General features: G+C 40.9%; 1 protein-coding gene across 3 annotated transcripts; it reads right to left on the reverse strand.

The window, feature by feature from the left end:
* Positions 1-18,092: 18,092 nt before the first annotated feature.
* RBM46 (RNA binding motif protein 46) lies at positions 18,093-54,126 on the reverse strand. Of its 3 annotated transcripts, XM_060179191.1 has the most exons (6): positions 54,066-54,126; positions 50,204-50,365; positions 47,421-47,888; positions 45,471-46,253; positions 27,139-27,198; positions 19,195-19,395 (listed from the first exon to the last, which is right to left on the reverse strand). In XM_060179191.1, exons 2-5 carry the CDS (start codon positions 50,352-50,354, stop codon positions 27,143-27,145), a joined length of 1,458 nt encoding a protein of 485 aa, XP_060035174.1. In that variant the 5' UTR covers positions 50,355-50,365; positions 54,066-54,126; the 3' UTR covers positions 19,195-19,395; positions 27,139-27,142. The 3 variants fall into 3 exon arrangements, with proteins under 3 accessions (XP_060035173.1, XP_060035174.1, XP_060035175.1); XM_060179190.1 differs by lacking the exons at positions 19,195-19,395; positions 27,139-27,198 and adding an exon at positions 18,093-18,368; XM_060179192.1 differs by lacking the exon at positions 27,139-27,198.
* Between the last annotated feature and the right edge of the window lie 17,963 nt (positions 54,127-72,089).

Raw genomic sequence — 72,089 nt, forward strand, 5'->3', positions numbered from 1 at the left:
TTAGAGTGTTTCATGAAGTAACAACAGTCTATTGCATGTTCTTGTGTTCTGTGCAGTGTAGATATATCTGTATCCTTGCACAGTAAGTGAGGCTTTTTTAAAAATTTTGTTATACACACACACACACTTAAATACTTCACAACCAAAGGAAGTTAAGTTTTGAAGACAACTTAAAAAAAGAGGTATGGGGGCCTGGCGGTAACACAGTAGGTTAAGCGCACATGGCACAAAGCACAAGGATCCTGGTTCCAGCCCCCAGCTCCCGAACTCCAGGGGAGTAGCTTCACAAGTGGTGAAGCAGGTCTGCAGGTGTCTTTCTCTCCCCTCTCTGTCTTCTTCTCCTCTCTCAATTTCTCTCTGTTCTATCCAGCAACAACAGCAGTAACAAAGATAACAATAACAATAAAAACAAGGGCAACAGAATGGAAAAAAAAAGGCCTCCAGGAGCAGTGGATTCATAGTGCAGGCACCAAGCCCCAGTGATAACCCTGAAGGCAAAAAAGAAAAAAAAAAAAAAGAGGCATAAACCAGAACTTGATTAAGAGAATTTTGTAAGCTATAAGAACCATAGATTTAGAGAAAGGATGATATTAATATAATCAAAAGTGGGATATAGGGAAATATTTAATAATTAAAATTTAAAACTAATATGCAAGCATCTAGAATTCATTCAACTAATTTTTTTTCTTTAGAAATTTCAATGTATTGCCCTAGGAGGTGCATAAACTTGAATCCTCTCCCTTACACTATGATATGACCTCTGTTGTTCTCAGCTAAGTCGATGCTACTTCATCATGCCAGTCATATTACAATTGCCTTTTTGCTGTGGATTGTCTCCTGAGATGCCACCCTTTCAACTTCTTTTGCCTGGTGAGATATTTCTTAGCACAAGGGACTACCCAATGCCACTACCCAATGCCCTTTTGGCTTGCATATTTTTCAGTAACGTTACAGATCCTAGATATAAACTTGGGCCTATAGTACGTGTGTTCACGCCTCCATAAGTTAGGGGCAATTCTACATTTTAAAGTAAAAATGCTAAATAGTCCTCTATGAATAGACTTACACATAAGCTTGGCAACCAAGTAGAGTGGCCTAAAGAAGGCACCATAAATTCTTCAATCAAGTATTTATTGCTTATCCCTAGACATCTCCTACTCCTACTTTATTTCATTCACTCAGTCTATTCAACTTACTATATAAGAAACAGTAAACAAATAAATAAATAAATACCACCTTTGAATCTCTTCTGACAAGTCATCAACATTATAGTTACCACTTGCCAGTCTTTTGAAGAAACACTATATACAATTGGCCAAGAGATGTTCTAGTTATATATCAAATAAATCACAACTGTTGTCCCTAAGACAACATTTATTATAATTAGTAAATAAGTGCCAAAATTTTGAAGTTAACTTAGACCTCACTAAAAATCTAACTCTATTTCCTCCCTAACTCAAGGCCTGAATCCTGTAAATCTAATGTCATCTTGGATATGACAAATGAAATTCAAGGCTTTAAGACTTGGGAGAACATCTAAGCTTGTAAGACAAAGAATAAACTACAAAAACTGGAAAGGGGAAAGACAATGTCTCACTTACTGACGCCTGCCCGTTTTAGCTAGTACCAGGCTACCTCATCACCTGGGGTCCTAGTCAGGGAATCCTTGGATTCCCCCAAGATACTATGGGCCTAGACCGCTAATGGATCCCTCTATTAACCATCACCAGTCACTTCCATCAGGAATGTTCTCATTGACCCTCTTGTGGGCCACTCCAGGTCCTTACCTTCACTACAAACTAGCAATGGTAAGGACTGCCCCACTCTCCAAAAGGAGGCTGGGTCATCCTACTCTGCCACTAGGTCCTGTAATATGTACAGTTTAGAATGTTACCAGCTCTGACAATAGACTGTGAGTTCAGACTGACAGGGACTCGGAGGTTATACTGGCTCCTCTGATAAATATAAATGTACATGGGGCCCAGGTCAGATCAATGTGTTAAAACAGTTAATGTGTTTATACAGTTTTTCAAGTTTGGGAGATACTCTCTGCCCAACTTTCAAATCTATTATTCTCTACCCTGACATCATCCTCCTAGACAATAATTTCAGTCTGCCTTCATGTAAGCTATCAAGCTCAAGCAAAGATTACTAAAGTCATGGGCCTGTAGAACATACCTAAAATAGACATCCTAACTTCTTTCTACCCTATGGTCCCTATTCTCAATGGTTCTATGCCTACACTTTGGTCCCTCTCTTTATTAAACCTTTTGTTCTGTTTTATGTATTACTACGTTTCAGCCACCAAGTTTCAGATGCTACAACGATTCCATCCTGACCTCCCTAAGCAGATGATTTTGCCAACATGTCCTGGAACCTCACCTCTCCAGAGCCCTACCCTACTAGGGAAAAATAGAAACAGGCTGGGGCTATGAGTCTACCAGCCAACATCCATGTCCAGCAGAGAAGCAATTATAGAAGCCAGAACTCCTTCCTCCAGCACCCCAAATGTAATTTAGGTCCATAACTCCCAGAGGGGGGAATGTTATGGGGAAGATGGCCAAAGAGCTCAGAACCCTATTTCCACTGCGACCCAGAACTTTTGTGACCAGGAGCCTTTGTTTTTGCTCCATTGCTGAGAGGAAAGAGAATCTGGAGAACACTGGAGGGAGTTAGGTGCTATTTCCCATATCCAAGAGGAAAGAAGGAAGTTGTAATGGATGTACGTGTAGCTTAGGAAAGATGTAAAGGCAGGGCCTTAAAAGTGAATAAAAATAGGCATAATCCTCCACATGGGGTCAGCCATCTTTGCCCAAATGGCCCACATGCTTTTCTGGTGTGTAGCTTTTCATTTTCCTGATTAAAAGTTTAAAATGCCAAGACAGGAAAACCCTATAAGGAATACTTAAATAGAGTTGGGGGGAGGTGTACAACTTTAATAATGGAATAAAAATCACTAACTGGAGTCTTATAAATACAAAAAAAAAACAGTCATGGGCATATACTCAAAGGAGTACTACTCTGTAGCTTTTTAAAAAAAAAAGACTAAAATGTGTTATTAGGACTAAATAGATGGGACTAGCAGTGATTATGATTAGTGAAGTAAGTACAGGACAACTAGGAGATGATTTCACTCATAAGTGGAGCATAGAGAATTGAAACATATGAACTTGAAAAAATGAGAGCAATATATACGCATATACATATATATTCAACCCATATCTGTGACCTTGGAAGAACTACTGTGGTTCATGTTGGAAGGGGTTGGTGTGGAATTAGACCTTTTCATCTTATAAATCACAATTAAATCACTAATAAAGTATCTACTTAAAAGAAAAGAAAAATTTAAGTTGGATCCTTGCCCTCAAGAAAACTGGTAATACAACACATATATATGCACACTAATAATTATAAAATTTATCAAAAGGAGAACGTCTTCCATAGAGAACTCAATGTAAAGGCCACTGCAATGGCCCAGAGAAGGAGAAACCTTTGTTCAGGCCCTAACAATTGTCAGTGGCAGGACGGAAATTAAGCAAAGAAAGTCAGAAGTACCAGGGGAAATTCTGTGAGTCATGGCAGTGATGTGAGCAGTTTTCACTACGTTGCAGTGACCTAGGGAATAAAACCAGTTCTGTCAGGCAGGAGAGATAGCATAATGGTTATGCAAGGAACACTTTCATGCCTGAGGCTCCAAAGTCCCAAATTCAACCCTTTCCAACTTCTCAAGCCAGAACTGAGCAATGTTTTGATTTAAAGAAGAAGAAGAAGGAGAAGGAGGAGGAGGAGGAGGAGGAGGAGGAGGAGGAGGAGGAGGAGGAGGAGGAGAAGGAGAATAAAAAAAACCCCAGCACATCTGGCTGTAGAACAGTGACTGAAGCTGTTCTTCATTCTTCACCCAGGGGCAGGGGGAGATACAATCTCTCACTGTGGCTTGGGGGTTGGCACAGTGGATAAGCCACTGGGCTCTGGAGCATGTGGTAAATTCAATCCCTGGCACCACATGTGCCAAAGTGATGCTCTGGTTCTCATTTTTCAGTCTCTCCTCCCCTGCCTTCCTCTTCCTCTCCCTCCTCCTCCTCTCTCTCATACATAAGTAAGAATAAATACTAAAAATAATAATGGTCCAGGAGGTAAATTCTCAAGCATGAGATCCTGAGTTCTATCCCTGGCATTACATGTACCTAAATAATGCGCTGACCCCCCCCATATTAATAAATAAAATCTTTTAAAAAATTATCCATAAAAAGACAAAAAAAGAATCAATAGTGTTATGCTAACAAGGAAATATGGAAACATAATAACATAATTAGTTAGGTTGGTGCTATTTTACATTTTAGATATACACAGCATAACTAGAGTGATGTTACCCAGAAAATAGAATGATAATTATAATGACAACTTGTTCAATAATACATTCAGACTTGGAGAAAAAGAAAAACCCTTATAAATTCACTTAATTTAACTGCAGCTCAGCTTCACTGCACTGCTAACATTATCAGGCTTGAAAATCATACATGCAGAAATACTTTAAAAAATCACATATAAGGTGGGCAGGTGGGTTAAGCGCACAAGGATCAGCTTAAGGATCCCGCTTAGAGCCCCTAGCTCTCCAACTGTAGGGGACCACTTCACAAGCGGTGAAGCAGGTCTACAGGTGTCTCTCTTTCTCTCGCCCTCTGTCTTCCCCACCTCTCTCCATTTCTCTCTGTCCTATCCAACAACAATGACAACAATAATAATAATCATAAACAACAAGGGCAACAAAAGGGAAAAAAATAGCTTCCAGGAGCACTGGATTTGTAGTGCAGGCACTGAGCCCCAGCAATAACCCTGGAGGCAAAAATAAATAGAAGTAAACCTTGCAAAGACAAGGCATCAAATGATGCAAGAAATCCAAAGAAAATAATAATCTGGGAAAGGCCTCTGGCTACTGCCATTAGAGGGCCAAGGACCAGGTGATGACCTACAATGAAGAGTGAATGTTGGGGAGTCAGGAGGTAGCGCAGTGAATTAAGCGCACATGGCACCAAGCGCAAGGACCAGCGTAAGGATCTCAGTCCGAGTCCCCCACTCCCCACCAGCAGCGGTGAAGCAGGTCAGAAGGTGTCTATCTTTCTCTTCCTCTGTCTTCCCCTCCTCTCTCCATTTCTCTCTGTTTTATCTAACAACGATGACATACATAACAACAATAATAACTACAACAACAACAAAATAGTGAATGTTGGACAAGGCCAGTTGCTGGCACACCTGGTTGAGCACATGTATTACAGTGCTCAAGAATCCGGGTTCAAGTCCAGTCCCCATCTACAGGGGGAGCTGCACCAGCAGTGAAGCAGTGCTGCAGGTGTCTTTCTCTCCCTCTCTCTCCCTCTCTCTTCCTGTCCCCTTCTCTCTCAATTTCTGTGTCTATCCAAAAATAAAAATGAATTTAAAAAACACTAAATAAAAAAGGAAATACAATAAAAATTAAAATCAATGTATAACCAGGAAAACACAATAGTCAAGTAATATTTACTAAAAATAGCACATATTCTCTTAAATTCTCTTTATTAAGAATATGAGCTAGAATTATCCTTCACTGGAGAAAACTAGAATAGGAATCAAGCAGACACAGTTGTAATTTTTTTATCATTATTTTTGAAATACAGGCTTTACTAAGTTGATAGTGTAGACTTCAATACTTAGCCCTCATAAATTGGAAAGTGCTGCCCCCTACAGGAGCCTTCTGACACAAACTGTTAGAGAAAGAATTCTGAAGGATAGTTTTTATGGGAAAAAAAATTTGTTCCTTGCCTAAATAGGACTTCTGACAAAACAGCGTGGAGAGTGGGGCCACTGATCGGCCCCCTGTTACATAAAATTTGATAAGTGAAGGTAAGAAGACAGACTAAAAATTTTCTCCTTTCCATCATGTCAGTCAAAAGAAAACGCCAATTTCCTTCTTGGGGCCCACTCTTAGACTCGCTCATTTTCCCCTCAAGATTTATTGATGATTTAATATTGATTTACAACATTATGAAATAACAGGGGTATAATTCCACACCGTTCCTACCACCAGAGTTCTGAGTCCTCACTCCCTCCATTGGCAACTGCAATAGTTATTCCAAGGTCATAGATATGGGTCCACAATTATTCCTATAACTATATATATATATGCTCATTTTTTCTATGGACCTGCCCTCTCTTACTTTCTAAGTCACACCCACACCTACGACTGCTTCCGAGCCCATTCTTAAGAGATTCACCCACTCCTAGGGCACTCCCTGATCATTACAGAGCAGGGGAGCTAATAAAAGGACTGAAAATGTGAGGTAGCTCGTGACAGATTCTTCCAACACTATGATGACTTGAGGCTTTTTTTCCCCTAAAACTATACATCCACCTCAGAGTGAGCAGTATGTTCAGGTATTCAATTTTAAATATTTTTGACTCACGTTTTTAAAAAATATGTATTACTTTCTTTGCCTTGCTTTTTATAAGAGAGATAGTCCTGGCATATTTGGAGCCAGGAATCGAACTTGGGACTGCAGGTATGCAAAGCCTGTGCTCTGCTACTGGGCTACCTCCCTGGCTATATATATATATATATATATATATATATTAAGGACCTTATAGGATTTCTTTACCTCATTTTTAATCATTTTCCCTAGATACATTTGACCTTTCCCCTACACTGACTTACAAAGATTTCAATGTCACTGCGGACCGCTCCTCAAAGATTAAAATCCTAGATGCACAGTGAGTGAAAAGAGTAAGTAGTACTTAGCAGGGCCAGCTAGCCCATCCCAAAGGCAGCAGGAGATAGACTTCCTCATCCTGCTGGGGTAGAAAACAGAAACCTGAAAGGAAAGTGGATCTTTGCAAAAACTGGATGGGGGGAAGGGGGTCAGACGGTGGCGCAGTGGGTTGGGGGCACATGGCGTAAAACGCAAGGACCAGCGTGAGGATCTGGGCTAGAGCCCCGGCTCCCCACCTGCAGGGGCGTCGTTTCACAGGCGGTGAAGCAGGTAATAATAATAACCACAACAAGGCTACAACAACAAGGGCAACACGGGGGGGGGGGGGGGGGGGAAAGATGGCCTCCAGGAGCGGTGGATTTATGGTGCAGGCACGGAGCCCAGCAGTAAACCTGGAGGGAAAAAAAAAAAAAAAAAACTGGATAGAGGGAGCTGGAGGAAAAAAAAAAAAACTGGATAGAGGGGGCTGGGTGGTAGCACAGCAGGTTAAGCGCACATGGCACAAAGCACAAGGACCGGTGTAAGGAGCCGGGTTGGAGCCCCCGGTTCCCCACCTGCAGGGTTGTTGCTTCACAAGCGGTGAAGCAGGTCTGCAGGTGTCTACCTTTCTTCCTGTCTTCCCCTCCTCTCTCGATTCCTCTCTGTCCTATGCAATAACAATAACAACAACAAGGGCAACAAAAATGGGAAAAAATGGCCTCCACAAGTAGTGGATTCCTCATGCAGGCACTGAGCCCCAGGGATAACCCTGGAGGCAAAAAAAAAAAAATGGGTCTAGTTTCTCATCTGCTCCTCTCTACAAGTAGGCAGAATCACAGTCATATCACTGTAGAACAAATCTAAAATTTATTAATTTCAGTTATTGTTTTTAAATACACACTCAGTTATGTAGTCAAAGCCCCACATTCAAAAGTTCTTTGGCTAGAGGGTAGATAGCACAATGGTTATACAAACAGACTCTCATGCCTGAGGCTCCAAAGTCCCAGGTTCAATCCCTTGCACTACCATAAGCCAGAGCTGAGCAGTGCTCTGGTTAAAATAATAATAATAATAATAGTTCTTTGGTTTATTTCACTTAACATGATGTCCTCCATGTTCCATCCAAGATGAGGCTAAGAAGATGACTGCATTTTAACCGAGGAGTATTCCACTATGTCTCACTTATATGTATAACTGATTTGTAATATCACAATCTGTATAATGGTATCCATTTAAAAATTAGCATTGGGAGTCGGGCAGTAGCACAGTGGGTTAAGCACACGTGATGCAAAGCGCAACGACCCCGGTTCAAGCCCCCGGCTCCCCACCTGCAGGGGAGTCACTTCACAACTTCACAGGCAGTGAAGCAGGTCTGCAAGTGTCTCTCTTTCTCTCCCCCTCTGTCGTCCCCTCCTCTCTCCATTTCTCTCTGTCCTATCCATCAACGAATGAGATCAATAACAGCAACAGTAATAGCTACAACAATAAAAAAACAACAAGGGCAACAAAATGGAATAAATTTAAAAAATAGCATTTATTGTTGCCATGAAAAGGGGAAAAGAAAAGCTCCTAGATTTATTGAATTTTGAGTCCTGCCTGTGGTTGCCATGGTAAGACCAGATCAAAAGAAGGGGGCCCACGAAGGGCCCCCAGGATGTTACCCACCCTGTATCACAATTTGATGTCTTTGAAACATAGGAAGCAATTTTAACTTGTGTTGTCCAATCAGAGGAGGGATATTTGATATCCACTGAATAGACTGCATGAGAGGTATAAAATAAAATGCTTCTGAATTTCAAAAAAAAAATGTTTGTTTGGATGCAGTGTGGGGAGAGATAAGAAGTAGTGCAATAGTACAAAGCACAGGGACACCAGCAAGGATTCCAGTTCAAGCCCCTAGCTCCCCTCCTGCAGGGAGGATCACTTCATGGTCAGTGAAGCACATGTGCAGGTGTCTTTCTTTCCCTTTCTCTATCTTCCCCACCCCTCTCAATTCTCTCTGTCCTACCTAATTTAAAAAATGGAAAAAAACTGCCACCAGGAGCAGTGAATTCCTAGTGCTGGCACCACTGAGGCCAAGCAATAGCCCTGAAGGAATAAATAAATAAGTAAATAAATAAATAAATAAAATAAATACAAAATAGTTCAGATAAGGTGAAGCAGAAGAGTGACTTTGAGCTACACATGCTGAGGCAAATTTAAACAATTGCAGAAATGCATCAAGATTAAAATGTGACTTTACAAAATTCATAAGGAAAGAAAAATTAAGATATACAAGAAATGCAAAAATACTGTGATTTGAACTTTATTATGAGACTAAATGTGATAATATTCTGTGCAAAGTACCTAGCAAAGAAATGGTAATATTTGTGGGGGTCGGGTGGTAGCGCAGCTGGTTAAGTGCACATGGTGTGAAGCACAAGGACAGGCTTAAGGATCTGGGTTCCAGCCCGGGGCTCCTCACCTGCAGGGGGGTCAGTTCACAAGCGGTGAAGCAGGTCTGCAGGTGTCTATCTTCCTCTCCCGCTCTGTCTTCTGCTCCTCTCTCCATCTCTGTGTCCTATCTAACAACAACATCAACAATAATAATAATAACCACAACAACAATAAAACAACAAGGGCAATAAAAGGGGGGAAAATGGCCTCCAGAAGCAGTGGATTTGTGGTGCAGATGCCAAGCCCCAGGAATAACCCTGGAGACAGGAAAAAAAGAGAGTAAGAAAGATAGAAAGGAAGGAAGAAAGAAAGAAAAAGTAATATTTGTAAAGATATGATATAAAATCATCCCAAATGCAAACGTATTTCTAATGCTAGAAGACCTGTTCAGTACAACAGTATATAGAGTGCTAATCCTAAATATAATGGTTTCCTTCAATTCAACCCTGTTATCACATTCCAGCCAACTTTCTGGCTCCCATACACATCAGCATGTGTTCTATCTAAGTCATTCTATTTCTTCATCTACAAAAAGTTAACTATTCCCTCATGATCTGATTGGTCACAAGATATATCCCAGAAATCACTCCAAACGTATTCATGGATTTTCCTCATTTTCCACAGTTCCTGGGTGTGGATACACAAATTTATTAAAACTATGTCTCTTGTAAACCGTTTGTCACGGTTTGCAATAAAAATATGTTGCAGTGAGTAGAACTGTGCTTATGCCCTGTATTTCCATTAGTCTGGTCATATATTTGTTATCCTTTGGTATTTTCCCTTTGGAAATCCCTTCATATAAAGTAGTGCTGAAAATTGGTTTGCAGGGCCTGGTGGTAGCACACTTGGTTAAGTGCACACATTACCATGCTCAAGGATCCAAGTTCAAGCTCCAATCTCACCCGCAGGGGTGGTGCTTCACAAGTAATGAAGCAGTGCTACAGGATTCACTTCTCTACTGCACCTTCCCTCTCAATTCCTGTCTCTATTCAAAATGAATAAATTCTTCCTTTCTTCTTTCCTTTTTTTTTTTGCCTCTAGGGTTACTGCTGGGGCTCAGTGCCTGCACCATGAATCCACTGCTCCTGGAGGCCATTTTTTCCCCTTTTGTTGTCCTTGTTGTAGCCTCATTGTTGTTATTATTGTTGTTGTTGATGTCGTTCATTGTTGGGCAGGACAGAGAGAAATAGTGTCGTTCATTGTTGGGCAGGACAGAGAGAAATAGACACCTGCACACCTGCACACCTGCTTCACCGCCTGTGAAGCAACTCCCCTGCAGCTGGGGTGCTGGTGGCTCGAACCAGGATCCTTAAGCTGGTCTTTGCGCTTTGCGCCATGTGCGCTTAACCCGCTGCGCTACCATCTGAGCCCTGAATGAACACTTTCTAAAAAGGAACATTGCTCTGTATATCAGTCAGAGGTCTTGATAGGCAATATTCATAGTATCTTCATATTTTATAGAACTGATATTATAAATGTCTTCATATTTTAGTATATAATTACTTTGGGCACTATTATATTTGCTATGTTTTCCTCAACGGGGGGGGGGGTGTTCTTGTGTTCACAAAGTTTGTTTGCTCTGGTCGTTACCCTCTGACTTCCATCTTTTATAAAAAGTTTTTAATTTCTACTTTCTAACTTTATGTATTTTACAGTGTGAATCCTTGGTGCTACCATTCACAACCCCTATTTCACTTTTCTTTCCCTTTTCCCATTTTTAGTTGCATTACTTCTACTTTGTTATAACATACACCACTTGTGTATTGTGTTTCCACTTTCAATACCTTTTATTTATTTTGTCTCCAGCGTTACCGTTGGGGCTCAGTGCCTGCAGTAGGAATCCACTGCCCCATGGCCATTGTTTTTTTTTTTTCCTTTATTGAGGGATTGATATTTTACATTCAACAGTATTGATTTTTTTTAAAGATAGGACAACGAGAAATTGAGAGAGGAGGCGAAGATAGGGAGAAAGATAAGACACCTGATGACCTGCTTCTCCACTTGTGAAGTGACCTCTCTGCTGCTGGGGAGCCTGAGACTCGAACTCAGATCCTTGTGTGTGTTCATACACTTCATATTATGATTAACCCCATGCGCTACCAACTGCCTCCCTTGATGCCTCCTTTTAGATCTGCAAATAAACTTGAGCAGTATTTGGGTGTCATTTTTTCCCCCTCATATTGTCAAATGTTCATCTGAAGATGCAGCTATCTGCAAACTGCAAAACTGTCTCCTGCTGTTTGTAGTGTTTGGTATTTAGAGGAAACTTTAGTCAGCCTAAATGTATTCTCAGTATAGTGGTTCTGTAAAGGAGTAGATTGCCTTTGTCTTATTTCCACTAATGAATGAGTTGTGGATGAACAGTTCTAAAGACTTCTCAGTGTGGCAAAGTACAACTCTTTTTTTTTTTTGCCTCTAGGTTTATCGCTGGGGCTTGGTGCCTGCACTACGAATCCACTGCTCCTGGAGGCCATTTTTCCTATTTTGCTGTCCTTGTTACTGTTGTTGTTCTTAATAGTTGACATTGCTGTTGTTGGATAGGACAGAGAGAAATGAGAGGAGGGGACAGACAGACACCTGCAGACCTACTTCACAGCTTGTGAAGCGATGTCCCTGAAGGTGGGGAGCCGGGGCTCAAACTTGGGTCCTTGTGCTTCACACCATGTGTGCTTAACCTGCTGTGCTACCCACCACCCCCTGCCCACCCCTCAAAGTACTACTTCTTTAATCCCACGAGGCCTTGTGATTACAAGGCCCTCATTTTCTTTTGTAGTCCTCATTTTCATTTTGCAGGAGTCTAGATTTTCAAAACCCTTTTGCTTCCGTTTTGCTTTTTGCCATTTTACCACCGAGAATCCAGAGTGTTTGTCCCACTTCCTTCTTTCTTTTTTTTTTAAGTCTATGTATGAATGCGCACATATTTTCCACACTAACATCTTATTAGTGTCAGAGGGGAAAACAGGAAGATAAAATCACACAACCACCTGAGATTTCAGAACAATTTTCCCATTTGAGACCACTTGTGTGTATCAGGACTTTTATCTTGTCAGTACTATCACAGAAATCACTGGGCTAGACTTGGTTAGCTCACCCTGCCTTTGCACTCCCTTTCTCTTCCCCATAGCTTTCCATACCTCTCAGTACACTCCTTAGCTTCCCACAAACATTTGTATCAAGAGCTCAAAATAACTCCTAGAATCTGATGGTAGCTAGAGAATTATAGTGTTCTCTACTTATGCTAAACATGTGGCTCTTACTGGGTTTTATTTGCTTATGTTACTGTTTTGCCAGTGTATAGTTCTTAAGAGAATGTATAGTTCTTAAGATCCTTGGTTTCGTTGTTTTCCATTTTCCTTAGAAAACTAGGTTCCAAATGTTACCTACCCATTAGCCAACTGATGTGAGGAATCTTCCATCTGCAGATGTCTGGGAATGTGGTGGCAAGAGCAGCAGGAGGCCTCTAGAATATCACAGGACTTCCTCTGGCAGTGACACTGTCAGGTACATTCAGTTTTATGATCTGATAACCCATAGCACCTAAGGCACAATGGTCAGTCTCTGTTCATGCCAAGCCACTACCTAAAAGTGATTTCCCAGAAGGTGAGCTATTTGACTAAGATGATAATGGCTGTTCCAAATCCCAGAGGGTCTTGGCTATTTTTCCAGTTAGAGATTATTCAGGCTTCATAGATGGAGACACATTTCAAGTGCATATTGGAGCCATCATTCTGAAGTGGCAATGTGCATAGCTGCTTCCACTGCTGCAGCTGTCCTAGATTCCTATTCAAGACCCACTAACTTCTGAATTAACTGAATTAACATGTCTATTTAAACAGTCTGAAGCAACTCCAATTCCCCTATGTCTACTAAAGACATACAAGGGGTTTAACCAGTCAACAGAGGATTCAACAAGAAAAAACTGGCCACCCACCCTGCCTAGCACATTAGCTCATCAGCACAAAGTCTTGTATTCCTTTGTACTTAACGTTGACAAAAAAAAAGTATTTGATTTTTTTTTAATTTATTATCTTTACTTATTTAATACAGGCACTCAGAAATCAAAGAGGAAGGAGAGGTAAAAAGGAAGAGAGACAGAGAGACACCTACAGCACTGCTTCATCACTTGGGAAATTTTCCCCTTGCAGGTGGGGACTGCGGGCTTGAACCTGGGTCCTTGTGCACTGTGACTTGTGTGCTCAAGAAGGTGTGCTGCCACTCGTCCCCCATGAATGCACTGCTTTATAGGACCATTCTCTTTATGACAAGTATTTAGATTATGATGTTTCAGCAGAGCCTTTTATATACATATTTCACACACACACAAGTGCACACGCACATGCAGACACATGCACACACTGCAGAACTGCTGAGTTGTATTTATAATTTGGGACATTATGCTGTCAAATGGCTCTTTTTAAATTTTTTTTATTATCTTTATTTGCTTATTGGATAGAGACAGCCAGAAATTGAGAGGACAGGGGAGACAGTGAGAGAGACAGAGAGACACCTGTGGCACTGCTTCACCACCCGTGAAGCTTTCCCTATGCAGGTGGGGGCCGGGGGCTCGAACCCAGGTCCTTGCACACTGTCACATGTGCGCTCAGCCAGGTGCTTCACCACGTGGCCCCACAAATTGCTCTCTATATGGATTATACTCGTGTTTAATTCCTCAAGCAATGCTATCTCCTTTCCTTTAAAAGTTCACCAAAACTCTAGGAAACATTAGAATTTCTACAAATTTAAAATTTTAAGGTACCAATCATCTGGTTAGTCACACTTTCTTTTTTTTCCAAGTGCATACTTTTTTATTGCCAACTAGAAAATGAGACTAATTAATTAAGCCTTTTGTGAAATTATCTGCAATTATTCAAAGTGAACAAAGTTTTTTGACATGACCCACAGAACTGGCCGGTGTTTAAAGTTGAACTTGTCTGCACTACATACAATGAGCTCTCAGCCTAACACTATATAAAAAGGCTAAGCTTCTGTAAAACCTTTCCACTTGCAAGGGATTTTTAGGAGATGGACTGACAACAAGAGGACATATTGAACATCTAGGCTATTGTCACAGAGCCTGATGAAGGCTATTTTTAGAATGCTGATCTCTGCCTGATAAGCACTATCATATAGGTAAAAGGGACAGCGTTTGATATAAATATACTGATTTTTCTTGTTTCTGTTTGAAAGGAGAAGGAATGAAAAACAAGGCACATATAAATACTAAATTATTATTATTGTCACTAGGATATAGCTTGGGCTCTGTGCCTGCACCATGAATCTACTGCTCCTGATTTTTTTTTTTTTTTGGCCTTTTATTTATTTGAAAGGGCTTAGAGAAATTAAGAAGGATGGACGCTATAGAGGGGGAGAGAAAGATACCTGCAGACCTGCTTCACTACTCATGAAGCATTCCCTCTGCAGGGGGGAGCAGGGCCTTGAACCTGTCTCTTCCTTGCGCATGGTGATATGTGTGCTTAACAGGTGTGCCACCACCCGGCCCCTAAATTCTCTATATAACAAAACCCAAATAATATCAGCCACCACTGGAGTGGCTCCTTTTTGCTAGGTGCTTTACTATTATAAGATGTGAAAAGTTATGGCTCCAGTGTCCAAGTTCAAAGAGAGTCCCATTATATATTTTAATAATAATATATATTATTAATAGTATATTATTATGGATTGTAAAATATACTTTGTGGTTGGTATGTAAACAGTTTGAAGCATTTCAAGTGAAAATGCTATTTGGAAAAATTATAACTATTTGATCATTCTAGTACTTTCATAAGAAACCAATTTAATGTATCTGGTTTTTGTCGTGAATTAAGTCTGACTTACCTCTGTATCCCAAGAGTATTACCACAGTAGTTGGCAAAGCAACCATTCATAAACGTACTGAATTATATGGATCTGTGAACCATGGTAATTAAATTGCAAAATCAATGCAATCTTCACAATTGGGGGGGGGAGTCGCTACATGGGCAGTGAAGCAGGTCTGCAGGTGTCTGTCTTTCTCTCCCCCTCTGTCTTCTCCTCCTCTCTCCATTTCTCTCTGTCCTATCCAACAACAACATCAAGAATAAAACTACAACAACAGTGGAAACAACAGGGGCAACAAAAAGGAAATAAATAAATAAATAAGAAAGAAAATCCAAGGCAAGGGAGTCAGGGTTAAGTGCACATAGCGCAAAGCACAAGGACCAGCTTAAGGATCCTGGTTCAAGCCCCCAGCCCCCCACCTGCAGGGGAGTCACTTCACAGGCAGTAAAGTAGGTCTGCAGGTGTCTATCTTTCTATCCCCGTTTTCCCCTCCTCTCTCCATTTCTCTCTATCCTATCCAACAATGATGACATCAATAACAAAAATAATAACTACAATAAGAAACAAGGGCAACAAAAGGGAAAATAAATAAAAATTAAAAAAAGAAAATCCAAGGCAGAAACCTGCACCAGAGAGTGAGGGGGAAAAAATGGACTGGCTTACCCTACATTCACTTCCTGCTAGAGTTTAGTAGATGAAACATTCAAAATCTCTTCCAAGTCTGTGCGTACAAATTCAACTTCCTATAACTTATGCTAGAAAGGCAGTTTAAAGTATTGACAACCATTTTCAATTAATTTTTAATATTTATTTATTTATTGAACAGAGACAGAGAGAAATTCAGAAGGGGGAGATAAGAGAGGGAGAAAGAAAAAGAGACACCCGCAGCACTGCTTCACCACTCATAAAGCTTTTCCCCCACAGATGGGGCTAGAACTCGGTTCCTTGCACACTGTAATGTGTGTGCTTTACCAGGTCAGTCCTCACCCAGTCCCTAACCATTTCCAATTCTGCACATAAAAATCTTATGACCTGCTGGGACTGGGTAGTGGCGCACCTGGTCGAGCACACATGTTACAGTGCACAAGGACCAGGGTTCAAGCCCCCAGTCCCAGGGGGAAGCTTCATGAGTGGTGAAGCAGGGCTGTAGGTGTCTCTTTTTCTCTCTCCCTATCCTCCCCCTTCCTTATCTTCCCTATCTACCCCTCCTTTCTCAACTTCTGTCTGTGTCTATCCAACATAAATATTTTTTTAATTTAAAGAATAAACCTTGTGACCTATGTGCTAAACAAAGCTAAACAAGGAGTAAATCAAGAAACATGTCTAGCAATTAGTAGTGAGAGATTTGTATCTCCAATAACCAACAATGCAAGCCATCATTAGAAATTGCATTATAGGGAATCGGGCAGTAACGCAGCGGTTAAGTGCACGTGGTGCAAAGCACAAGGATGGGCAGAAGGATCCCTGTTCAAACCTCCGGCTCCTCACCTGCAGGGGAGTCGCTTCACAAGCAGTGACGCAGGTCTGCAGGTATCTATCTTTCTCTCCCTCTCTCTGTCTTCCCCTCCTCTCTCCATTTCTCTCTATCCTATCCAACAATGACATCAATAACAACAGTAAAAAGGGCAACAAAAGGGAAAATAAAATTTTTTAAAAATTTTAAAAATAAAATAAATGCATTATAAATAGGTCCTACTAAAATGAGTTACAATGAGATGTGCTACTAAGTATGTCATACATAAAAGGCAGGATCTAATTTTTTTTAACTTTTTTTTTTTTTTGCCTCCAGGGTTATCCCTTTGTCCCTGTGGCTTGGTGCCTGCACCATGAATCCACTTAACTCCTGGTGGCCATCTCTTTCCCATTGTTGTTATTGTTGTTGCTGCTGCTGTTGTTATTGTTGTTGTTGGATAGGACAGAGAGAAACTGATAGGGGAGGGGCAGACAGAGAAGGGGAAAGAAAGACACTTGCAGATCTGCTTCACCACTTGGGAAGTGACCCCCCTGCAGGTGGGAAGCCAGGGGCTCAAACCAGAACCTAGCGCTGGTCCTTGTACCTCACACTATTAACCCAGCGCACCACCACCACCACCACCACCACCACCCCCCCACAAAGCCTTTTTTTATAGCAGAGCACTGCTCAGATGTGGTTAATGCTGGTGCAAGGGAATGTACTTGGGGCCTTAGAGTCTTAGATGTGAATGTCTTTTGCAAAACCACTGGGTTACCTCCTGTGCCCAACAAAACAGTTCCACTGGCACCTGAAAGGACTTTTGTTGCTATCTTTTACAGAACTAACACTTTTCTTTCTGCAATACCCTTTCTTTTGGCCCTATGAAGACATTTAGCCTATAAGGGAAATTTTTCTCAAGAAAAGGTCAAAATGAAAGAGTTAATTTTGTTGTGTATACTAATAAACAAAAAGAAAACACATTGGTATTAGAAGCATCACATATTTAATGTCAAAGAATTTGAATTCAAGTACAAAAATTAAACAACACATGATTTCAACATTAAAAACCATAACAGTTATTATCCAAACAACTATACAGTGGATATCAAAAACACAAAAGAAATATAACTATAAAAACCCTTAAATACATTAACAGCAAAGTTTTCTCTTATAACAAAACATCAACTGAAATAGTAGTTCTGTTCAAGGAGCACAATGGCAGGACTGCTGCTTCTCCAGCACTGTGTAAAATCTGCATCTTAATAGTTTTGCCCTTCATTTCTACATAATACTCATTAGATGCCGCTGGTCATATAATTGTTTTCATTTCAAAAAAATAGTGATCCTTGGGAATCAAATCTAGTGTAACCACTGTCTACAGGTGCTTTAAAATCTGTGAAATGAATGCAAAGTTATTATGTGGAGATTTCACATAAAATAACCAGGTTCCACTGCTCACTCAGGAATTACAAGTATTGAAAATCCCCAAAGTTATAAAAAGTATAGTAGTTTGTTACACCTTTATCAAGAAAAACCACTGAGTAATGTTTTTATCTGAGCATTTTATCGAGTGCAGTTAACTATAGAACACTCCGAATTATGACTGATATTTACGGTGTTGGAATAAATAGATGTCTATCGATTTAAAACCAGATGTGCAAACTCGATTCTAAAAAATAAAACAGCATTTTAATTTGCATGCTTTACAGTGAGACTTTTGTACTAATGTTTACAAGATATTCTTCAGAAGAATGAGGCCTGATTGGAGATACACAGTCGCTGTCCAACGTGGCTGCCATTAGCAAGAGATACTGTTGGTGACAAGGGGTAGCCTGGATAAGAGTAAAGCCTTGAAGTGTAAGGCAGCACGCTGGGAGTCCCAGAAGAGAGGGTGGCACTAACAGGGGAAAGACTATTTATTGAGCTGCGATGGAAATTGTAGTCTGTAAATAAATACATGAACCATTATGCTGCACATCTTTGTGGATATGAATTTAATTCAAAGAGACAAGAAGCATTAAGACTATAATCACAGTTTAACATAATGTTCTAACATTCCAGATCCTGGTGACACTATAATGCTGGTGAAGACTGTTTCAGCATTCACTGCTTTGCAAATTAGCCACAACTGTTTCTTTCACTGACACATGCTTTAGAGATCTTAATAGAATGCATTCTGTGTCCTTATTTATTTATTTTTAATTACAGAAAAAGAGAACCTCTGATTGCTCTTGCTCCACAATGAGCCTTTAAATTTGGTTCTGACATTAATGGATAATCCATGGAGGAAAGATAAAAACCAGCAAATTCATACTTGCTCCTTTTTTTGAAACCGCACTAGGCATTCATTCAGCAGAAATATTCATCCTCCAACTGCTAAAACATTTGGTGTAAACTAACTGCCCAAAATTTCATTATTTAAACACTAGTACAGATATAGCTACACAACTCAACATACCAGCTTAACATAGAGTCTTACTGATACCATAAAACAGTAAAATGAATCTTTTTTATAAAATAAACATCAAGCAACCATTATCAACTGATAGTACAGAAAATTCCAATTTAGTATTCTTTTTAAAAAAACCAATTCTATTTGAAATTTTACTGTTCCACAATAAACATTCATGTTATCCACCGATAATTCCCTGTTTCATTAATTGTAACACTCATATGTGTACAAATATTAAAGACCAAATTTATAAATTCTCTACATTCCAAAAACTCAACTATGTTCTTTATCGTAGCATAAGCCAAAAATGTGACAATGACTACAAAATGATTCTAATAGTTATGATGTTTCTAGGAATGGAAGAAAAGAAATTAGATTGACTGTTTGTTCTCTGTTTTCCTGGCACTATAATGAGGCCTAAAGCATCTGAGCATGGGTAGTGTTGCCATGGGACTTAATGTTTAGCCAACGGGAATGAGATCAACTGCAGAATAATTTCAAGCAACATCAGAAAGGACCTAGTTAAGAAAAAATGGAAAAAATAGGAATCAGTGAAATATTGGCTTAATTTCTAGTACTGTAGTAAATGTAATTAGAATAATTTATCACATCTGTATATTATGAATGGTACACCACAATATCAATAGAAGTAATTTCTTCCAAAAAGATAAATACATTTCAAGCCTCCAGCTCAATATAGTCTTGGTATTTCCAAAAGGAGTGAGGAATTAGTAATAAAAACATTTGCTTCTCTGACATCCAGAGCTTCTATAGGTGTGGAAATACTGTTTTCATAGAGAAATTCCACCTAGATTAGATCTACCAAGGGCCAGTACAATCTATTCATACAGCGTAGGATGTAGTGAAGAAGGCCTCGCACACACAGACTGACAACTGCTGGCATAGTGTGTATGGCAGCACATCGGCAATTCGGACAGCGCCTTACTATACTTTAATTTAAAAACACACCAATTTTTACATTCTCACATTTTTTCAATGATTCAAGGATTTAAGTTATATACCAAAACATACTTCCAACTGCTTCAGTGAAAAGATCAATGTGAAAACAATGCCACAGCTATGTAATTTTCAATTAAATAGTTTTTCTGTTCTAGTCACTGAATATTCTTTCCATGCATCAGGTTAGTTGTATAGCACCCTGCCAGTGGAATTGGAGAGAAAGCTCACTGGGTAGAGCACATGCCACCTGACACATGGGCTACTCAAGTTCAAGTCCAGGTATCACATGGGAGTGAGTGCCGAGGCACCAGACAGGCTTTTGTGTCATGAGGTCTCATCTCAGTCTTTCTCTGTGTAGCTCTCTAGATGAAAAGGCCAGGCGGGGATGGGGGGCAATGAAATCATGCATTCACAACATCTGGGCTCCAGGGAAGAAGAGAAGAAAGAGGAGGGGGGAGGGGAGGGAGGGAGAGAGACAGGAGAGAAGAGAAAGAGCAAGGGGAAGTTAAGTAGAGTGGAAGGAGAAGGAAGGGAAGGGGAAAGGGGGAAGGGTGGTGGGAGTGGGAGAAGAGAGGGAGAGGGAGAGAAGGAGAACTTCTGCTAGCACAAGCCTGGGTTTTAAAGAACCTCAGATCCAAAGAAATAGACCCAAAGGTGACTAAATTAAACTCTGGCTGTGGTGATGTAAAAAAAAAAAAAATTACCTCTACTACTACAGATTAGAAAGTGGCAAGTTTCAGAGGTTTCCACAATTTTACAAACATTTCAAAATCTATTTCAGCCCATGAATCTAAATATATTTGGAGAAAACATTCAGATCATTAAAAAATAAGTGTGGGGGCCCAGGTGGTGGCGCACCTGGTTAAGCGCACACATTACGGTGCATAAGGTTCCAGCATCAAGCCCCTGGTCCCCGCCTGTAGAGGGAAAGCTTCACAAGTGGTGAAGCAGGGCTGCAGGTGTCTCTCTGTCTTCCTCTCCCTCTCTATCTCCCCCACTCCTCTCAGTTTCTCTCTACTTCTATCCAATAATAATAAATAAAAAATAAAATAAATAAATAAATAAGTGCATATGTAACGTAAGATAAAGCAGATATGGTAAACCCAGCTGCATTCCATTTTCTGGAGAACAGCTATACAGTTCCTACATCATAACAGTCAAAGCATCACTTGTGAGGAAACTAGAGATCACATGAAGATTCTGGGCACAGCCTTGTTTGCCCACCTCCAGTTTCTCTTCCTGGCTCTTCAACTGCAGGGCCTTGCCTCCCTCAGACTGAGATCTGGACACCCCCACCCCCACCCCCACCCCCACTTTGCCTTAAGGGGATTATAGAAAGCCATATTCAGAATTTCTGCTTTACAGTACTATCTGACTAATGTGGCACTTTATAAACTGAAGTACAATTCACATTATTTATTAGTCCAAAGTTCCCTGTGTTCCCTTCCCATCAGTCAGTCACCCTCTGAGAGGAGGCAACCACTTTCTGATCCCTACCACAGGAACTTAGTTTATGTTTGTGCTCCTGGGCATCACAGAATAATACTGCATTGTACTGAGGCATTGCATTTGCTTGTTCATTTGCCAATCAATGGATATCACCTTAGCCAAGGGGCATTTAGATTGTTTCCAGCTTTTGGCTACTGTGCACAAGGCTGCTAAGAAATATACTGTGTGGGTGGGGGGCAGGAGTTGGGGGCACACTCAACTGACTTCTCATTATTTTTACCATGCACAAGGATCCCGGTTTGAGTCCCAGTTACCCACCTGCAGGGGGAAGTTTCATAAGCAGTGAAGCAAGTCTGCAGGTAACTTTCTTTCTGCCTCTCTATCTACCTCCCCTGTCAATTTTTCTGTGTCCTATAAAATAAAATAGAAGAAAAGAAAGGGGAGCAGGAAATGGACACTTAGAGCTGTGGATTCCTAGTGCCAGCACTGAGCCCCAGAAATAAGCTGGTGATAAAGGAAGAAAAAAAGAAAGAAAAAGAAGGAAAGAAGGAAGATAGGAAGGAAGGAAAGGAAGGAGGGAGGGAGGGAAGGAGGGAGAGAAGGGGGAAGGAAGGAATCTAATGTATGCAAAATCTGTGAGGTCATATAGTCTCCATTCTCCTGATATAAATACTGGGAATGGAATTGCTGGGTCACATGGTAACTAAAGGTGTTTTACACTGTTAGGGTTCAGCCAGACTTTTACAAGGCAGCTATTACTCATTTTATACCTTCATGAATAAGACAGAGCACCTGATATTTCAATCTATGCAATCTCTCTCTCTCTCTCTCTTTGTAAAGCAGCTATTAATCATTTATACCTTCATGAATAAGACAGAGCACCTGATATTTCAATCTATGCAATCTCTCTCTCTCTCTTTGTAAAGCAGCTATTAATCATTTATACCTTCATGAATAAGACAGAGCACCTGATATTTCAATCTATGCAATCTCTCTCTCTCTCTCTCTCTCTCTCTCTTTCTGTAAGACAGAGAGTCTGCCCAACACACCGTCATCATAGCACTTAAGCTCCTTCAATGCAATTCTGGGGGAACTCAAACCTGATTCACTTGCATGGAAAAGCAATGCACTGCCCAGGTGAGTTATTTTCCCTGTCCTGTTTCTTATATCTTTAATACAGATGTTGAGTCTAATTTCTATAGGATTCTTATTTTTTTATTTCTTCTTAGTGGTCTCGAGGTGTCGTAGTAGATAAAGCATCGGACTCTCAAGCATGAGGTCCTGAGTTCAGTCCCTGGCAGACCATGTACCAAAGTGATGTCTGGGTCTTTCTCTCTCTCCTTCTTTCTCATTAATAAATAAATAAAATCTTAAAAATAAAAGAATAGGTTACTTTAAAAATTTCTTCTTAATATTCAGTAACTAACTGGACTGAATTAATACCTTTCACTATGCCACTAAGATAGATTTCTGGCATGTAAGTTTTTTTTTTTCATTTTTATGTGTGTCTATTTATTTATGTTATTACCACCAGGGTTATAGCTTGGGCTCAGTGCCTACACTAACAATCCACAGCTCTCAAGTGGCCTTTTTTGATGAGACAGAAATATTGACAAGGAAGGAGAGACAGAGATGGACAGAGAAAAGAAGTCAGCTACAACACTACTGCGTGGCTCATGAAGCTTTCCCCCTGCAAGTGGAGAGCAGGACCTGAACCCAAGTCTTTGTGCAGGAGAGATAATGTGTGCAATCTACCATGTGTAGCACCACCCAGCTCCTATCACTGTTTTTTTTTTTTTTCCCCTCCAAGGTTACTGGCTGGGCTCGGTGCCGGCACCATGAATCGACCGCTCCTGGAGGCCATTTTCCCCCCCTTTTTGTTGTTGTTGTTGTTGTAGCCTCGTTGTGGTTATTATTATTGTCATTGTTGATGTTGTTAGTTGTTGGATAGGACAGAGAGAAATGGAGAAAGGAGGGGAAGACAGAGAGGGGGAGAGAAAGATAGACACCTGCAGACCCGCTTCACTGCCTGTGATGCAACTCCCCTGCAGGTGGGGAGCCGGGGGCTTGAACAGGGATCCCTATGCCGGTCTCTGCCGGTCTCTGCCGGTCTCTGCCGGTCTCTGCCGGTCTCTGCCGGTCCCTGAGCTCTGCACCACATGCGCTTGACCCACTGCGCCACCGCCCGACCCCCTCCACCACTGGTTTTTAACGTACATATTCAGAATGACAAGTAGGGCTGGGTTCAGACTTTCTAAGAGATAGATCACCCATATTAGCAATAAGTAAAATTTATCACTTATTGTTTTGTATTTCCCACCCTAGGTCAATGACTCAAAAGCTAAATATAAAGCAGAATAAACCAGAATTACTAATTGTTAAGCAATTTATAACCGTGAAGTATTTTAAAAACCTCAACTAGATAGGGGTCAGACAGTAGCAAACCAGTTAAACGCACGTGGCACAAAGCACGAGGACTGGCTTAAGGATTCCTGTTCAGCCCCCGGCTCCCCACCTGCAGGGGAGTCGCTTCACAGGCAGTGAAACAGGTCTGCAGGTGTCTATCTTTCTCTCCCCCTCTGTCTTCCCCTCCTCTCTCCATTTCTCGCTGTCTTATCCAACAACGACGACATCAACAATAACAAAAGTAATAACTACAATAATAAAACAAGGGCAACAAAATGGGGGGTAAAAAAACAAAAACAAAAAACTAAATCATTAAAAATCACCGATTAGATTTTTTTTTTTTTTAGATAAGACGGGCAGAGTGGAAAACCACAGCACAGACAGTTTCATTGTGGCGGGGGCTGTGGTGCACACAGAGCAAGCAACACATCATCCAAGGTAGCCAGTCCCAGCTAGATGCTTTTAATTGACCTTTTTGCTGGAATACACTAGTGTCAAACGTGCACACACTTTACCTCATTTCTTTATTATTATCTACAACCCCACAAAATGATGTTTTTATCTTCTATTTTCAGTATCAGGTAAGTAAGGTGGTAAGTGTATTTTCTAAGGCTTAAACCTGGATGGGAGGTCCTGAGTGTGTTTATCTCAGTAATGGATACCTTGAAGAGAAAAACTATTGATTATAAGGCTTCCTTATAAGGTGCTAGTTAGTTAATTCACTATTTTTACCAGAATAATAATAATTATTTTTAAATTCAGTTTTGGAAAAACCTATCATGAATAAGAAATTACAGGAGAATAGGCAGTGGTACACCCAGCTGAGAGTACCCACTGGCATGAGCAGGGACCAAGGTTCAGGCCCCACCTGCAGGGAGGAGGTCTCAAGAGTAGAAACAGGTCTACATGCATCTTTTTCTCTCCCTATCTTGCCCTACCCTCTCAACTTCTCTCTGTACTACCCAATACAAACAGGGAGGAAGGGAGCAAAGGCCACCTGGAGCAGTGGATTCCTAGTGTTGGCACCAAACCCCAGAGATAACCCTGGAGTCAGTAAAGGGTGGGGGAGAGAGAGGAAGAGAGAGAGAATATAATGGTTATACAAAAGTCTTTCATACCTGGGACTCTGAAGCCTCAGGTTCAATCCCCAGCACCATTGTAAGCCAGAGCTGAACAGTGCTCTGGTATGTTTTTGTATCTTTCTGTATCTCTCTCATTAAAAATAAATGAGTAAAATTATTTATTTAAAAAAAAAAGAGCAGGGGCCAGGCACTGGTGCGTCTGGCTAAGCACACACATTAAAGTGTGCAAGGACCCAGGTTCAAGCCCTTGATCACTGCCTGCAAGGGGAAAGCTTCAAGGTGATGAGGCAGGGCTGCTAGTGTCTTTTTCCCTTCCTATATCCTTTGCCTCTCTCAGTTTCTCTCTGTCTCTATCCAATAATAAGTAAATAAAAAAAAATTTAAAGGAGAAGGAATATATTACAAGGAGGCACTAAGGCAACTAGACAGAAGTGTATGCTCACTAGCTGTGACATCACAACTACATATACAGAAACCATAAATGACCACAGTATTTTAAATATGCACATTTTATTATACTTCAAATCATAAACACAATTCAAGTACTCTTGAGTTAGTTTCAATGTCTCCAAAGCTACATCCCAGACAATGGGAAATACCTCAAAACAAGGAGCCCTTCGCCACAAGCTCTTGAGAAAAGACAGAGAAAAGATGGGCATAACAGGCTGCGGCACAATCGCTCTACAGCTAAAATGCAGCATGATATAGCAAGACATCGTTTTCACCAGCCTGATTCTAGAGAAAGTCATCTCACTGAACAAGTTGGAGAATCAATTCTGTGAGAACTTTTCAGAGTAATAATAATGGGAAAACATTAAAAGTAAAACAAGCTAACAAAAAAAAAAAAACCATGAAGCACTAAATACAGCAATTACAAATACAAATGTTTTCAGGATCCAAGACATAACAAAGAAAAAAGAACTCAGAGGGTCAAATACAAAACAAGTGTCTAGCTCTCTGTACTGAAATTAAGCTTATAGCTCTCCTTTCAAACAAACAAAAAACCTGGAGACCAAATAAGCCACATCTAAGGTCACCAATCTACTACTATTGTCTTAAGAGATTACTTATGTGTAATCCATTTGAATGCTAGTTTCTGGGCCATGTGGAAAAAGAGTAACAGAATGCAGAAGGAGAGGGAACACTACCTGAGTGGAACATAGTGCAAAAACTAGCTCACCAGGCAAACAACCCAAGTTAAAAAGAAGGGAAAAGCCACGGAAAAAATAGCAGCTCTTCAAGATCCATCTCTCTCTGAAAATAAGAACTCACAATTTCAAGCTGGAACTATTAAAAAACACCTGTAGTGAGCATGTTTCTGATGTCATATATTTATGTGTTTTATGCTAAGAATTGATACATAATAAGCATATGTCTCAATCATAATAAATTATTCATTGAAATGTGAGTACTATTACTTTCAACTTACATTTACAGAGCAATAGGTGTCAAAAGTAATTATACAGAAAGAAAAGCACTACTTAATCCTTCTAACTGCCTTACAAGAGGAATATTATTTTCCTAACAATGAGAAAACTGAGACACAGAAAAGTGAAGAACAGAGACCATAACTCAGGAGCACAGAAAGTGGTGCTGGTGGTACTGGTTATTCCCCAGGAAATCACAGACTTCTTTCTGTTACTACATGTAAAATAGAGTTTGGACAGTAACAATGTCTACTCAAACTATGAAGTAACAGCCTGGGAAGAATGCCTAACAGATATGCAAAAGACGGTCATGCCTGAGACTCTGTGGTAAGACGGTCATGCCTGAGACTCTGTGGTACCAGGTTCAATCCTCAACACCACCATTAGCCAGAACTGAGCAGTTCTCTGGTACATCTGTCTGTCTTCCTCTCTCCCTCTCCCTCTCCCTCTCCCTCTCTCTCTCTCTCTTTCTGTGTGTGTGTGTGTGTGTGTGTGTGTGTGTGTGTGTATGTGTCTTTCTGTCTGTCTCCCTGTCTCTCTCTCATTAAAATTAAGTAAATAAATATTTTTTTAAAATTATGAACTACCCTTAATTGCTAACAAAAACTGAATCTTCTCAGTACCATGTGGAAAGAACCAAAATGGTGAAGTCCAGCAAGCTACCAATTTTCTCAGCAGCAATTTTGATTTATTATGCTTGAGTAATTTAAGTTCCTTGTAAGTTTGAGAAATGTGCCCAAGTCACAATTTAAAATGCTGCCTATCAGCCTGGTAACTCCTAATGTACAGCAGCAGGTTACAGGTTTGTCACTAGCTCTGTAATTAACACAGCCATTATAACTAAAAGTATTTCAAAAAGGTTTCATCCGAAAAGGTCTTAAGTGGCTGTCTGGAAACTAAATCTATTGCTTAATATTCCTACGACTTTTTTTCTTACCTGTTTATTTTCTCCAAATTCTTCTACAAAGGTCCAGGCTGAAGAGACTGTGTTCCCTGTCTGTAAGCAGTGAAGACAGAAAAGAACTGATTGAGTCTTTTAAGTTGGTATCATCCCTGTCTTGGAAGTGCACGGAATCCTTGACAACGTCAGTTAAAAACATTTTTGATCAGTAAATAGAACACATTCAGAGAGTAAGGAACAAATGTCAAATAGTTATTATTTCTAAAGCTCTGCAAAGATGAACAGAGAACAGTATTTTGATACTTGAATGAAAATTATTGAGTTAACACATTATCAGAACAAAATTTACCTTCCTATCAGATTAAGTGCTTATTAGTTGGTTTTCCCAAGAAATACTACTCTACGAATAAAATTTTTAATAAATGGCACTGTTCAATGTCTGATAATTGAAGAAAACTAACAAAATTGAACAGTAACAGCACATTTTCCTGCCTATCTTAAATATATACAGATGGCCAAAATGATACTAAGCTTTAAGACAAAAACATTGTTGATAACAGCTAAGCTTTCTTCTATTTGAGGCCTAATTTAACCACATACAGTATGATGGACATCTTTCTGTCTCTTTGTGTCTTAAAACTTTGCAATAGATATGGATATTCAATCCTAACTTCATGCTAATAACTATACATAAAAGTATGAGCAAAAGAAAATATTTGATAACCCATGTAAAATATATTTCAGTGACCATCTTTTAAGAGGAGAACTCAGTAGACAAAAAGTCTAGCTACTTCCTGATTTTACATGATGAGGTAGGTAACTTAAGCGCACCCCTGGGAGAAACTAGAAAATATTTAACAATTATTAAGAGCAAAAGTCTCTATGAGATTGTAATCTAGAACAGAAAGAAGTCCTCCGAGGAGTGCCTGTCTTTTAAAGATGCATTCACTCTGAAAGGACCTGCCAATTCTAAACAGGAATCTGAGAAGCCAGGAAATGATAAGAGACAGACAAATTTCTGAGGACAGGACAAAAATCAGAGCAAAGAAGCTACCAGTGAAGTACGTCTGGAACCCTAAGTGTAACTGAACTAGAAGTGAACCAGTTTAACAGAGAGGAAATTCAACTTCAGAGCTTCTCAACCCCTAGCTACTGTATAAAATAAAGCCATCAGTCCCTAACCACATTCTGACAGAAAAATAAATTCCCCCTTTAGATCACAGCATGCTAGCTTTTAAAATATTTCCGCATTTTCTCATAGACAGTATCTGTCACTCAATAAAAAAATCACACCTGATAGAACGTACACATACCCATGTAGGTTCAACCACCTGGCCCCTACCTGTAGGGAGCAAGTTTCACAGTACACAAAACAGAGCTGAAGGTGCGTCTCCTCCTCCTGTTTCTCCTCTCTCTCTCTCTCTCTTTCTGTCTCTTGTCCTCTAGCAAAAACAGAAAGAAAAGAAAAAACTATGGCCGTAAGGACAGTGGGGTTTTGCAGGCGCCTAGTCCTATCAATAACCCTGGTGGCAAGCAAAAGGGGGGGGTGCTGGGCAGTGGTGCACAGGGTTAAGTGCACACAGTATGTAACGCAAGGACCAGCTCAAGGACGCCAGTGCGAGCCCCAGGCTCCCCACCTACAAGACAGTCACTGCACAAGCAGTGAAGTCTCTGTATCTCTCTCCATCTCTACCTCCCCCACCTCAACTTCTCTCTATCATATCCAATAAAAATGAAAGAAAAAGTCATACAAATATATAGAAACAATGGGAGCCAGGTGGGGGCACACCTGGCTAAGCACACCTATTACGGTGCACAAGGATCCTGGTTCACGTCTCTGGTTCCCACATGCAAGGGGAAAGCTTCATTAGTGGTGAAACAGTGCTGCAGGTGTGTCTATCTCTGTTTCCCTATCTCCCCCAATTTTTCTGTTTATCCAAAAATTTAAAAAAACCAGATATTGAAACAATATGTCCGAGAACCAAAATCAAGTCAACGATAGTAGCTGTATAGACATTTCCAGAACTTGGTATTATGATATGCTCAAGGAAATGAGACAAGATTAAAATGTTTAAAGAAAGATGAAAATTTGAAAATGCCAAATATGATTGCATTACTAAGAAATAAATGTAAATGAATGTCAGATAAAAAAAATTGAACTCATGAGTCATGACATGCCTAAAGAAAATGTGCAAACTGAATATATAAAATAACAGAAAACACATAAAGAACAATAGATATAAGAAATACAGGGGCCAGGTTACCACACACACTGTGGTGCACAAAGACTTGGGTTCAAGCCCCTGGTCCCCACCTGCAGGAGGGAAGCTTCCCAAGTGGTGAAGTATAGCTACAGGTGACTCTCCCTCTCTAAATCTCCCTCCCCGCTAAATTATTATTTTTTAATGGAAAAATAGGGAGTCGGGCATTAGCACAGCTGGTTAAGCGCACGTGGCACCAAGTTCAAGGACCAGCATAAGAATCCTGGTTCGAGCCCCCCGGCTCCCCACATGCAGGGGAGTTGCTTCAGAGGCGGTGAAGCAGGTCTACAGGTGTCTAACTTTCTCCCTCTCTGTCTTCCCCTCCTCTCTCCATTTCTCTGTTCTAACAACGACGATATCAATAATAAATACAACAACAATAAAAAGCAAAGGCAACAACAGGGGAAAAAAATTTTTAATGGAAAAAATAGAACAAAACTAATATATGTAACTGGAATAAGGAAATGGGAAAACTGGAACAAAAGTAATATTCAGAGGCAGAGTAACTTAGAACTTTCTAAAATAAAAATATAAATGTGGCCAACACTGATAAAACCAAAAGGAAGAAAAGATAAATCTGTAATCATAGTGGGTGATTTCAAAGCTTCTCCCAGTAACAAGAGCAAGGAAACTAAAACTCAAGAAAGACAGAAAAATCAGAGTATGACTAACTGCCGATCTTGATTGTTCACTTGTGTGCCTATGTTGCCAGTTGGTATGTTGAGCATCTAACCTAATCCCTAGTACACTTCAGAATATGACTTGTCCTGGAAGCAAGGTCATTGGAAATGCATTTATTCAAGGTGACGCTAACCAGAGTAGGGTGGACACTTATACTGTTTTTTAACCTTTTAAACACTCGTTTTTCAAATGTTTTGTCCTTTTAATATACATTGGTATTTATTTATTCACTTATTCGATTGAGGCAGAGAAACTGAGATGGCAGAGAGAAACTGAAACAGCCACAGCACTGCTTCACTGCTCTTGAAGCTTCCCACCTGAAGATGGGGGTAGGGGCTTGAACTTAGGTCCTTGTCCATGGTAACAGGTGCACTCAACCCCTCTGACTGGTATTCTTTTAAGAGTAGAGACACATAATAGAATGCAATGTGAAGACACAGAATAAATGCAAGCTGATAAGAAAACTATGTTGTTGGTTTTTTTCCACTCAGTATAATTTCTTGGGCCTTCTTTCAGGTTACTATAGATACTGTTATTTTATTTATTTGGAATTATGCAGCAGTATTTCATGGTATGAAACAATTTGTTTGAACTACCACTCATTAAAAGATTATCCCTATTGCCTAACTATTCCCTATTCAAGATAATGGTCCTCTGGTTCCGACCAAATGCCAGAGTAAACAAGTGTTCTGGTCTCTCTCACATGAAGTAAGCAATCACTTCAAAAAATAATAATTTTAGGTTTTTTTACTCAATATTATTCTTTTATTCCGATGACACATTTTTTCCTTTCCTTTCCTTTTTTTTTTCCTCTATAGCCACTAAGATTGTTGCTGGGGCTAGCTGCCTGCATAATGAATCTACCAACCTCCCGTCCTGGAAGCCATTTTTCCTTTTTTTTTTCTTCTTTCTTTTATTTAATAGAACAGAGAGAATTGAGAAGGGAGAAAGAGACAGAGAAGAGAGACACCTGCAACCTACTTCACTAACTATGAAGCTTCCCTCCTGCAGGTGGGAGACAAGGGTTTGAACTCTGGTCTTTGCAAGGATAATGTGTGCATTCTACCAGGTGCCCCCCACATTTTAATACAAAAGGAATTATTTCAACCACTTTACAATTTAACTCATTTCATACACACAGTTATCCAATGAGATAGATACTGCTCACACTCCTGTTTTACAATGACAAATCTGAAGTACAGAGAAGTTAAAAATAAACTTTTCAAGTAATCAATGAAGGTGGAATGTAAACCTACTCAAAACCTAGCTTCAAATTCTATGTTCTTTCAGTCTGTGTTGCCTACTAAATTTAAAGTAGTGAATTTCCTTTTGCTGATATTACTTGTAAAATACAGCGTCGTATTTTCCGGTCCTTTCATCTGAGATTAGGTCAGACCATCCAGTGGCACATGCTCATGTCACTCTGCACTTCTGCGAGTTTAGCAGGGATGTAAGTATCTGTCTTCATCAATTCAGTCTAAACTCTATGAAGGCAGCAACTGTGCCTCATTTGCCACAGTGATCCTCAGGATGTCACACAAAAGACAGAGCTCCGTAAGTATTTCTGGGGCTGGCAAAACATTCTACTCCAGATCTTGTGCTGCTTTGACATGTCTGCCAACCAGGTTAGAGCCCCAATACAGTAAGGAAGCATCAATTCTGTTCACTATTCTCTCTCTCTCTCCAAGGAGGAGAAGATGTTAATAAAATGATGATGATGATAAGAAGCAAAGAATTTGTACTAACATATAAGTTAACAAGGACTAGCAAGCAGTGAGCTGTCAGCTAATAAACTAGAATTAAGAAAGGAGAGCCCTGATGAGTTAATAGTTATAAGGAAAACCATATGATAAGAAAGATGCCAAAAGCAAGCTTTATTAAAATTGGTCTTTTTAGGACAAGATTTTCAGAGGGCTTCAAAACAGCAAGGCTAATATATTTCAAGTGGTTTTAAGAGAAATAATTCTGATTTATAATGATCTGATAATCTTTCCTTCCTCTGTGTATTTAACTAATAGACAGATTAACAATAAATGTTTAAAATTTGGGTTTTTTTTCTTTTTTCATTTTTATTTATTCCCTTTTGTTGCCCTTGTTGTTTTATTGTTGTAGTTATTATTGTTGTTGTTACTTATGTCGCCATTGTTAGATAGGACAGAGAGAAATGGAGAGAGGAGGGGAAGACAGAGAGGGGGAGAGAAAGATAGACACCTGCAGAACCTGCTTCACCGCTTGTGAAGCGACGCCCCTGCAGGTGGGGAGCCAGGGGCTCTAACCAGGATCCTTATGCTGGTCCTTGAGCTTCGAGCGCCATGTAAGCTTAACCCAGTGCACTACTGCCCGACTCCCTTTTCTTTTAAATTTGTTGTTTTATTGCCACTACAGTGTTCTCCTGGGGCTCAGTGTCAGCACTATTAATCCACCTCTCCTGGCAGGCTTTTCTTTTTTCTTCCTTTTTTTTTTTTTTCTATTTTACTAGATAAGACAGAAAGAAGTAGAGGACAGGGGGAGATAGGGAGTGAGATAGACACCTGAAGAGCTGCATCACCATTCCTGAAGCTCCCCTCCAGCAGGTGGGGAGTGGAGGCTTGAACCCATGTCCTCAAGCATGGTAACATGTGCACTCAACCAGATAAGCCATCAACTGCCCGCTAAAAATTTTTTTTTAAATAAGAACACAAATCTTTTAAGTCATTTAAAAGCTTACATGGTTTACAGGTTATATTAAATTATAATCTACCTTCCTGCAATTTTCTTCTGTTAGGTTTACTTTCAATCCTTGGGGCTTCATACAAAAGTCTTTCTCTACATGGCAAGTCTTCAAACATTTGGAGAAAGCATTAATATTCCCCCGTAAATATTAGTCTTTTCAGACTAAAAAGCCCTAAATTCTTCAGCTGTTCACTGCTCTACTTCATGTTACTGAGTTTCCAAGTGATTTCTGGTTGTCAAGATTTAATTAAACTCTGGAGCCTGAAAGCAAACAAAACATTCTCTGTACAGACTGAGAAAAACAAAATTATTTGGTCTGAGTACTAAAATTTTCCTATTTTGTCCTGAATTATGTTAATTTGAGACTCGCATAGAATGATTCTTTCTCTAGTTTTGACAAAATCAAGTACTTATTTTTAGCTGATTTTCAGTGTCAGCTTACCTAATTATAAAATCATGCATATGAATACATAAAATATAGATGTATGATTGTATGATTTATGATTGTATGATTGAAAGAATAAAAACGCATACTTACAACCCAGGATTAGAAATAGATTAGAAATAGCAAGTGATATCCCCGTACGAGCCCCCAGCTCCCCACCTGCATAAGAGTCACTTCACAGGCAGTGAAGCAGGTCTGCAGGTGTCTGTCTCTCCCCCTCTGTCTTCCCCTCCTCTCTCCATTTCTCTCTGTCCTATCCAACAACAACGACATCAACAATAACTACAACAACAATGGAAACAAGGGCAACAAAAATGAATAAATAAATATTTTTAAAAAATAAATAGCAAGTGATAAATAGCTTAGAAGTGTCTCCTGCACCCTTTCTAAAGTCTCCTTCTAGCCCTAAAGTAAAAATACTTCTGATTTTCACAGTTAAATCTTGCCACTGACTTCCCTTTTTCTTATGACAGAGTGTGAAAGAAGAGACAGCAAGAGAGAGGGAGACAGAGAGGAGAGACACCTGCAGCACTACTCCCTAGTCTTGGCCTCTACTAGGTGAGCCAACACCTGGCCCTCTTGCTGTTCTTTGTGGTTTGGCTAGGTATTCATTTGGCTGGGTATTCACTTCTCGACTTTATTTTCCTACTCAGAATTTCATGTGGCTTCAATTCTACATTTGAACCATTCTGTATTTTCATATTTTTTCCTTCTTTATTCCCAACATACAAAGAGAAACGCCACAGAATCACTCCACCATACATGGAGCTTCCCCTGGTGTTGTCCGGGATGTAAATACTTTTTAGATGTCACTTCAGATATTTCACAGGATGAGACAGGGGTGAAAGGAAGCAGTTAATTACTTAGGATGATGAGAAAGGAGGTGGGCGGTGGCACACCTGGCTGAGCACACACATTACCCTGTGCACGGCCCTGGGTTTGAGCCCCTGCTCCCCCCACCTGGAGGGGCAACTCATCATGAGTAGTGAAGCACAGTCTATCTTTCTCTCTTCTTCTCTCTCTCCCTCCCCTCTGAGTTTTCTCTGCCCTGTCAAATAAAACTAGAATAAGGGAGGAAGCTTTATTTAATTCAGTGTGTCCATCAATATGGACAATAGCATCTCTTCCCTGGAGACACCGAGAGGAAGGACAGTGGGAGCATCTTCCCTTCTTTTCCTAGGTTGGGCTTTAGTATTCCGGCAAAGTGCTTGTGGCCGAGGTGGGATGTTGAGAGGACGTCGGGGACTCAGTTCATCATGACAAAGGAAGACTGAAGTTGGTGATGGAAGTGATGGACTCAAGCCTATCACTGGGAGGTAGGACACTGTACTCATGTGACAACAACTGCCCTTGCTGTTATTATTTCCTAACATAAAAAGAAACTATACCTTCAAAGACCAACCCAGGACAAGGAAATAAAATTAAAGTAATATGCCAATAGTATTTGTATCCATCTCAACTTAGCTTCTGATCTAAATGTACATGTGAGGGCTAAATGTTCTGCCATAAACACCCTCAACATAGACTATCAGCATCAGGGAGTCGGCGGTAGCGCAGCGGGTTAAGCGCATGTGGCGCCAAGCACAAGGACAGGCATAAGGATCCCGGTTGTAGCCCCTGGCTCCCCACCTGCAGGGGAGTCACTTCACAAGTGGTGAAGCAGGTCTGCAGGTGTCTATCTTTCTCTCCCCCTCTCTGTCTTCCCCTCCTCTCTCCATTTCTCTCTGTCCTATCAAATAACAAGGACATCAATAACAATAGCTAGGGCAACAAAAAGGGAATAAATAAATACTAAAAAAAAAAAAAGAGTATCAGTTTCAGACAACTGAAAATAAGCTAGTTTTGCCTAGAAATTAAGAGAAAATCTTAAGGCAATGAGAATGAGGCAAGTCCCTTACTGGCCAACTCAAATGAAAGATTATCTGTATCACTAGTCTGCTTTCCAAGGTCTTAGAGGATTGATGAAAACGCCTATCACCTCGCCACTCCATGTTCACACATGCAGAAATAAATGCCTCTTTTCTAGCCCAAACTACATGTATAAACAAGTACCTGGATAAAAGTGGTTTTATCCAGAGAAGTGAGGTTTTAAAAGGGCGTTGGCAGATAAATGAAAGGTAGATGGCTATAAAAAGAGGAGAAGTCGGCAGCCTACATGCAGTTCAATACAAGAGCTTCAGATGCTCCGGTCTAGCTGTGTGAGTGTGGAGGGAGGAGGCTCGGTGGGTAGAGGACGTGCACGTACGTGTCAGGTCCAGATGCTCTGCTCTCTTTCAATCTCTTGTCAAAGTTTTTTTTTTTTTTTTTTTTTTCGGGTCAACCACTAAGTAAATCATCTTAGCTCTTACTCAGCAGCTAAGAGGACACTTTTTTTTAAAGCTCTCATTCTTTTTCTTTTTAAAGATTTTATTTATTTATGAGAAAGATAGGGGAGAGAGAGAAAGAACCAGACATCACTCTGGTACATGTGCTGCCAGGGATTGAACTCAGGACCTCATGCTTGAGAGTCTAGTGCCTTAGCCACTGCGCCACCTCCTGGACCACAAGAGGATGCTTTTACAGGCACTTAAGTAGGTTTTTACTTACTATCACTTCTTTCCCTCTAGTTTTTACAGAAAGAAGGGAGTTTTCCAATGCTCTGGTATCATCACTAATTCTATACTTGAGATACTTCAATAACATTCTAAGCAATCCTCTATCTAGCCCAGTGAATTCCTGCTCATCGCTTGATGTGTGCTGTCTCCAGGGATACAGACAGGCAGTGAAGTGCAAACAGGTGCACCTCGTTTAAAATAATAAAAAGCCACAAGCTGGAATTACCTGCTTTTGACTATAAAATGAACTTCAGGGTTCAGGACATAGTTGCAAACCTATTTTCTAAAGATTCACAATGGTTCACCTGGAAACTTGGTAATTCTGTGCCCCAAACAATCCAGCACTTTAAAAAAAATATTTATTTATTTATTTTCTCTTTTGTTGCCCTTGTTGTTATATTGTTTTAGTTATTATTGTTGTTGCTGATGATGATGATGTCCGTTGTTAGATAGGACAGAGAGAAATGGAGAGAGGAGGAGAAGACAGAGAGGGCAAGAGAAAGACACTTGCAGACCTGCTTCACCGGCTGTGAAGCGACTCCCCTACAGGTGGGGCACCAGGGGCTCAAACCGGGATCCTTATACCAGTACTTGCTGCGCTACCGCCCAACTCCCAATCCAGCACTTTTTTTTTTTTTTTTTTTTGCCGCCAGGGTTATCACTGGGGCTCAGTGCCTACACTATGAATCCAGTGCTCCCGGAGGCCATTTTTTCCATTTTGTTGCCCTTGTTGTTGCGCTTGTTGTAGTTGTTAGTATTGTCATAGCTGTTGTAGTTGGATAGAACAGAGAGAAATTGAGAGAGGAGGGTAAGACACAGAGGAAGAGAGACAGACACCTGTAGACCTGCTTCACCACTTGTGAAGTGACTCCCCCCCCATGTGGGGAGCCGGGGGCTCGAACGGGGATCCTTATGCCGGCCCTTGTGCTCTGTGCCATGTGCGCTTAACCTGCTGCACTGCCGCCCACCTCCCAATCCAGCACTTTTATAACTCTTCTAACTACAACTTAGTCACACATGGACCAAAAATTAGCACGCAAGTAGTTGTCAAAGAAATCCACATACATCCACATGGCATACGGGCTGCTAATTTGTTTGTCCCATAAACTAACCAGTCTTCTTCTAGCGTTTGCGTTCTTCCATAGCCAGTCAACAGCATCAGGTTGAAAGCTGTCAGGAGCTGCTTGTTGCTGGCTTTGAAAGTGACTGGGATCCATGTGGATTCAGTCGGCTAGGAAGGATCATCAGTTTCCCCAATGAGGCAGAGGATTAAAATATAACATACATACCAAAACAGATGGAACAAGGAAAAGATTGAATGCACTTGCAGTCTAATAAGAATCTTCATATACATATATATATATATATATATATATATATATATATATATATATATATATATATATATATATATACACACACACACACACACATACATGGAGAGAGACAGACAGACAGACAGACAGATGGGGGTGGGGGGGGGCTGAGAAAACCAAAATGCACCAAACTGGGAATGTAAATTGGTCCAACTTCTCTGGAGAACTCTCAGAAGGCTAGACATGGACCTACCCTATGATACTGCAATTCCTCTCCTGGGGATATATCCTAAGGAACATGACACACCCATGCAAAAAGATCTGTGTACACATATGTTCTTAGCAGCACAATCTGTAATAGCCAAAACCTGGAAGCAACCCAGGTGTCCAACAACAGATGAGTGGCTGAGCAAGTTGTGTTCTATATACACAATGGAATACTACTCAGCTATTAGAAACGGTGACTTCACCATTTTCAGCCAATCTTGGATGGACCTTGAAAAATTCATGTTAAGTGAAGTAAGTCAGAAACAGAAGGATGAATATGGGATGATCTCACTCTCAGGCAGAAGATGAAAGACAAGATCAGAAGAGAAAACACAAGTAGAACCTCAACTGCAATTGGTGTATTGCACCAAAGTAAAAGACTCTGGAATGGGTGGGGGTCCAAAAAGGATGACAGAGGACCTAGTGGGGGTTGTATTGTTATGTGGAAAATTGGGAAATGTTATGCATGTACAAACTATTGTATTTACTGCTGAATGTAAAGCATTAATTCCCCAGTAAAGAAATTTTTAAAAATGCACCAAACAGGCAGTGATGATCAACCAACAGTAGAGAAGCTGGAGCAGTGCATCCTAGTTTACATGTTTGATTTATACTTGTTTATCTAGTGATGTGTCAATTCCTTGAGTTAAACTGTGTGTAAAAGTTGTTGAGCTTCTTAAACACATACAAAAGGTTTTCAAGGTCCATTCTATAAGTTACCATACAATACAATATAATGAAGGTTTTGGGTTTTTTTTCTTTTGTTATGGCCACTACCCTAAGCTAACTTCTCCAGAGAGAAAGACAGAGTCAAGGGCAGATAGCTTAATGGTTATGCAAAAGACTTTCGTGCCCAAAGCTCTGAGGTCCATGGTTCAATTCCCAGGCCCAACTGAGCTGAGCAGTGCTCTGGATGGTCTCTTTCTCTCTCTTTCACTTTCTTTCTCATAAAAATAAAATATCTTAGAGAGAGAGAGAGAGAGAGATAAAGACACCATAGCACCAAAGCTTTTCCTGGGTGACCAGGCTCGAACCTAGTTGTGCCCATGGCCAAGCTGGCATCCTCCTAGGTGAGCTCTCTTGCTAGTCCAGGCAGGCATGCTCTAATAACTACAAAATGTCTATAGAACTTTTTATCCTTTTTTTGAATTGCTGCCAGGGTTGTCACTAGGGTTTGCTGCCAACACTACAAATCCACTGCTCCTGCCAGTCAGTTGTTTTATCTTTGTTTCCTTTTTCTATTTTATTTGACAGGACAGAGAGAAATTGAGAGGGAAGAGGAGATAGAAAAGGAGAAAGACAGACACCTGCAGACCTGCTTCACCGCTCATGATGCTTATCCTTGCAGGTGGGGAACAGTGACTAGAACCCGGGTCCTTGGGCGTGGTGGTATGTGCACTTAGCTGGTGCCCCACAGCCCAGTCCCCAGCCATCAGGGTTTCACTGGGGCTTCCTGCCTGCACAATTCCACCTCCTAATGACTTTTTTTTTTTAAGGTAAAGGGTGAGAGGAGAGGTTCTCCAGCACCACTTCACACGGGTGAAGCTCCCTCTTTATGGGCTGCCTCCATGGGGCTGGTGAGAGACTCAAACCCTGGTACCTGGTGAGCTTCTGGCCTCCTCCCCCCTCATATACTTTTAAACCTAACTTTTTTTAGATAAAAAAGTTTAGGTAAACTTTTTAATCTAAAGTTATAGATAAAATTGCAGTGGAATACAAATTATATTTGCTAAATTTAAGCAACACAAGGTACACAGGCAGTTTTATTAAATATAAACTCTTATGTATATAATATCCTTATTTTATAGTTCAAAGAGTACTTGCTATGAGACAAATGACACAGATATAACTAAGACATAGTTAGTCAAATACTACCATTTTAAGAAGCAAGAAAATCCCAGAATGATTAATATTCTGTTGACTTAAGCCCTTTCATTAGTTGAAGAGACTAATGGGTTTTTTCCTTTGTTTTTGTTTTTTGTTTGTTTTGCTTTTACTTCCTAGACAAAAGTCCACCATTCTTGAAGGTAATGAACAGGCAGGTCTTGGGGAGGCTACAAGATATGTGCAGTATTAACTGACAAGAGTAAGTATTACACTTAATCTTAACCAGAAGGTAGAGAAGCAACTGACTCTACAATTAAAAGCTGGGACGAGCACTTGAATAAATCCATCACAGCTGAGCCCTTTTTCCAGAATACATTCATTTCCATCACTGAAGTATACCGCTATTAAACTATCATTGTCTGTCAGACATAAAATCTAAAGCAGAAATAAAGGATAACAGGTTCCAGTGCAGTTTCTCACACAGATTTTACTGATTCTACCCCTACTCCAGCCCAGCCAGTAAGTATGCCCTGGAGAACAAAAAAGCAAATGACAGTAAAATTCCTTTTGAAGTCAAATTGAAGGTCTGGGCGACCCCATGTGGCAACATTAGGAATTGCTGTTGATAGCTAACTACAGACAATTTTTTATTGTCGCCTTTTATACAGGCAGAAAATGTACAAACCACTATTTTTTAATGTGAACTGAATAACAAAATCAGATGTTTAAAAATTATAAAATTGTAAAGGGTCTATTGGTAAAACTAGTGTACTATACAAGTACTTTAGGAATCTCTAAACCAAAGATAATAAGGTTATAGAGTTATGGCTCAAACAAAGCTAAATAAATTAAAAAAAAAAAAAAAAACAGGGTGGGCAACAAAGTTCACTTGGCTGAGGTTCTTACTTTGTTGTGAGTCAAGTTTGCTGGACTCCACCACACTGAAGGAAGCATAGGTGCTGTGGTCTCTCCCTCTCCCTCTCCCTTTCTCTGTTATTGACTCTATTTATCTGAAATAGTCACCCTGAGCAACAAAGCCCCAGTGATAACAATATATAATGCAGATCAAATCAAAGTGATCACATTAGCTAGTTAATAACACTGAAACCAACATGGATCATAAGATACAGTTTAATTTGCACCAGAATTGTTCTAGATTTTCTCTTAGAACAAGGAAGCTGACTTCTAAACTACAATCTCTTCAGTAATGATACCATTTTATAAAGTGTTGGTTTTCATTATAATTGATGAACTTGGTACAGAAACAACCAGACATTACTCTTATCATGTAAGGAAAACAGTTGAACTTTTCATTGTTTTCATGGCCGTTCTGCTGTGAACTAGACAGACACAAAGCACCTCCTCATTGCAAACTATTTGAACTAAAATGTTTATTTTGGTAAACAAAAATTGTCAAGTATTATTTTTGTCTTTCCTAAGATCTGTGACCATATTTTAAACAAAACCGTACGTTTGGGTGATAAAGAGTTCTGTGAACTCAAAAAGTAAAGCCCTGATGTTTAGAGGTGAAGGCACTGAGAGGCGCCCATTGAAACAAATGATTGCCAGTGTCATTACCACAACTTGTGGATGAGCAGGAATACGGTTTTTGTAGTTTTGTGTAATTGTTCATTACTCTACCAAGCTGCTTCTCTCACAATACTCATTTCATAACAATTATGATCCTTTAACACAAGTGTTAGAAGAACTATGAAATAAAGGGTGATTTACAGAAAAAAAAAATCAGTAAGTTTCAAGAAGAATAGAAATGCACTTCCAGGAATACTAGGCCCTCTCAGAGGGTGCAAGACACATAGTTGAGTCAATGGAATTTTCATCTCACTATTTGGTCATATGAAAACAACGAATGTATAAAAAGTTGATGCTGATGCTACTTCTCATTTAACTTGGTGAATTTAAAGTAGATTCTGCAAACTATTTCTGCTCACTAAAATATCAATTTGAAATAGTATCAAAATTAGATCTGTAGTTATACTGTAGAAGAAAAAATAATGTTCTAAATGTATTTTCTCTTATATAATTTATAATATATTGCTCTGTAATATAATCATTATACTCCATTAATTTAAAGGTATCTCCTAAAGCTATTTCTTAAACTAAACTTTAAAAAAATTGGGAATATAGCCTCTTGGTTTCAAAGCAATTTGCTGGAAAAGTTTTAATTTAAATTGCATCTTTACTTTTGCATTTCTGCCCATCAATCTGGAAATGATATCTCATAAGAAAAAAGCACCAATTACCTTTCAAGTTAAAATTTTCCAAAGTAGTTTACCTTCATCCTGCCCTACATTCTATTTCACAACCTTTCATCCACATTATAAATTATAACAGCAACCTCTCAGATGGTGTTAAAGAGATACCAAGCAAAACTGACTACTACACTGAAATGCATATATTCTAACTATTTACCACCCATCATCAACAAAACAGTGAGAAAAAATACAGACAGACATAATGAAAAGTGCATGTCCACACATTAGGTGGTTCATGCAAGTAATGGATTCATCTAGAAAAAAACTTGCCTACAGGAAAACTCAATACAGTCAATATAGCTGTGCTAAAAAAAAAAGGACAAAATCTTTAAAAAGAACAAATTGATTCCAGTTGCCTGAAGTCTACGTGTTTTCAATTTCTAACACATTAAAACACTGAAATCATACACTAGATAGAAATGTTTTGTCATTAACCCACCATCACACTATTTTTCTAGCAGACATTTGTTTGTTATGTCCCTCTACCACAAATAGCATCTCCAAAAGATTTTACAACCTGATCTAAGAAATATGACATTCCTTTACAACATAGTCTAAGGCAGTTTACATCTCAACCTCCTTCAATAGACTGAATTCCTTAAAAGCACATTCTTTTATATCTCTCTAGCCCCCAAATACCTAGGAAAGTACAACTAGTACATAAGAGACATTCAGGAAACACTTGTTCTTTAATTAAGCCTCATCTTTCCTGACCTAGACATGACTTATGACTCATGTCTTTCGTGACATAAACCAGATGAAATCAAATCACAGGTAGTTAAACCAGCACAAGCTGGCTTATGACAGTTTCCCCACCCTTTTTAAAGCTATTACTTGCATCACCATTACACATAGAAACTTTAATTGGAACCCCCTCCCCACAAAGGATCAAAATGTCTGAAAAACTAACTTTAAATACTGCAAACCAAGAATGTGGAGGATTCTAACATGTGGTAATGGAAAGTAAACTCTCTAACATCTAGTATTCATGTGAGGACCTGTTACTCCTTCTAACAAGTGTCTGTTTTCCTCTTAACAGCAATGATGGTGATTTAACAAGAAAAAATATTTTCACCCTTTTTTTCATTCTTTAAAACTTGAAAAATGGATGTGATAACACCAAATAAGGTATTAAAAATGCATTCTTTTTTTAAATGTTTATTTATTTATTTATTCCCTTTCGCTGCCCTTGTTCTTTTTTTATTGTTGTAGTTATTGATGTAGTTGTGTTGGCTAGGACAGAGAGAAATGGAGAGAGGAGGGGAAGACAGAGAAAGGAGCGAAACATGGACACCTGCAGACCTGCTTCACCAGCTGTGAAGCGACTCCCCTGCAGGTAGGGGAGCCGGGGACTCGAACCATGATCCTGACACCAGTCCTTATGCTTTGTGCCACCTGCGCTTAACCCGCTGCGCTACTGCCCGACTCCCTAAAAATACATTCTTAAAGAGCTCTTAAGTAAAAAGGTAAATGAATATATATTCATTTATATATATCATATATGCATAGTAGGCAAGATCATCAAGCTAAGAATGGACAATAATGCTTAAAAAAAAAAACCAAGCAATTTGAGATTTCATGAAATGCTCACAATCTCAGAAATACTCAGACCTAAGTCATGTTAAGTTTTTACTTAACAGGCCGTTAATAACATGTCAACCCCTCCCACACCTCTAAGAACACAACAGCCTTCAAACATCCAATGAATGAAAAAGTGAACCAAAAGCAGCAAAATCACAGATGTACAAGGAACCAGCTCCAATAAACAAAGAAATTGACCCTGGGAGTCAGGCAGTAGCGTAGTGGGTTAAGCGCACATGGCTCTACGAAGCAAGGCCTGTAAGTATCCAGGTTTGAGCCACTTCGCAGGCAGTGAAGCAGGTCTGCAGGTGTCTAAGTTTCTCTCCCCTTCTCTGTCTTCCCCTCCTCTCTCCATTTCTCTCTGTCCTATCCAACAACAATGACACCAATAACAATAATAACTATAACAATAAAACAAGGACAACCAAAGGGAATAAATAAAAATTTTGGGGAAAAATATTTTTAAAAAAATAAATTCATTCTAAATCTGCAATGGAAATGAGCAGAAACAGAAATAAAATAGTGTGGGATAACTACAGTACATCGGGGCAAGTATCTGGGAAAGTCTTGTTCAGCAAATCTTGTTCAGCCGCTTATATTCCGCTCCAAATTGGGGCTAATTTTGATCCAATTTTATTCTTTGCTATCCCAATATTTCTCTTTCAGTATTAAAGGAAAAATGAAAAAAAATATTCTGGAAATCATAGATAACAATTTACTAACTTACAGAGGAGCCAAAAAGAGAAACAGAAATACCAGACAATGTCACATATCCATGTGGAACTAAAAAAAAAAAAAAAAAACTGAGCACACTTTTAAAAGTTTCTTTGAAGGGAGCCCCATCTTCGGTACTAAAATTGTAGCAATTTCTCCAAATCAGAATTTCCAAAAAAATATATTCACATATCATAGCAGGAGCTGATGAATATGCAAATCCCCACAATATATAAAAGTCCTCTCCCTATAGATAATGCTTTTTCCTTTCCGATGCCTAAAAATATCTGAGACTATCAATTTTGAATTTAGACTTTAGTCCTATGGATCTGCCACCATGCAACAGACCAAGTTGAAGTCAAGAGTTTTGCCTATTCTAGTGAAGAAGCAATTATCATCCTTAGTGGGAGACTTTTCCTTATTAATTCTCAAAAAACCACCATCTTCTAATGCATTACTACAGTGGGTATGAAAAAAATCACCAATGAAGCCAATAGCTGCATTAAACGATGGGACAAACAGAAGAGAAGAAAGCTTAACATAATAGCAAAAAGCAAGAGGGGGCCAGATGTTGGCGCACCTGGTTAAGAGCTCACATTACAGTGCACAAGGACCCAGGATCAAGTCCCTGGTCCCCACCTGCAGGGGGGCAAGTTTCATGAGTGGTGGTGAAACAGGGGTGCAGGTGTCTGTCTCTTTCCCCCTCTCTATCTCCCTCTCCCCTCTGAATTTCTCTCGGCCTCTATCCAATAATAAAGAAATAAAATTTTTTTTAAAGCAAGAGACAGTAAAACACCAGTAGCTTTTAAATGTTCTCATTCCAATACCAAATATTTAATTAGCACATGTCCCAATGTCTTTCTTAAAGGACAGAATATAAACATCTCTCAATGATCCTTTTGTCTTTCATGAGTAATAGTAAAAATTTCCAGATTGGTGAACATAAGGCTGTGTCTACACATGACCCATCCAAAATGCCTCAGGTTTTACCCACTCACAAATCTGTTCAAACAAACGAATACTGTACAGACTTCACAAAAAGCAGAAACTCTCAGGAGCGGGTTTAAGTTAAAAAAAAAAAATACTCTGGGAGTCGGGCTGCAGCGCAGCGGGTTAAGCGCAGGTGGCACAAAGCACAAAGACCAGCATAAGGATTCCGGTTCGAACCCCGGCTCCCCACCTGCAGGGGAGTCGCTTCACAGGCGGTGAAGCAGGTCTGCAGGTGTCTATCTTTCTCTCCTCCTCTCTGTCTTCCCCTTTCTCCATTTCTCTCTGTCCTATCCAACAACGACGACAACAACAATAACTACAACAATAAAACAACAAGAATAACAAAAGGGAATAAATAAATAAAATAAATATTTTTAAAAATAAATAAATAAATAAATACTCTAACTTAAATAGAAATTTGAATTTCAGATGAAGATTTATTAAATAATTAATGAAATAATCATGAACTCTAAAGAAAAACCAAAGTTCCCCTAAGTAATGTTTTTAAATATAGGACAAAGTCTTCCTAAAATCTGTGTACTCGATTTGCTTGATGATACTTCCTAAGGTATAAAGTCTCAACAAAATTTACCATCTATTCATAAAGCTGATGTCAAATTCATGTTATTCACCGCCAATAGTCTGGGTCTATCATGATTTTTCCTGAGTGCACATCCTATTATTATGTAAAGTGATTCTGAACTTACCCAAATGAAGTAACGTGAACTGGGCCGCTAGCTCCTTTGCATCTTCTATGGTAGTACACAGCTTGTCTGGCATGAAGTAACTCTGGGATCCATTTGCGATCGCAGGAATAACTATCTTATATACCAAAAGTACTTTCCCATCTTGGCTTGTTGTAGAATATAAGTAATATTCTGGTGGAGCCCAATTATTTTTGTTGCAGTAGTAATCCAAATGCATGACAGCCGAGTTGAAATGATTGGCTTTTAAAGAATACATACTAATGGGAGTAAGCTTTGTGCCGGGAAAGAACGGATATGTGCACCTCTCCATTTCAGGGGGGCTTGGACTATGCTGACCATTGAGCCGAGCTGGGAGAGTTGGTGGCTTGCCTAGAGTTTTGGGGTGGCTCTCTTCTTTGTTAGCAAACACAATGAGGTTTTCAGGATTGGGGCTGATCTGACCATTCAGGTGCTGCCTCCAGGTGTTTTCTTTGTTGACCGGCTTTGCCAGGGTCACCTCGATGCCAGCTCCATCAATGCACCTTCCGTTCATCACAGACATGGCGGCCACTGCATCTTCTCGGTTGAAAAAGTGCACAAACGCATAATCTCTCAGTTTCTTCACTCGCTCCACTGCGCCAGGTTTAAATTTATTGAATTCCGACTTAATTGTTTCCTCTGTTGTTGAGATCATTAAATTTCTCACATAGAGAACTTTCACTCTCTGCATGGTTTCCTCATCAACCTCTTTTTCTGGGTCAGCCCAATCTACTTGAATGGTATGACCCCATAGCTGAAATGTCCCTGTAAAAAGAAAAAGTAAACTAATTTGAACACAATTTAAAACAAGTGAAAGTTGAAAACTACTCAATTAAACCACACTTCCAAAAAGCAGAAATTTAAATCCAAGTCAATATACATGATTAAGCAATAAAATTAAGTTCACTACTCACCTGAAAATTTTTAGTAAAGCAAGTCTAGTCAGAATTTATGGAACAATCTTTTTTAATAGTCAACGGGTCAGAGAGAAGGCTTATCAGGCAGACTGCATACTTTGCCACGCAAGTAAAATCCAGACATAAACCCCAGAGGAGTACCACAGTACCAGGGAAAGCCCTAGTGCCTCTGTGTCTCCTTCCCCATCTCCTTTTCTCTGACTGGGGAAAAAAAAAAAAAAAGAACCTTGGAACCATAAAATCATGCACATGCAAGGCCCTGGATCCATACACAGAAAGAGGGTGGGGGAGATAAATGGAATACACTTCAAAGATTTTTAAGGATAAGAACTGGCAATTGGGAGTCAGGCGGTAGCGCAGTGGGTTATGCACAGGTGGCGCTAAGCTCAAGGACCTACTAAGGATCCAGGTTCAAGACGCCAGCTCCCCACCTGCAGGGGAGTCGCTTCATAAGCGGTGAAACAGGTCTGCAGGTGTCTGTCTTTCTCTCCCCATCTCTATCTTCCCCTCATCTCTCCATTTCTCTGTCTTATCCAACAACATCATCATCAATAACTACAACAATAATAAAAAAAAACAAGGGAAACAAAAAGGAAAATAAATAAATATAAAAAAAGAATTAGCAATCAAGAGAATTAGGTGATATCCCTTAGACTTACATCAGACAGGAAAAAATGTCTACAGTAAATCATTACAAATAATGACTCACTTTATAGGATCAACTTCTCTTCAGCACTAATTTTTCTGAACTCAAATCATTATTCCTCAAGAGCATGAAATATTTTTAAGTCTCAGTGTCTCTCTCTCAACACCAGAGCACTGCTCAGCTCTGGCTTATGGTGGTGCAGGGGAATGAAACCAGGACTTTGTGGAGTCTCACACATGACAGTCCCTTTGTATGGCCACTGTGCCATCTACCCCATTCAATATTCTTATAACACCAGCCTAAGTAGCACCATTATTTTTCCTGTCCTGCTTTAGTATGGAAAAGTAACCTTCACAAGAATCAATTTACCTGGAATTAATTTTCTTCTCGCCATAGCAGCAGCTCTGTGAGATTCATATTCAACAAATGCAAAACCACGATTTTTGGTCTTATCAGTAGCACTTGGATAAACAATGACATCCACAACTCCTTCCGTCACTTTCTTCATCTCATCCAAAATTTCTTCTTTCTTCTTTTCCTTGGGAATCGCTCCAATAAATAATCTGCAGTTATCCAAACTTACACATACACCAATAAACTTCCCAGGTCGAATTTCATAATTATTAAGAATTCGGATGGCTAACTGGGCTTCCTCTTTTGTAGTGTACATCACAAAAGCATAACCTCGATTTTCACCACTAAATTCCATCATAAGTCGAAATTCATATATCTTCCCAGCTCTTTCAAATACAGGAACTAACTCATCTTCGTACATGTCACGAGGGATTTTTCCTACGAAAACCTCACAGCCTCTAGGTGGAGGTGGACCTTCCCAACCTGAAAGACATAAATTAACTAATTAATTCTATAAGATATTTATATTTATTACTTATCCTACAAATTTACTGTGATCTGAGCCTTCTATGTATCATACATACACTGGCCAGGGTGTTGGGAATATAATGGTGAACATAATGAAAAAAATTCCTCTACCCTGAAGCTTTTGTTTAATAAATGAGATAAGAAGTGATTAAGAGGGAGCCGGGTGGTAGCGCAGCGGGTTAAGCGCAGGTGGCACTAAGCGCAAGGACCGGCATGAGGATCCCGGTTCGAGCCCCCGGCTCCCCACCTGCAGGGGAGTCACTTCACAGGCGGTGAAGCAGATCTGCAGGTGTCTGTCTGTCTCTCCTCCTCTCTGTCTTCCCCTCCTCTCTCCATTTCTCTCTGTCCTATCCAACAACGGCGACGACATCAACTACAACAACAATAATAAAAAAAAAAGACAAGGGCAACAAAAGGGAAGATAAATAAATAAAATTTTTTTAAAAAGTGATTAAGACTGTAAGAAAAACAAAGTCCCAGTAGTACAATATATTTTGCTAGTCAGGTAAATCTGAGTTCATGAGAATTAAGTCGAGGCTTTATGAGGAAGACAAAGTTAAGTGCTTTATCCTTCAGAACAATATGCAGCACAAAGGTCTGTACAGTCAGGGTGACTTTAAAGAAGAGGAAAGTCATTGGCAAAGCAACTGTTGACATAGACAAAGCTCTAAGTTTTACTTTTTCATTTGCTGTATTTATTGGATAGAGAAAGAACTCGAGGAGGAAGAGGGAGACAGAGAGGGAGAGACAGAGACACCTGCAGCACTGCTTCACCACTTGTGAGACTTACCCCCTGCAGGTGGGGACCAGAGGCTTGAACCTGGGTCCTTGCACTTCGTAACATGTGCATAATAGCCCCCTAATATTTACTTTAAATGTGGCAAGATTATAAACTAGAGGACTTAAAACAAAGAAATTAAACTTATGATTAGTAGAAAGGCAAGATGCAAAACATTAAGTCCATCTTCCTATTTGTATCTGATCTTCTAGTGTAAATACCACTCCCACTCCATCACTCAATGTTCTTTCAAAAGTTCCCCAAACCTGCCAGGTGTTGGTGCACCTGGTAAAGTGCTCACATCACAGTGCTGAAGGATCCAGGTTCAAGCCCGTGGTTCCCACCTGCAGGAGGAAAGCTTTGCGGGTGGTGAAGCAGGGCTGCAGGTGTCTCTCTGACTCTCCCTCTCTATCTCTCCCTCCCCATCAATTTCTGTCTCTATCCAATGATAAATAAAAATACTTTTTAAAAAAGTTTCCAAAGCAACTTTCTCTTTACTAATTGAAGAACCACTGCTCCTACAGACCCAATCCTGATTTCTGTTTTTAATATTTATTTATTTATTTATTTCCTTTTGTTGCCCTTTTTGGTTTATTGTTGTTGCAGTTAATGATGTCACTATTTGTTGGATAGGACAGAGAGAAATGGGGAGAGATGGAGAAGACAGAGAGGAGGAGAGAAAGATAGACACCTGCAGACCTGCTTCACCGCTTGTGAAGTGACCCCTCCCACTGCAGGTGGGGAGCTGGGGGCTCAAACTGGGATCCTTACTCCAGTCCTTACTTGCGCTTTGTGACATGTGAGCTTATCCCGCTGTGCTACCGCCTGACTCCCCCCAATCCTGATTTCTTTAAGATTTATTTATATATGTGTGTGTGTGTGTGTGTGTGTGAGGGAGGAGCAGAGACCAAAGCACCACTCAGCGTGGCATCTGGTATGCCAAGAAATGAACCTGGGGTGTCTGGAGCTTCAAGCGTGGAAGTCCTTGTGCTCTAACACCCAGATATTCCCATGCCCCTGACTTCTTCTCTCTTCTGGTTCTTAAACAAGCCAGACTGAAAACAACTTAAGGAGAAGACATTTCCAGCCCTAGGACCCAGCCTACAGGGAGAAGATTCATGCATAAGTGGTAAAGCAGTGCTGTGGGGTTTCTTCTCTGTCTCTCTCTCTCTCCCTCTTGTCTCTCACACTCGGTTTTCTTACTATAAAAGTGGCAAGAATGAAAGGGGAAAGGCACTAGGAATGGTAGAGTCGTGCAGACATCAAATCCCAGAGCAAACCCTGGTGGCAAAATTAAAATTAAGGTACAAGTAGTTACAAAGACACGCACAGCACATATAACCTACCTCTTTTCCCCTAAAAATAGTAAAGACGATCCCTACATTTTTAATGCAGTTACAAGAAGAAAGCTAGTGCCTGGGATACCTGTGGTCAATACACTTAATGATTACATTAAGTGATTCAGTTTCAAAGAATATAGACAAATCCACACCTGGAGGAGGACCACCAAACTTCCTCTGCCCGTTCTCTTGAACCATGCTGTAACCAGTCTTCTCCATCAGAGCAAGCAGTGCAGCTTCATTCTGAGTACCAGTTCGAACTTTGCTGCCTCCATTTGTTCCATCTATATTTTCTTCATTCATGGCTGCAGTTCCTAAGACAAAAGTTTTAAAACAGTTTTAAATGGAGGCCAGGGAGAGTCAAGAATCTATGAAATACGACTTTGGGTTGCAAGAAATTAAAAGTGTCAATAGTTGTGGGGTCGAGCGGTAGCGCAGCAGGTTAAGCACACCTGGCACAAAGCGCAACGGCTGGTGTAAGGACCCAGGTTCGAGTCCCTGGCTCCCCACCTGCAGGGGAGTCGCTTCACAAGCAATGAAGCAGGTCTGCAGGTGTCTGTCCCTCTCTCCCCCTGTCTTTCCCTCCTCTCTGCATTTCTCTGTCCTATCCAACAACAAACAACATCAACAACTATAACAAGGCTACAACAAGGGCAACAAAGAGGGGAAAAATGGCCTCCAGAAGCAGTGGATTCATGGTGCAGGCACTGAGCCCCAGGAATAACCCTGGAGGCAAAAAAAAAAAAAAAAAAAGAAAAAAAAGAAAATCACATACCTAATGTACAATTAAGAAAAACTACTGGAGATGGGGATACAAAATATTGGTGATGGGCGGAGTGTGCAACTATACCCTGTAATTCTACAATCTTAGATAACTTTTAAAAAATGTCTTTAAAGGAAAAAAACAGTCAACTATATAGCAGAAGGTCAAAACAGCACAGAACAGGTACTCAACTAGCAATCAAGCCCTTAGCTTGAAATGCCAACTATATCCTCACTGATTTTAAGCACATTAATTAAAAAAAATAAAAACTCAAATTTGTACTCTTTCAAAATAGAAAATGTTTAAAACTGCAAGTACAGTTGTGTCAAAATATGAATAAAAATTAATTTTTTATCTAAAAATATTGTCTGCTACACTCAAGCTACTTAACTTGAAACCTCCTGCGGGCAAGATAGCATAATGGTTATGCAAAGAGAACTCTAGAGCCACAGGCTCTGAAGTTTCATGTTCAGTCCCCAGCACCACCATAAGCCGCAGCTGAGGGGAAAAAACAAATTAGTATTCTTTGACATCCTTTAAATTACAGGCCACTAAATTCCTGATTTGCTCAACTGTTACTGAGTAAAATACAATAAGGTCATGATGGTTGCCACGTCAATAGGGCAAGTCATCAACAGACGACATGGCCTCACTTGTCACTTTCTGTTGTCACATTATCCTGACTGGATAATTAGAATAATTTAATCCAAGCTGCATGACTGCAAACCTAAAACTGTTTCAGTATAAACGATTAATTCAATTGCATCTTAATTTTTTTTAATATTTATTTATTTTCTCTTTTTGTTGCCCTTGTTTTTCATTGTTATAGCTATTATTGTTGTTAATGTCGTTGTTGTTCGAAAGGACAGAGAGAAATGGAGAGAGATGGGAAAGACAGAAAGGCAGGAGAGAAAGATAGACACCTGCAGACCTGCTTCACCACCTGTGAAGTGACTCCCTTGCAGATGGGGAGCTGGGGGCTCAAACCAGGATCCTTATGCCAGTCCTTGCGCTTTTAGCCATGTGCGCTTAACCCGTTGCGCTACCACCCGACTCCCAATCTTAAATTTTTAATTAGACAACTAAGCATATATTTTTATTTCCAGAAGTTAAATCTGTAGTGTATAAAAAGTATTATTACAGGGCAGGGGTAGATAGCATAATGGTTATGCAAAGAGATTCTCATGCCTGAGACTCCAACGTCCCAGGTTCAATCCCCTGCACCACCATAAACCAGAGCTGAGCAGTGCTCTGGTAATAAATAAAGTATTAGACTTTCAAGCATGATGTCCTGAGTTCAATCTCCAGCAGCATATGTACCAGAGTGATGTCTAGTTATTTCTCTTTCTCCTAACTTTCTCATTAATAAATAAAATCTTTGAAAAAAAAGTTTTATTACAACTCTTACAACCAGCTATACTGTCATGGACAAATTTAGACGTTAAGTTAAACTATTCAAAGGAATAACTGCAATAAATTTTTGAAATATTAGATACAACTGAACTACTAAAAATGTTATTAATAAAATTCACAAATACCACTCTACACATAAAAGCAAAATATGCTTTAATTTAAAATAGCTATGTACAATGGAACCAAAATCTGTGCATATAATCTTTCTTAAATAATTCCATAATGTCATTTGAAATGCAATTCAAAAATAGATATTTCTTCCCTGATTTTCTTACTTCACTACCCATCGGTCTGCAAAATATAACGGGAAACAATACCCAGCACTAATATCCAAGACTAGACAGAATTTACTTGGTTTCTAATTACAAACCCGCCTTACACACCCGGCCTAAGCCTCCTGACTACAAAAAAGCAACACCAGTCAAAAAACCCGAGGCGTCATTTCAGTCCACAAATTGGTTCCATTTTTCTTGCAAATAATTCCCACCGAGCGACACACAAGCTCACAGTCGGTGTATTGTGTAATCTCTGGCGACAGTGATCAAGTTCTTTCTCATCTTCACTCTTTCTCTTTCCCTCTCTCTCTCTCTTTCATCAGAACTGAACAAACACGCTTCCTGAGCACCACCACGAACCCGCTAACACAGCCACTGCTGCACCGCCCACAGCCATCTTTACAGCTACAGCTGCACGTGGTCGCAAACCAATCTTTTTAAATTTTATTTAAGAAAAGCGTAAAGCCGGCCACCGTGAGCGCCACAAGCAGCTTTTCCTCTGGAAGCCTGCAGAAGAGGAGCTCAGCTACCCAACTGCCCCAATACTGGGTATGAAAACATTTTTCCCCATTAAAAAAAAAATAATAAATGTCTAAGGCCGCAAGAAAAGTCTTTTTTTTTTTGGGGGGGGGGAGGGTGAGAAGTGAAGCCTCTTTATAGACATAACTGTAGCCTGCTCCCTGGTTCTTAAGTCTCAAAGGTACCCAGCGGGATAGATCTGTAAGAAAAACCAAGCGCTGAATAATAAGTATTATTACTGACTGACTAAAACTGGTTCCTCTTGCCCCCACTGGGACTCGCCATAAAGCCGCCACGTGCATTCGCCCCGGAGGCGACAGGTGCCCACGGGCGCGGGGCGCGGACCCCGAGTTCACAGCACAGCGCGGCCGCGAAGTCCTGCAGGGACCCTGGCTCCAGGCGGGAGGGCATTTCCAGTATCCACCGCCCCCCAACAAACAAACAAGCAGCAGCTGGATGGCGGCGCCGCATGTGGCCGTCCGCGCTCCCCGCACCCAGCCCCCCCCCCCCCCAAGCAGCGGACAGGGAGCAGGGGCACCGGGGAGGGTCCCAACATGGGGGTCGAGGCCGCCCCCGGCTCCCCGCTAAGTCTCACCCAGCAGACGGGACGGCCCGGGAGCGGCCCCCAGGCCCCTGGCGAGGACGCGCGGGCCCCACATCGGCCGCACAGCACGGGGGGAGGGGGGAGCAGACGACGCTCGACGGCGGCGGGAAGAAGATGGAGGGCGGCAGGTGGGAAGGGCCGGAAGGCAGCGAGGGGAAGGGGGAGCGGAAAGAAGGCGGAGACAGGGCAGGACCCCGACGGCCTGCACCGCCCACGCGAGGGGAGGACTCGGGGAGGCTTGTCTGCCCCCAAGACGCCCGCCGGGCCTCGAACCCTCAGCTCCAACGCTCGCCCTTCCGTTGCCCGACGGGGCGACCCGACACGGCGGCGCAGGGCTTTCCCCGCTCTTGCTACAGCGATGTGAGCGGCCCGGAGCCTGGGCTGCAGCCCTTACCAGCATTTGCCAGGGGCCCCCGCCGCCCCCACCTTGCCCTCCTCACCCCTTCGGGTCTTCTAATGTTGGTCCAAAAACCCGGGGACCAACGACCACAAACGGCCGCCACCACCGTTTCAGGGACCAGTCGGTCGGGGAGGCGGGCGGGGTCTCTGGGAGAAGAGGGGAGGGGTTCCAGCGGGAGGGGCTCGCTAGGGGCCTCGCGCCTGAGCTGGGTTCCCAGCGGGCTCCGCGCTCCTGGAGGGCCCACGAGGAGCGGCGCCTTGGCCAATCGGCAGCCAGCCCGGTCGTGAAGCCGAGCAGGGGAGAGTGGGCGGGCCCAAGTTTAAATCCATCAATGGCACACAAGATGGGGCGTTGATTGACGGGACCTTCAGCCAATGGGGGCGCGGAGCGCGAATCCTGGCCAGTGGACCCGGAGTGCTATCAGAAGAAGGTCCTGCATTGTGCTGAGACGTTTGCAGACTGAGGCTGCAATTTGAATTTGACATCTTCTGTTAGATGGCAAAGTGAGATGCATGACAAAAGGTCTTCCTCTTCTGGCCTGACACTTGAGTTTTCAAGTTTTGACACTTGAATAGTCACATGGACCCAAAATGGATCTTTTAAATGAATGTAAAAAGCAGGCCTGCAAATGAGAACAGAATTTAAGAAATTTAAATGCCCCTCAGAGAATGGGCTGAATCAAGAGACTTGCTAACAGGCATGACCCTACCCATAGTCACTCCAGGGAGAAATTTAGAGGTGGTGGAGCAGAGGACCACTTCAAAACTCATGGAAAACCACTTTTCATGGACACAGTTATGTAGCCTTTTACAAGTACCCTGAGCTTTGCTCTATAAAAATAAATAAATAAAGGGGGTCGGGCGGTGGCACAGTGGGTTAAGCGCATGTGGCACAAAGTGCAGGGATCAGCGTAAGAATCCCAGTTCCAGCCCCCAGCTCCCCACCTGCAGGGGAGTCGCTTCACAGGCGGTGAAGCAGGTCTGCAGGTGTCTATCTTTCTCTCCCCCTCTCTGTCTTCCCCTCCTCTCTCCATTTCTCTCTGTCTTATCCAACAACGAACAACATCAACAATGGCAATAATAATAACCACAACGAGACTACAACAACAAAGGCAACTAAAAGGGGGGAAATGGCTTCCAGGAGTGGTGGATTCATGGTGTAGGCACCGAGCCCAGCAATAACCCTGGAGGGAAAAATAAACAAACAAACAAATAAATAAATAAATAAAACAGAGCTCAGGATTATATGGAAAAAGAAAAAAGAAAAAAAAAAACTCTTGAGATGCAGAGACTCATAGGTTGGTAAAATTGGAACGAACCTAGATAGTGAAGCTTCTTGAGCAAAGGAGAAACACGGATTCCAGAATGATCCACTGGTTTACAAGGTTCCCTCAATTCCCAGCCTCCGAGTATCTTCTTCCACATTAATGTGCGGATTCAGCTTTACATCTCCATGTGTTTAGGACACTGATGATAGTCTTGTATATCTTGTTAATAAGGAGTGTGTGTGTCTGTTTCAGAGATGGGCGTATCTGGGCTCAAGTCTGTTACCATTTTGTGGTAGACACACCTTAGACCACTTGATTTGCTCTGACTCCCCCCCCCTTAAAATAATTGTGAAGGTTGGATCATAAATGATCTTAACATATTGAACACCTATTACATGTCACCAACAGTTGTCAGAGATGTTTGCATACTCATCCACTTGCCACAGTAACTTTGATAAAGCTATTCATGTAGCCTTATTATTGTTAAGATAGGGAAACCCTGGTGTTTTCTCACAGAGAGCAAGCCAGTGGCCCCAGTTTGACTCAGAAACCAGCAGGCAGTGCCTTGCTCATACTGTCTCAAACTATACCCGTAAACAACTGGAACAAAACCCTGTACACCCTAGAAGCTCAATATATAATTTTCCCTGAATTTCAATTATTTCATAGCAATCTCACTTGTATAGGCTGCTTGGGTTTAAAACAAAGGAAGTACAGAGCTTAGACTCAGAGAACACACCTATTTATTATATTTTATTTTATTGTTTGGCTGATTGGTTTTTAGTTTACCATTTCAGTTCTTCTTTTTTTCCCCTGCTATCACTGGGTATCAATCAGTGCCAGCATTATGAATCCACTGATGCAGAAGCCATTTTTTCCTTTTTTTTTTTTCTTTCTTTTCTAGTTTTTATTAGATAGGACAGAGAGAAATTGAGAGGAGGGAGACATAGAGAGGGAGAGAAAGACAGACACCAGCACCTGATTCATTGATTGTGAAGCATCCCCCTGAAGGTCGGAGTGGTGGAACAACATCAACAATGGCAATAATAATAACCACAATGAGGCTACAACAACAAGGGCAACAAAAAGGGGGGGAAATGGCTTCCAGGAGCAGTGGATTCATGGTGTAGGCACCGAGCCCAGCAATAACCCTGGAGGGAAAAATAAATAAACAAACAAATAAATAAATAAATAAAACAGAGCTCAGGATTATATGGAAAAAGAAAAAAGAAAAAAAAAACTCTTGAGATGCAGAGACTCATAGGTTGGTAAAATTGGAACGAACCTAGATAGTGAAGCTTCTTGAGCAAAGGAGAAACACGGATTCCAGAATGATCCACTGGTTTACAAGGTAACAGTTCCCTCAATTCCCAGCCTCCGAGTATCTTCTTCCACATTAATGTGCGGATTCAGCTTTACATCTCCATGTGTTTAGAACACTGATGATAGTCTTGTATATCTTGGTAATAAGGAGTGTGTGTGTCTGTTTCAGAGATGGGCGTAACTGGGCTCAAGTCTGTTACCATTTTGTGGTAGACACACCTTAGACCACTTGATTTGCTCTGACTCCCCCCCCTTAAAATGATTGTGAAGGTTGGATCATAAATGATCTTAACATATTGAATACCTATTACATGTCACCAACAGTTGTCAGAGATGTTTGCGTACTCATCCACTTGACAAAGTAACTTTGATAAAGCCATTCATGTAGCCTTATTATTGTTAAGATGTTGGTATGCTTCTAATTCTACTTCTAAAAACCTCTTCTGTTTCATTTGGTTTAATTCACCCTGCTTAACACTATTCTATTTACATAACAAGCACAAGCATGCCTGCCTGGCATTGGTTAATCCCCATTGGTTCATGATGTCTTTTTGCTCCGCCCCCTCTCCCTGTTACACCCTGATTTTCACCAGTCACTTTTCTCTCCACCCTCTCTACATCACATCCTGTTTACACCCTTCTTGGCAAGTATATTAGTTTAGTTTAGTTTAGTTTAGCTCAGCTGAGATTGTGCTACGTCCTGCATGAATAAAGAGATACTGCCTACAGCTCAACCATGAGTCCCACATCGTCTGTCTCCCGCTCACGAAGCTAGTCCGACATTAAGATAGGGAAACTCTGGGGTTTTCTCACAGAGAGCAAGCCAGTGGCCCCAGTTTGACTCAGAAACCAGCAGGCAGTGCCTTGCTCATACTGTCTCAAATTATACCCGTAAACAACTGGAACAAAACCCTGTACACCCTAGAAGCTCAATATATAATTTTCCCTGAATTTCAGTTATTTCATAGCAATCTCACTTGTATAGGCTGCTTGGGTTTAAAACAAAGGAAGTATAGAGCTTAGACTCAGAAAGCACACCTATTGATTATATTTTATTTTATTGTTTGGCTGATTGGTTTTTAGTTTACCATTTCAGTTCTTCTTTTTTTCCCCTGCTATCACTGGGTATCAATCAGTGCCAGCATTATGAATCCACTGATGCAGAAGCCATTTTTTCCTCTTTTTTTTTCTTTCTTTTCTAGTTTTTATTAGATAGGACAGAGAGAAATTGAGAGGAGGGAGACATAGAGAGGGAGAGAAAGACAGACACCAGCACCTGATTCATTGATTGTGAAGCATACCCCTGAGGGTCGGGAGTGGTGGCTTGGACTGAGGTACTTTAGGTTGGTAATATGTGCACATAACCGGGTGTGCTCCCCACCGCCATTTCAGTTCTTTATCTCAGGAACTGAGAGTCATTTTTGGTCATGTTAATTACTATCAGTGACTGCTGTTTTCTCTAGAAGAAGGGTCCCCGAATTCTTCAATTTGGGTGTCTTCTTACTTTCCAACAGCTAATCCTAAGTACATGTTTAAAGTTACACCAGCTACAATTCTATTAGACATAATTTGTTTAAGTAAGCAAAAAACACTTTCTTAGGAGTTGCTGGTGGTGTCTAGAAGTGTCACTAGGTGGCGATGTTATCTTGTGAGGCACAAAAGTTGTTCCTGGAAGGTTCCTTTAGATTTCCAATTTTGCTTCTCCGCTTTATGCTCCTCCCCTTCCAGTATAATGATTTTAAAAAGTAAATAAACCGAGGTGTGTCTGTGACTATTGGAGCCAGACCAAGGAACACTATTTTAGATAAGGGTTGTTGTGAAAAGACCCTTTCAACAGGACTGGCAGAAGAGCTCACATGAAGAATGCATCTGCTTTGTTTTGCTAGGCCTGCAACCCAGGTTCGAACCTGGCCCCCAATGCACTGGAGGAAACAATGGCATTGTGGTGTCTTTCCCACCTTCTGTGTCAGTCTCCTTCTTCTGTATTGTGAAGAAATAGCAAGCAGAACAGCTTTGAGATTTGAGTTTGAGATGCTGCACAAAAGCATCTGCCACAGGAAGACAGGCCACAGGAAAGACAGGTCACAGGTCACAGGTCACAGGACCTGCAGACAAGTGGACAAAGGGAAGCAGTGAGACAAGGTCACTGGCTTAAGGATACAGGAAGTCATTGTTGATGTACGGGAGAGAATGTTTTCCCCAAGTTGTCTGCCTTTCTGGATGACAGAGGCATTCATAGACATTACCTGTGGGAGATTCTGCTCGCTGAGTACAATACCAGATGACTCAATGAAAAGTCTAGATTTCTAGGGTGGTAGCTTAATCTAACTTATAATGATGCTTATAATACTCTATTTTCTAGTCTGGCATGTTCTAAAGTGAATTAACTAGCCTAACATTAGCTAACTAGACGCTTCACTAGTATGTCACTGGAAAATGATGGTTTTCACAAGAAAATCTATTTGCTGATTATCTAAACACATATCTCTTATTTCTCTACACTATTGTCTACCCTTTGTGCAAGGAACCACTCAGCGTCATTCTTTGAGATATAAAGATTCTAGTTACAGAGAAGCTTGGAGCTCAACTAGCTTAACTGCTCTTCAAAACCTTTCAACTCTCAGACTGTACCATTGTTGTTAGGTGAGTGTGTATTTTTTGCTTAAAAGAGAGAGTGCCCATGATGGCAGAGGATGGCACTAGGATGCCCTAGTTGGGGTTGAACTGTCATGTGGAAAACTGGGAAATGTTGCATATGTATAAACTGTTGTATTTTACTGTGGACTGTAAAGTAAACCATTAATCCCCCAATAAAGAAATAAAAAAAAAAGAGAGAGAGAGGGAGAGTCCCCTTATTTCATGCAGGAGTGTTTCTTACCAAAACTTCCACTGTTTTGATCAGCTCCATGTAACCACTAAGCAAGGAAATATATGGAAAGAAGACATGGACCACCGCTCCCCAAAAAAGTAATAGTAAACTGGATAGGTTTGCTACTCAGAGCTACACACTGCTCCCATCAAGGATGGGGGTCCCTGGAGAAGAGTTCATTGAAATGGAGGACAAAAATGGAGGACAAAAAATCAGCAAGGACAAAAATGCAGGACACAGAGGAGAGCGTGGACAAGGACCGGTGTGGACAAGGAGGGTGTTGGCAGACGTAGACCAGGACAGTCCTCAGCATAGTAGGCAAAGGATGACTTCTGCTACTGAACAGACTGAGCTTTCGGGAAAGCTTATAACTAAGTATGATGCCTTTGATCACAATTCCTGACTTCTTTTGATTGATCATGGCTCAAGATCAAGTTGTGGAAACACCTCAAAGGTGGCTAATTGCCCATTTCTTGCAGTTTATGGCTGAAACAGAAACCAGCAAGCCTTGGGTGATTGCTTCCCACTTCTGAGTCTACCCCCAGAGAACTGGTGATTTTGAACTGCGAGTTGCTGATTGCTAAGTGGCTGACAGGGACCAAGATTGCTGTGCCTTTCCAGGCAAGGTGCAGGGAACAAATGGTGACTCCTCTCACCCCAGTCTTCATGGGGATAATAAGAGTAAAAGGAAGAATTTTACTAGCAGGGATGCTGGGACAGTGTGTCACAGTTGTGACATCCAGCAGTTGTAGCTCCAGAGCACAGCATCATCGGGAGGAAGTGTGACCTGCCTAAAATCTGATAGTAATAAACATCACACTTTTACTAGATTACTAGGTATTTGGGCATCCAATTTAAACATGTAAATCTACAGCTAACAATTACCCTGAAGATCTGGAAATAGGGGCTGGATGGTGGCGCGCCTGGTTGAGCACAGGTTGCAGTACGCAGTGACCTGGGTTCGAGCCCCCAGGTCCCACCTGCAGGGGGACAGCTTTGCAAGTGGTGAAGCAGGGCTGCAGGTGTCTCTTTGTCTCACGCCCTCTCAATCATCTCCTTCCCTCTCAATTTCTGTCTGTCTCTATCCAATAAATAAAGATAATAAAAAAAAAAAGATCTAGAAACAACCCCAGTGTCCCTTAGTAGGTAATGCAAGATCAAATAATTTATGCAAGCAATAAGATACTGCCCAGCAATACAAAACTAGCAAATTACTGGTAATTCCAGTGGAAGAGACAAGCAAGTTTCTTTGGAAATGGGACTTGTTATTAACTGATTTACAAACAGGTCTGCAGGTGTCTACCTTTCTCTCCGTTTCTCTGTCTTCCATTCCTTTCTCCATTTCTCTCTGTCCTATCTAACAACGACAACATCGATAACTACAACTATAAAACAACAAGGGCAACAAAAGGGAATAAATAAGTAAATATTTAAAAAAAAAAGGCTGGGGGTATGGATCAAACTGTCAATGCCCATGTCCAAAAGAAAAGCAAAGTAATAAACGCTAAAAGTGGACATAGAGCTGAGAAGAAGAAGAAGAAGAAGAAGAAGAAGAAGAAGAAGAAGAAGGAGAAGGAGAAGGAGAAGGAGAAGGAGAAGGAGAAGGAGAAGGAGAAGGAGAAGGAGAAGGAGAAGGAGAAGGAGAAGGAGAAGGAGAAGGAGAAGGAGAAGGAGAAGGGGAATCAAAAAACCTCCAGCACATCTGGCTGTAGAACAGTGACTGAAGAAGTTCTTCATTCTTCAACCAGGGGCAGGGGGAGATACAATCTCTCACTGTGGCTTGGGGGTTGGCACAGTGGATAAGCCACTGGGCTCTGGAGCATGTGGTAAATTCAATCCCTGGCACCACATGTGCCAAAGTGATGCTCTGATTCTCGTTTTTCAGTCTCTCCTCCACTGCCTTCGCCTTCCACTCCCTCCTCCTCCTCTCATACATAAGTAAGAATAAATATTAAAAATAATAATGGTCCAGGAGGTAAATTCTCAAGCATGAGGTCCTGAGTTCTATTCCTGGCATTAAATGTACCTAAATAATGCTCTGACCCCCCATATTAATAAATAAAATCTTTTAAAAATAATTCTCAATAAAAAGACAAAAAAATCAATAGTTTTATGCTAACAATGAAATCTGGAAACATAATAATTGGCTTTGAAAATGAGATATAATTAGTTAGGTTGTTGCTATTTTACATTTTAGATATACACAGTATAACTAGAGTGAGGTTACCCAGAAAACAGAATGATAATTATAATGGTAAGTTGTTCAATAATACATTCAGACTTGGAGAAAAAGAAAAACCCTTATAAATTCACTTAATTTAACTGCAGCTCAGCTTCACTGCACTGCTAACATTATCAGGCTTGAAAATCATACATGCAGAAATACTTTAAAAAATCACATATAAGGTGGGCAGGTGGGTTAAGCGCACAAGGATCAGCTTAAGGATCCCGCTTAGAGCCCCTAGCTCTCCAACTGTAGGGGACCACTTCACAAGCGGTGAAGCAGGTCTACAGGTGTCTCTCTTTCTCTCGCCCTCTGTCTTCCCCACCTCTCTCCATTTCTCTCTGTCCTATCCAACAACAATGACAACAATAATAATAATCATAAACAACAAGGGCAACAAAAGGGAAAAAAATAGCTTCCAGGAGCACTGGATTTGTAGTGCAGGCACTGAGCCCCAGCAATAACCCTGGAGGCAAAAATAAATAGAAGTAAACCTTGCAAAGACAAGGCATCAAATGATGCAAGAAATCCAAAGAAAATAATAATCTGGAAAAGGCCTCTGGCTACTGCCATTAGAGGGCCAAGGACCAGGTGATGACCTACAATGAAGAGTGAATGTTGGGGAGTCAGGAGGTAGCGCAGTGGATTAAGTGCACATGGCACCAAGCGCAAGGACCAGCGTAAGGATCTCAGTCCGAGTCCCCCACTCCCCACCAGCAGCGGTGAAGCAGGTCAGAAGGTGTCTATCTTTCTCTTCCTCTGTCTTCCCCTCCTCTCTCCATTTCTCTCTGTTTTATCTAACAACGATGACATCCATAACAACAATAATAACTACAACAACAACAAAATAGTGAATGTTGGACAAGGCCAGTTGCTGGCACACCTGGTTGAGCACATGTATTACAGTGCTCAAGAATCCGGGTTCAAGTCCAGTCCCCATCTACAGGGGGAGCTGCACCAGCAGTGAAGCAGTGCTGCAGGTGTCTTTCTCTCCCTCTCTCTCCCTCTCTCTCCCTCTCTCTTCCTGTCCCCTTCTCTCTCAATTTCTGTGTCTATCCAAAAATAAAAATGAATTTAAAAAACACTAAATAAAAAAGGAAATACAATAAAAATTAAAATCAATGTATAACCAGGAAAACACAATAGTCAAGTAATATTTACTAAAAATAGCACATATTCTCTTAAATTCTCTTTATTAAGAATATGAGCTAGAATTATCCTTCACTGGAGAAAACTAGAATAGGAATCAAACAGACACAGTTGTAATTTTTTTATCATTATTTTTGAAATACAGGCTTTACTAAGTTGATAGTGTAGACTTCAATACTTAGCCCTCATAAATTGGAAAGTGCTGCCCCCTACAGGAGCCTTCTGACACAAACTGTTAGAGAAAGAATTCTGAAGGATAGTTTTTATGGGGAAAAAAATTTGTTCCTTGCCTAAATAGGACTTCTGACAAAACAGCGTGGAGAGTGGGGCCACTGATCGGCCCCCTGTTACATAAAATTTGATAAGTGAAGGTAAGAAGACAGACTAAAAATTTTCTCCTTTCCATCATGTCAGTCAAAAGAAAACGCCAATTTCCTTCTTGGGGCCCACTCTTAGACTCGCTCATTTTCCCCTCAAGATTTATTGATGATTTAATATTGATTTACAACATTATGAAATAACAGGGGTATAATTCCACACCGTTCCTACCACCAGAGTTCTGAGTCCTCACTCCCTCCATTGGCAACTGCAATAGTTATTCCAAGGTCATAGATATGGGTCCACAATTATTCCTATAACTATATATATATATGCTCATTTTTTCTATGGACCTGCCCTCTCTTACTTTCTAAGTCACACCCACACCTACGACTGCTTCCGAGCCCATTCTTAAGAGATTCACCCACTCCTAGGGCACTCCCTGATCATTACAGAGCAGGGGAGCTAATAAAAGGACTGAAAATGTGAGGTAGCTCGTGACAGATTCTTCCAACACTATGATGACTTGAGGCTTTTTTTCCCCTAAAACTATACATCCACCTCAGAGTGAGCAGTATGTTCAGGTATTCAATTTTAAATATTTTTGACTCACGTTTTTAAAAAATATGTATTACTTTCTTTGCCTTGCTTTTTATAAGAGAGATAGTCCTGGCATATTTGGAGCCAGGGATCCAACTTGGGACTGCAGGTATGCAAAGCCTGTGCTCTGCTACTGGGCTACCTCCCTGGCTATATATATATAATAAGGACCTTATAGGATTTCTTTACCTCATTTTTAATCATTTTCCCTAGATACATTTGACCTTTCCCCTACACTGACTTACAAAGATTTCAATGTCACTGCGGACCGCTCCTCAAAGATTAAAATCCTAGATGCACAGTGAGTGAAAGGAGTAAGTAGTACTTAGCAGGGCCAGCTAGCCCATCCCAAAGGCAGCAGGAGATACAGACTTCAAATTCCTGCTGGGGCAGAAAACAGAAACCTGAAAGGAAAGTGGATCTTTGCAAAAACTGGATGGGGGGAAGGGGGTCAGACGGTGGCGCAGTGGGCTGGGGGCACATGGCGTAAAGCGCAAGGACCTGCGTGAGGATCCCGGCTAGAGCCCCGGCTCCCCACCTGCAGGGGCGTCGTTTCACAGGCGGTGAAGCAGGTAATAATAATAACCACAACAAGGCTACAACAACAAGGGCAACACGGGGGGGAAAAAATGGCCTCCGGGAGCGGTGGATTCATGGTGCAGGCACGGAGCCCAGCAGTAACCCTGGAGGGAAAAAAAAAAAACTGGATAGAGGGAGCTGGAGGAAAAAAAAAAAAACTGGATAGAGGGGGCTGGGTGGTAGCACAGCAGGTTAAGCGCACATGGCACAAAGCACAAGGACAGGTGTAAGGAGCCGGGTTGGAGCCCCTGGTTCCCCACCTGCAGGGGTGTTGCTTCACAAGCGGTGAAGCAGGTCTGCAGGTGTCTACCTTTCTTCCTGTCTTCCCCTCCTCTCTCGATTCCTCTCTGTCCTATGCAATAACAATAACAACAACAAGGGCAACAAAAATGGGAAAAATGGCCTCCACAGGCACTGAGCCCCAGGGATAACCCTGGAGGCAAAAAAAAAAAAAAATGGGTCTAGTTTCTCATCTGCTCCTCTCTACAAGTAGGCAGAATCACAGTCATTATCACTGTAGAACAAATCTAAAATTTATTAATTTCAGTTATTGTTTTTAAATACACACTCAGTTAGTTATGTAGTCAAAGCCCCACATTCAAAAGTTCTTTGGCTAGAGGGTAGATAGCATAATGGTTATACAAACAGACTCTCATGCCTGAGGCTCCAAAGTCCCAGGTTCAATCCCTTGCACTACCATAAGCCAGAGCTGAGCAGTGCTCTGGTTAAAATAATAATAATAATAATAGTTCTTTGGTTTATTTCACTTAACATGATGTCCTCCATGTTCCATCCAAGATGAGGCTAAGAAGATGACTTCATTTTAACCGAGGAGTATTCCACTATGTCTCACTTATATGTATAACTGATTTGTAATATCACAATCTGTATAATGGTATCCATTTAAAAATTAGCATTGGGAGTCCGGCAGTAGCACAGTGGGTTAAGCACACGTGATGCAAAGCGCAACGACCCCGGTTCAAGCCCCCGGCTCCCCACCTGCAGGGGAGTCACTTCACAACTTCACAGGCAGTGAAGCAGGTCTGCAGGTATCTCTCTTTCTCTCCCCCTCTGTCGTCCCCTCCTCTCTCCATTTCTCTCTGTCCTATCCATCAACGAATGAGATCAATAACAGCAACAGTAATAGCTACAACAATAAAAAAACAACAAGGGCAACAAAATGGAATAAATTAAAAAAATAGCATTTATTGTTGCCATGAAAAGGGGAAAAGAAAAGCTCCTAGATTTATTGAATTTTGAGTCCTGCCTGTGGTTTCCATGGTAAGACCAGATCAAAAGAAGGGGGCCCATGAAGGCCCCCAGGATGTTACCCACCCTGTATCACAATTTGATGTCTTTGAAACATAGGAAGCAATTTTAACTTGTGTTGTCCAATCAGAGGAGGGATATTTGATATCCACTGAATAGACTGCATGAGAGGTATAAAATAAAATGCTTCTGAATTTCAAAAAAAAAAATGTTTGTTTGGATGCAGTGTGGGGAGAGATAAGAAGTAGTGCAATAGTACAAAGCACAGGGACACTAGCAAGGATCCCAGTTCAAGCCCCTAGCTCCCCTCCTGCAGGGGGGATCACTTCATGGTCAGTGAAGCAGATGTGCAGGTGTCTTTCTTTCCCTTTCTCTATCTTCCCCACCCCTCTCAATTCTCTCTGTCCTACCTAATTCAAAAAATGTAAAAAAAACTGCCACCAGGAGCAGTGAATTCCTAGTGCTGGCACCACTGAGGCCAAGCAATAGCCCTGAAGGAATAAATAAATAAGTAAATAAATAAATAAATAAAATAAATACAAAATAGTTCAGATAAGGTGAAGCAGAAGAGTGACTTTGAGCTACACATGCTGAGGCAAATTTAAACAATTGCAGAAATGCATCAAGATTAAAATGTGACTTTACAAAATTCATAAGGAAAGAAAAATTAAGATATACAAGAAATGCAAAAATACTGTGATTTGAACTTTATTATGAGACTAAATGTGATAATATTCTGTGCAAAGTACCTAGCAAAGAAATGGTAATATTTGTGGGGGTCGGGTGGTAGCGCAGCAGGTTAAGTGCACATGGTGTGAAGCACAAGGACAGGCTAAAGGATCTGGGTTCCAGCCTGGGGCTCCTCACCTGCAGGGAGGTCAGTTCACAAGCGGTGAAGCAGGTCTGCAGGTGTCTATCTTCCTCTCCCCTCTCTGTCTTCCGCTCCTCTCTCCATCTCTCTGTCCTATCCAACAACAACATCAACAATAATAATAATAACCACAACAACAAGGGCAATAAAAGGGGGGGAAATGGCCTCCAGAAGCAGTGGATTTGTGGTGCAGGTACCAAGCCCCAGGAATAACCCTGGAGGCAGGAAAAAAAGAGAGAAAAAAAGAAAGGAAGGAAGAAAGGAAGAAAGAAAGAAAAAGTAATATTTGTAAAGATCTGATATAAAACCATCCCAAATGCAAACGTATTTCTAATTCTAGAAGACCTGTTCAGTACAACAGTATATAGAGTGCTAATCCTAAATATAATGGTTTCCTTCAATTCAACCCCGTTTTCACATTCCAGCCAACTTTCTGGCTCCCATACACATCAGCATGTGGAGCTCTATCTAAGTCATTCTATTTCTTCATCTACAAAAAGTTAACTATTCCTTCATGATCTGATTGGTCACAAGATATCCCAGAAATCACTCCAAACGTATTCATGGATTTTCCTCATTTTCCACAGTTCCTGGGTGTGGATACACAAATTTACTAAAACTATGTCTCTTGTAAACCGTTTGTCACGGTTTGCAATAAAAATATGTTGCAGTGAGTAGAACTGTGCTTATGCCCTGTATTTCCATTAGTCTGGTCATATATTTGTTATCCCTTGGTATTTTCCCTTTGGAAATCCCTTCATATAAAGTAGTGCTGAAAATTGGTTTGCATGGCCTGGTGGTAGCACACCTGGTTAAGTACACACATTACCATGCTCAAGGATCCAAGTTCAAGCCCCAATCTCACCCACAGGGGTGGTGCTTCACAGGTAATGAAGCAGTGCTACAGGATTCACTTCTCTACTGCGCCTTCCCTCTCAATTCCTATCTCTACTCAAAATGAATAAATTCTTCCTTTCTTCTTTCCTTTCTTTCTTTCTTTTTTTTTTTTTTTTGCCTCCAGGGTTACTGCTGGGGCTCAGTGCCTGCACCATTGACCCACTGCTCCTGGAGGCCATTTTTTCCCCTTTTGTTGTCCTTGTTGTTGTAGCCTCATTGTGGTTATTATTGTTGTTGTTGTTGTCGTTCGTTGTTGGGCAGGACAGAGAGAAATAGACACCTGCACACCTGCACACCTGCTTCACCACCTGTGAAGCGACTCCCCTGCAGCTGGGGTGCTGGTGGCTCGAACCAGGATCCTTAAGCTGGTCTTTGCGCTTTGCGCCATGTGCGCTTAACCCGCTGCGCTACCACCTGACCCCTGAATGAACACTTTCTAAAAAGGAAAATTGCTCTGTATATCAGTCAGAGGTCTTGATAGGCAATATTCATAGTATCTTCATATTTTATAGAACTGATATTATAAATGTCTTCATATTTTAGTATATAATTACTTTGGGCACTATTATATTTGCTATGTTTTCCTCAACGGGGGTGAGAGGTTTTTTGTTCTGTTCACAAAGTTTGTTTGCTCTGGTCATTACCCTCTGACTTCCATCTTTTATAAAAAGTTTTTAATTTCTACTTTCTAACTTTATGTATTTTACAGTGTGAATCCTTGGTGCTACCATTCGCAACCCCTATTTCACTTTTCTTTCCCTTTTCCCATTTTTAGTTGCATTACTTCTATTTTGTTATAACATACACCACTTGTGTATTGTGTTTCCACTTTCAATACCTTTTATTTATTTTGTCTCCAGCGTTATCGATTGTGGCTCATTGCCTGCAGTAGGAATCCACTGCCCCATGGCCATTTTTTGTTGTTTTTTTTCCTTTATTGAGGGACTGATATTTTACATTCAACAGTATTGATTTTTTTTAAAGATAGGACAAAGAGATATTGAGAGAGGAGGCAAAGATAGGGAGAAAGATAAGACACCTGATGACCTGCTTCTCCACTTGTGAAGTGACCTCTCTGCTGCTGGGGAGCCTGAGACTTGAACTCAGATCCTTGTGTGTGTTCATACACTTCATATTATGATTAACCCCATGAGCTACCAACTGCCTCCCTTGATGCCTCCTTTTAGATCTGCAAATTAACTTGAGCAGTATTGGGTGTGATTTTTCCCCCTCATATAGTTAAATGCTCATCTGAAGATACAGCTACCTGCCAACTGCAAAACTGTCTACTGCTGTTTGTAGTGTTTGGTATTTGGAGGAAACTTTTAGTCAGCCTAAATGTATTCTCCGTAGTGGTTCTGTAAAGGAGTAGATTGCCTTTGTCTTATTTCCGCTAATGAATGAGTTGTGGATGAACAGTTCTAAAGACTTCTCAGTGTGGCAAAGTACAACTCTTTTTTTTTTGTTGCCTCTAGGTTTATCGCTGGGGCTTGGTGCCTGCACTACGAATCCACTGCTCCTGGAGGCCATTTTTCCTATTTTGCTGTCCTTGCTACTGTTGTTGTTCTTAATAGTTGACATTGCTGTTGTTGGATAGGACAGAGAGAAATGAGAGGAAGGGAAGACAGACAGACACCTGCAGACCTACTTCACAGCTTGTGAAGCGATGTCCCTGAAGGTGGGGAGCCGGGGCTCAAACTTGGGTCCTTGTGCTTCACACCATGTGTGCTTAACCTGCTGTGCTACCCACCACCCCCTGCCCACCCCTCAAAGTACTACTTCTTTAATTCCATGAGGCCTTGTGATTACAAGGCCCTCATTTTCTTTTGTAGTCCTCATTTTCATTTTGCAGGAGTCTAGATTTTCAAAACCCTTTTGCTTCCGTTTTGCTTTTTGCCATTTTACCACCAAGAATCCAGAGTTTGTCCCATTTCCTTCTTTCTTTTTTTTTTAAGTCTATGTATGAATGTGCACATATTTTCCACACTAACATCTTATTTGTGTCAGAGGGGAAAACAGGAAGATAAAATCACACAACCACCTGAGATTTCAGAACAATTTTCCCATTTGAGACCACTTGTGTGTATCAGGACTTTTATCTTGTCAGTACTATCACAGAAATCACTGGGCTAGACTTGGTTAGCTCACCCTGCCTTTGCACTCCCTTTCTCTTCCCCATGGTTTTCCATACCTCTCAGTACACTCCTTAGCTTCCCACAAACATTTGTATCAAGAGCTCAAAATAACTCCTAGAATCTGATGGTAGCTAGAGAATTATAGTGTTCTCTACTTATGCTAAACATGTGGCTCTTACTGGGTTTTATTTGCTTATGTTACTGTTTTGCCAGTGTATAGTTCTTAAGAGAATAAGTAGATCCTTGGTTTCGTTGTTTTCCATTTTCCTTAGAAAACTAGGTTCCAAATGTTACCTACCCATTAGCCAACTGATGTGAGGAATCTTCCATCTGCAGATGTCTGGGAATGTGGTGGCAAGAGCAGCAGGAGGCCTCTAGAATATCACAGGACTTCCTCTGGCAGTGACACTGTCAGGTACATTCAGTTTTATGATCTGATAACCCATAGCACCTAAGGCACAATGGTCAGTCTCTGTTCATGCCAAGCCACTACCTAAAAGTGATTTCCCAGAAGGTGAGCTATTTGACTAAGATGATAATGGCTGTTCCAAATCCCAGAGGGTCTTGGCTATTTTTCTAGTTAGAGATTATTCAGGCTTCATAGAAGGAGACACATTTCAAGTGTATATTGGAGCCATCATTCTGAAGTGGCGATGTGCATAGCTGCTTCCACTGCTGCAGCTGTCCTAGATTCCTATTCAAAACCCATTAACTTCTGAATTAACTGAAGTAACATGTCTATTAACAGTCTGAAGCAACTCCAATTCCCCTATGTCTACTAAAGACATACACGGGGTTTAACCAGTCAACAGAGGATTCAACAAGAAAAAACTGGCCACCCACCCTGCCTAGCCTAGCACATTAGCTCATCAGCACAAAGTCTTCTATTCCTTGGTACTTAACGTTGACAAAAAAAAAGTAACCGGAGAGCTGGCAGAAGATGGCGGACTGAGAAGCTGCTAACAGTGACTGCTCTGATCGCATCGTCGGCAAAGGTAGGATTTTCTGCCTTTAGCAGGCCAGTCAATAATGGGTGACACCAAAGACGTGATTATAATTTAATTTGGGTTAAGAATTAGAGTAAAGGTGACACGGACTAGCGGGGCTCCAGACTTCCCAAGCGGCGCCGGGCAAGGCGAGTGCGCCGGGCATTGTCCTCCACCTGGGAAGGCGGCTCCTCCACCGGTTGCAGAACGTGGCGGGCAGAGGACACGGAGAGAGCACTTTAGCTCGGGGGCTTTCTCTTGGGAGTCTCCAGGGTCCACCGCGACCCTGAGGGCAGATCCAAAGACTTCCTGAGTATAGCTCTCATTGGATCAAAGGACTTGGAGCTAGTTTTCATTTTCGAGAAATCCTTTAAAAAAGTCAACACATACTCAAGGATAGACCACATGTTAGGCCACAAAGACAGCATCAATAAATTCAAGAGCATTGAAATCATCCCAAGTATCTTCTCAGACCACAGTGGAGTAAAACTAACATTTAACAACAAATGGAAAATTATTAAAAGACATAGAATTTGGAAACTAAACAACATGCTCCTTAAGAACCACTGGGTCAGAGACTCACTCAAACAGGAAATTCAAATGTTCCTGGAAACTAATGAAAATGAAGACACAACCTATCAAAATATTTGGGACACAGCTAAAGCAGTACTGAGAGGGAAACTTATAGCCATACAATCACATATTAAACACCAAGAAGAAGCCCAAATGAACGACCTTACTGCACACCTCAAGGACGTAGAGGAAGAGGAACAAAGGAACCCTAAAGCAACCAGAAGGACAGAAATTACTAAAGTTAGAGCAGAAATAAACAACATCGAAAATACAATAACCATACAAAAGATCAATGAAGCCAAATGTTGGTTCTTTGAAAGATTAAACAAAATTGACAAACCCCTAGCCAGACTCACCAAACAAAAAAGAGAGAAGACTCAAATTAATAGAATTGTAAACGATGCAGGAGATATCACAACTGACACCACAGAAATCCAGAGAATCCTGCGAAACTTCTATAAAGAACTATATGCCACCAAGCTAGAGAATCTGGAAGAAATGGAACAATTCCTAGAAAGCTATGCACTTCCAAAACTGAACCAAGAAGAACTACAAAATCTAAATGCACCAATCACAGACAAAGAAATTGAAACCGTTATTAAGAATCTCCCCAACAACAAAAGTCCTGGACCAGATGGCTTCACAAACGAATTCTACAAAACTTTCAGGAAACAGTTAATACCCATACTTCTTAAGCTATTCCATAAGATTGAAGAAACAGGAATACTCCCTTCCACCTTCTATGAAGGCAACATCACCCTGATACCAAAAGCTGATAGGGACAGAACAAAAAAGGAAAACTACAGAGCAATATCTCTGATGAACACAGATGCCAAAATATTAAACAAGATCTTGGCCAACCGGATACAGCAACACATCAAAAAGATTGTTCAACACGACCAAGTGGGATTCATCCCAGGAATGCAAGGCTGGTTCAATATCCGTAAGTCAATCAATGTCATTCACCACATCAATAAAAGCAAAGCCAAAAACCACATGATTAT

Source organism: Erinaceus europaeus, chromosome 19, assembly GCF_950295315.1.
Source record: "Erinaceus europaeus chromosome 19, mEriEur2.1, whole genome shotgun sequence".
NCBI classification, from domain to species: Eukaryota; Metazoa; Chordata; class Mammalia; order Eulipotyphla; family Erinaceidae; genus Erinaceus; species Erinaceus europaeus.

What these genes read in the sequence shown, in the direction of transcription:
- RBM46 (XM_060179190.1), bottom strand. Translation starts at nt 50,354, where the DNA reads ATGAATGAAGAAAATATAGATGGAACAAATGGAGGCAGCAAAGTTCGA. An exon ending in GTTTGGTGGTCCTCCTCCAG is followed by an intron (nt 47,889 to 50,203) that starts GTGTGGATTTGT and finishes TATGTCTTTCAG; the next exon opens with GTTGGGAAGGTCCACCTCCA. An exon ending in GAGAAGAAAATTAATTCCAG is followed by an intron (nt 46,254 to 47,420) that starts GTAAATTGATTC and finishes TTCTTTTTACAG; the next exon opens with GGACATTTCAGCTATGGGGT.